Source organism: Semicossyphus pulcher, unplaced genomic scaffold (assembly GCF_022749685.1).
Source record: "Semicossyphus pulcher isolate SPU_LCO1_2020_fin unplaced genomic scaffold, fSemPul1.0.p SCAF_8, whole genome shotgun sequence".
NCBI lineage: Eukaryota > Metazoa > Chordata > Actinopteri > Labriformes > Labridae > Semicossyphus > Semicossyphus pulcher.
Window position 1 is genome coordinate 17,658,915 of NW_027211759.1, and position 69,811 is coordinate 17,728,725.

Genomic DNA, 69,811 nt, shown 5'->3' on the forward strand with positions numbered 1-69,811 from the left:
TTTTCTACACTGAATGAATGGCTACAGAGGCTCCCTCACAGTGACAGCCTGGGTCCACTGTGGCCAATGGCCGGGCCTGTTTGATGACCGTTAACTAGGTTTAGGGTCCTGCCTCCCCCCCTCCCTCCCCCCTTCCACACCCTGCCGCTGGCTGGGCTGGATGATGACCGCTCTTTGGCTATTTTTATCCCCGTGGTGCTGTTTCTGTTTCTCCGCCAGCCAGCAGAGAGGAGAGCAGAGGTGCGGGCGTCTCTCATCACACCCACCTCTCTCTCTCTTTCTCTCTCTCTCTCCCTCTCGCTCTCTCCCTCTCTCTCTCTCTCTTTCCAAAAATAGCCGTGAGTCGTGATCAGCTCGTCCTTGAGAGAGAGAGAGAGAGAAAGAGAGAGAGAGGACTGTATTATTGCTTAGAATCAGAGGAGGGGTTATGGATTGATACAAATAGTCACCCCCGCCAAGCCAACCCCAGCGCAGGCTGAATTAATGTGTTGCTATTTTTGGGAGCCCCGTGTTTCCAGGGGAGACCTAATGACGCAATGACGTCAATGCGGGTCAATCGCAGACTGGAGGAATTGAGTGGCTTCCATTTGGGGCTTTTGCAGTATTTCCTACAGAAAGGATGGAAACGAGTACAAAATGGAAGTGTATTTCCTCCAAAAATGCATCGAAACTAGAGGTGAATGAAAATGCAGAAGTGAAAATGATCACAGTGGCACCACGTCGCCCCAACCCTTCGAGCATCAGCGATAGTAAAGGGAGGTGTGTATATAAGGATGCTTTTTTTCTCTCCTCATCCACAGCGCATCTGTGGGATATTACCTGCCAGTGACTAAACCTTGTGGAATAACATTTTCGAGATTATTTTGGTGTGTTGATTTGATTTGATGTACAAAGCTCCGGCTGTTTGTTCCTCCTGTGATCTCTGTGTGTACGTATTGTGTTGTTTTTCCTGCGTAACGCTGTGTGCTGTCTCTCTCTCTCTCTCTGCCATTAGCTACATGTGATTATTCTCTGTTTTTATTTGCATTATCTCTTTCTTTTTTTCCCCCCAAAGGGCTTTACACAATCCTGACCTATTCCAAGCGCTCGCATCGAGACGCACAGAGGTAACGAGCACCTTCTCCCTCCTCATCTCACATCTCATTAAATATACAACCATTGGCCATTTAATCTTGAATTTTACATGCTGTTGTTCACGTGCCAGGTTTTGCTTTTAAATGTACTGCAGGGTGTGTGTGGTTGTAAGAGGGCTATGAGGTATTGTAGCTGAAGATTGTGCGCGTCATGGTTGCTCGCAGCTCGGCGACCTGCCGACGCGCACAGCCAAACGCTGGTGATGCGTGGAGATATCGTCTCTCCCAAAAACTTTGAATTCGCCTGTGGATCATCTCTTACCAGTTGAAGTTCAAACTGTTCAAGATGTCTTTTTATGTGTGTGTTTATTCAACTGATTTGGAGCACATCCATCATAAGAGGAGGGTTATTTTCCAGTGGGTCGTATAAGTAGGCTGCTGGCCAGGTGACGTGGTAATTGACAGTGCAACCCCTTGCTACAAGAAAAACCCCAAGAGACTATATATGTTGCATGCAGAAAGACGATTCCTGCTTAAACACACACACGTACACACATTGTAGGACACATTGAGACAGGCAGACGCACAAACACACACTTGCACACATGCACAGTGTCGTGAGAGGAGGTGGGGTGGGGGGGGGGATTTTAGGGCGTTTACCGGCTGGTGTGAGGCTTTCAGCACCATGGACAGCTCACATGAAGCTCATCCGGTGTGGTCTATATTCTCCTCTGTCCGCACTGGCTGCTGCATCATTGTTTGGTAACGAAACAGGCCACATACCTCTCCACGTCATGGCTGAAAGAGAATATATTACAGAATTATACCTCAGAATCAATTACAGGGACCATCAATGACACGTTTTCCTGCCAGATTCAAGTTTCTGCATTTGTGTGAAATTTTGTCCACAATTTGGTCAATAGGTCCACTAGGGAAAAACAATGTCAGAGCTGCTTTGTGTGATATTCAGATGGATAACTACACTCGATGACCATTTGTGTTCATGCACCATATGAACTTTACACTGGCTCTAGAGGAAGAGTGGAGCCACATATAGCCAAGATTCCCTCTCTCTGGCTTTGTGCAAAACTTTGAATTTGATGCTTCACATAAAATTTACTCTATTCTCCGTCCTTTGACTTTTTCTCCCCTTCCTAATTCACAAATGTTACCTTTCGTCTTCTATTAGCAACTTAAGAAAATCTGAAGAAATCTGGGAAATGTCAGCGTTTGTCAGAGGTGCTCAAGTTTTGTTCATAGAATCTCTCAACATCAGTGCTTCTTTTACTTATATTGTTCATATTGACGTGACACCCTATTTGCAGTTGGATGTCTGAGGTGTAAGGAGGTAAATCACAAATAGGAATGCAGAAAGCTGATTTCACTTTGTTACTATATGTCGTAATGTAGGGAATTTGTCTTACAGTTAGGCTTTATGATAAATCAGTGCATGTGTATGCCCAGTCCAATCTTTTGATTGAGTAAGTGATCACGGATACATTGTTCAGGGACTGATTTTACACATTTACGTTGGTCTAAGATCAAACACACATCAACTCAGAATCCTCAAATAACTCAAAACTAAAAGCCTTCAAAAACCAACAATTTGCTTTCATTTTGAGCATATTACAATGCATTTTACATTTTAGCAATAAGCGACACGTCAAACTTTAAGTGTGCGAGCTTTTAAATGCGTCAGACTGTAAGAGCTGGTGCCATCCTGTTCATCGCCATATAAAAGTAGAAGGTTAATAGTTTTAGTGAGCTTACAAAAACCTCTGCATGCTTTCATTTGACCTTTCTTAACCTCTTCTTTGTGCCCCTATATGTATAGCAAAGACAGAATTTAGGCCTATGGAAAAATGTAATTCAGTCATTGCTTTCCCCCCATTTGAACAATAATGTCAGTATTAGTAAAACTTCTGCTCCCCCTCAAAACGACACCACTATTTATGTTAAAAGCTTGACGTTAAGGTGTCAAATCCATCCTCTATAATACTCCTAATTCTACGTTCAGTCTCATGGATCTGTAACTGTGTGTTTCAGATGCTGGTCCAACATTGTGCGATCATGGCCGTGGTTTCAGCCCAGCTCTCTTGTTCTTTTCAGGTCTTTTTGCGGTCTGGGCTTGCTGTCACATGACTATCCAGGAAGCCCTTACCCCAAAAAGCATCTGCAGGGGACCTTTTACGTCACGGAAATTCACTACTGAGCTCATTTCACACCAAACAAGTGCAAGTGTGTACAAATAGTGACTTTCCTTCTCAACACACTTTAACCAGACGCACGAGTGTGTATGTGTTGTGTAAGCAGACCTATGTTTTAAAAATGCAAAACAACCTGTATATAAAATTGGCCTTAGAAAGTGATACCTGACATTAAGTTGTCATTCTGTTCATTATCACCACGATAAGCGTAATGCTGCTGTTCCTTCCAACTGCTTTAAACTCTTTGAAGATGCAAATCAATCAATCAAATAATATGTTAGTCTGACCTCAAACCAGCAGGTCTCTGTGCTCTATGTGCCGACATTGAAGCCTGTTACTCGTATTGTAAATGTGCCTAAAGCACCACTTCATTTCTCCAGAAGGTGGCAGCATTGCTCCTTTTTTTTTTTGACTGTGTGGACATTTGATTTAAATCCAAACACATCAAATCTCTGAATAGAAGTACCGGTAGTTACAGTTGTGTTTAGCCCTTGGGTATCTACTTACATAAGTTAGTTATTCACTGTGCTTATAATGATTACAGTGCTAAGATGTAACACAGCTGTAGCACTGGTTCCCTTTAATACATTTGTTCTGCTGTATATTTACATGATTAAAGAAATCTGGAGATCTGTCCTTGATTTGAAAGACAAGCCGTTGCCTCTGCTAGTAATTTAGTAACCTAGACAATCATTGTGATAATAACAGGAAGAGAATTATGAGCTCCGAGCATGTCTCGACTCAATAAAACACCTCTGCAGGAAATTGGTCATTTCCTATTTATTACTCATTTTCTGCAGCAAACATTTCTGCTGCCAACAGTGCTGAGGTATCGCGCAAAACAGGGAAGGAGCCCAACTAAAAAACAGGTGTTAACCTTTTGTTTTGTTTCTGCACAGCAGTGATGAAGTTTTGCTTCCAGTAAAACGCACAAACACATGATTAGACTGTGCTTCATCGGTTGACCAAAAGACAGCTGTCTGGTTTGTTTGAGCCACTTACAGTCTCTCTCCAGCAACAAAGGCAGAACCACTTTCCAGTTTTCTCATGTTGATTAAATCATGCCTCTCAATCTTAATAATGGTGATGGTGTTTTATTTTTTTTTAAATGTCTCAGATGTCAGATTAGTACCCCTGCACTCAAAAATATGTTTTGATGTTTTAGCCTCAGAGTGCAGAATGATGGACGTGTATAGATGCTGAAAGGCAAGAGGGAAAGTTTCTTATGGCATGTACAGTACTTGAATTGTGACAATTAACAAAATTAATCTGAAAGCAAGTCGTGGTCAAATGTGCAGCTTTAACAACTGTGCACAAACATGGACTTTACAGTGAAGTATAAGACAACTTTGCGACTGATCTTTATGGAAAAGTAATATCAGACACGCATTATGTTTCAAGCAGAGCATTTTTATATGCCTGTAAACATGTAAGCAGGGGATAATTAAAGGGAATGGAGACTCCTTAAGGAGACTCTTCAGTATCAAAAGCATCAAAAGAGAGAAAAACGTCTGTTGGCCACTTGCTCAGTCTCCTAATATGAATGGGCTGCTCTCTTAAACCTGTTGTGTTGTAACTACCGCAATGGCAGGAACCTGTGGAACACACAACACTCTGTAGAGGGGAGAGGTGCTCTGGGGATGAATATACATGTGTACAACTGGCAGACATAAAATCCCTTGTATCAAGTGAGGCTATCCCACGTCCCTGTTACCCTGGAACTGAAACAAAATTAAGGTTGGTTCTTTTGTGTGAGTTTCACAAGGCCAAAGACAATTGTTGTTGCCTTTGAGACATACAATTTACTGTGAGCTTTAATACCAACCATTTGCTGCCAACTTGACCGAAACCTATATTCACTTACCAGTAAGAACTGGAACAGTATTTGGGTGGAGTAAACCTTAAAAAACATAATTGGACAGAAAGTAGTATTTTGGTGGGATACAGCCTCATTGCTTTTTTGTGGTCATCCAATCACTAGGTGGCACTGTTGCAAAAAACAATGGGTCCCAGAAATCTAGTCATGAGACTGCAGCCTCCTCTACTGCAGGAGGAAAGACGAGAGATCTCGGCCTGCCTTTTCTAAAATGTCAAATGTGTTGTTTTTTTTGCTGAGTGTTTTATTTTGGAAATTGTAATGTTTCTGAAAGGTTGTTTTTTTTAATGGCATTGTGTTGTGTGACATAATTTTAGTAAAACGTCATCACTCTTTGTCAAATATGCTTTATCAAAGGTTGTTGTGTTGTTAAAAATGTTGTATTTTGACCATCAGGGCCACCGTACATTGCAGGATGGTGTACAAAAACGTGTACCTATTTAAGTTATACTCAAACAGATATAAGGGGAAAAAAATATTTAGCTTTGCCGCAACTCTGCTCTACTGATGTGACTTAACATGCTGGATCTCTCCCAGTTCATAGTGAGGATTTGACTCGTTTCTGTAAGAAGATATTCTTCTTATTTATCAAACTGCCATAAAGAAAAGACTGAGATGAGTCTGATGAAAGTTCAGGCAACAAGTGAGAGTCAAGGAAGCACTCTGGAGACTATGGTCCTTCATTGTGAATACAAGTGTGATGTTGATTCCTCTTTTGATATGAGTAAAAGACACACGGACATTTTGCCTTAGAATGTAGATGACGTTCTAAATAAATCTGGCCGTAAGTTGAAGGCAAAGTTGTTGCTTCCTTCATCTATTTCATGCTGTCATTGGAAGTTTCCAGGAAAACATGACATCAGCCAGTGAAATTTTCTCTGTAAACTAAATGAAAAAAAACCAAACACTTTCCTGTAGGCAAGAAAAAAAACAGTTAAAAAAAACATTAAGTTACAATCAGTGGTGTTTTTGAGACTTGCAACATTCATATATTAAAAACAGATCAGAGAGGGAATATCTTAACTGCAATGAGTCAATTCCCATCTGTTTCAGGAACAATGACGCAAAAAGGGAGTTTTTTTCCCTAGTATATCCCAATCAAACAAACAATTGCTGGCTTTTTCCAGTGTTGGTTTAAGAAGGAGCAAATTAACCCGAATGAACCGAATAAAGGAAATGAGTGAAGACAAACACGCCATGTTTGATTCAAACTCCTTGTCCTTGGGTACAGGAACAGGACTGTTTTAAAGTAGTCAATCCACCTGGTCGGGGATAGAAAAACAAAAAGTGCTGGCAGCCTTCTCACCACCAAAATTTCCATACTTGGGTCAACACTTGGAACAACTTCTCAAAGATCTTGACGACCTTGAGGTCCTTGGCATGCAGTAACCAGGTGGTCCTGTTTGCAAAGGGACTGTGTGTCCCATTGCAGGAGATAATCTAGACTCTCATACCATTGGGTTTTTTTTTAAATTGAGAAACCCACAATTGCAGCTGACCAACTTACAAGAAACCCCAAAAGGGCTGACTAGTCATCCAAAGGTAATGTCACAGAAGATGAACTACACCAGAGCAAAGGGGTCAGATATAACTTACTGTTCAATGAGATGCCCCACTACCAAGTCTGCAAAACTGGCTTGCCTCAATGCACTGGGTATGATCTCTTTGAGGGTATTGTGTCCTTCATATTTGCCTTAAATATCACATTTCTCTTTATAGTTGAGAAAAAATTCACATATGTTGAGCTGAGTAGAAGTTTAAATCAATTCAAGTACCTTGTAGATGATGATTACATGAGGTAAATTCTTGGAGTGATGAACTTGGAGGCCAGGTTGCACATAACTAGTGTTTCCTCAGATCGCTGCCAGTACCATTTCATCTAGACAGACAAAGGAAATGACAAGTATATCATCTAAGGCTAAATAGCCATTACAGCATTCATGGCAGAGAACTACCGGACTGGGTTGGGCAAGTCATTTGTCTGTGGACACTGTGTGTGGATCTGTGTTTGAGAGCAAACACAGGTGGCTTTAACTGCGTCCAAGAAAGTTGCAAAAGTTGACCTTGCGTTCTACTATTCGTAAAAGGTGTCAGTCTTGTCAGTCTGTTCCCAACACATGTTGTTGTTGATGAAAAGGGACCTGATTTTTAGCAGCAGATCTCAATGAAGATGTCCCAGAAGGTGCTTACCACCTTAGCTGTCAGTCAAACATTGATGAGGGAATCATATTTGGCAAAATCATGTTCATTTAAGGAGATTGTCACCACTTCATCAGTGACAGTAATCACTCAGTGTCCTTGATCCAGACCAGCGTTATTCTGCTCCAGGGTTATAAATGCCATATTCCTCTAATTCCACTGTCGACTCGAATTCCATGAGCCAGCAAATTCTTTCTTAATCTTCCGCCAGAGACATTTCAGGTCCCCCAGGGACCAATGCAAAGGGAATTACCCAGTGCGGTTAACACGTGACCAAAGAACACCTCCCTCAGATAGCCACAAAATGATTTGTATTCTTCTTGATGGAATGAGGGAATTGCTTTCAGATAACCACAACCCCCCAAAAAATGGGCACCAGTCCCTCTTGAAACAATTATAAAACTTGTTGAGCAAATATTACATTCTATCACGCAGGAAAGGGACCAGTGGAGCAACAGACAGACATGAGCTGAGGGGATCCACAGCAATATACAGATGTACACAATGTCCTGCAACGCCACTTGGGGTAGCATGTTTAGTAAGGTATTCCAGACATCACTCTGTACTTCCAAAGAGAGGCACCCAGGAGGCATCCCAGTGCGACTCAATGCGCAGGATCAGTGGTTCTATGTCTGAACTACCTCTAAGGCTGAGACCAGCCGATATACGGAGGAAAATTGACTTTGGCTGCTTGTTTCCACATGCGATTGATCACTACGAAAGCTCCTGACCATAGATAAGGTTTAAAAATGTAGATGACTGGTATCCAGAGCTTTGCCTTCAGTCTCAGTGCTCTCTTCACCACAACAGACATGTACAACTCTTTCATTGCTGTTGATGCCGCACCAATCTACGGGTCCATCTCCGGCTCCATCTTTACCCCTTGCTTGTGAACCAGAACCTCAGATACTTGAAGTACTTCGCTTGGGGAAGCAACTCACTCCCAACCTGGAGGGATTAATGCAACGTTTTCCGACAGAGAGCCACGGCCTTGGACTTTGAGGTGCTGTCCCTCATCCTTCCAAATAGACTTGTACAATTTCTTAGGCCTGCATGAACTTAAATGATCTCCAGTGATGGTCTTTTCTTCAGTTGGAGGTTTGCTTTAAAAGTTCATCTTACTGAACACCAACTCTAGAGCACCTCTGTTGTGGGAAAGTGGCCGGCTTGGTTTCACCTACCAAACTTTGTTGCTACCTCTCTCTCTTTGAACATCTCTGCAGAGGACTTATTTTCAGTAAGTCATCAACTTGGCTACAACTTTGTACTGCAGAGATCTGGCTGGCCGAAACAGGAATTACTGTAAGTGTCTCTCGAATGTATTATTCAACGTCAGCTAAAATAAAAAACCTCTTGATAATATGATGATGGGAAAAGGCATCAACTGAATGAACCCGAAAACATTTGGGAACTTGCATAACATGCCAGCAGTTACAGTCTTCTTCTACTTACTCAGATGTTCTAACGGTTTAACTTCTTTTTAATAGGTCACTTCTGGTTGTATTTGCTGTCTTTAATATATTAATGGCCCATGGGACCGGTGTTGCTTAACATTTTATGTTGTTAAAAATATTGCTTGCTGTGACTGGACCTTTACGGAGCTCCGACTCATTCTGAGGCACCCCTCACCCTACCACCAAAGGAAAGCTGATTCAGGTCTTTTCAGACGGATTTAATGGCGTTAACGTCACTCAAGTGTCTGGGGGTGAAAACAACACATGGGGCTGAAAGGCAGCACATGCAGGATCACTAAATCTGAATTCCCATCATTCCTGTGACTCATGCAGTGCAGATCCTGCTGAGTGGAATTCCTGGTTTCCATGCTGCATCTGGACAAGTAATCTGAAACTGCTATGACCCATTAACAAGGCTCAGCCAATGCCCTTATGAAAACAGGTCAGTTACGCTTAACCTCAGCCATTCAGACATCATTACCTGGTTAAGTAATTACATCTTTTCGCTTAACCTTAGATTGGTAATGGATACTGTGCATGCAGTATTGCTGAGTGCAAGTGATAAAATAGGGACACACACTTTTCTGAAGATGTGACTCATATGCTCCCATAAGTCATGTGACACAAAGTCGTCATGAATTATTAATGAGGCCTTGCAGCGTCCTTCAGTCACACTCCAGGAAGAGACTTCTTGTCCTGTATGGATGCTGTCTGATTGATCCTCAAATGACTCAAGCGACATCCAGACAAAAAAAAATCTGGTCCCACAAAGCTTCTGTGCAGGAGTTTTGGTTTGTTATGCAGCCACGAAAGTAAAACTGTGTACCTTTTCTGTTTGGATTTAATTCGTGCATGCTGGAAACAGTGGGCTGAATAAACAGCTTTATAAACTAAAAACTGTCTGGCCAAGAGGAAATACCTTTGACTTCATGAGAAGGTTTTTGGCTGACAGAACTTAAGAAAGGCACTAACATTTTGATAATAAAAAGTGAAAACTTATTGTGAACTTTTGGTGGTCAATAGCTAACCGTAACCCTTCAATATCATGATTAAGCATGACTGCCCTCCTTGTTTACAGATTAGCATTAAGATATAAAGCATGCGTTGTCCACTGTGGGGAAAACTGATGAATAACAGAGTCCAAACTGACCAGTTACAGTATCTTAAAATGTTTCCTGTACACTGAGCCGTCACACACTTGCAGGAAAAAAATCTGATTAAAAATAGTTTTAAACACATGCAGCTATAATTCATCCCAGATGTTATGAAACCTGCTCTGCTGCTGGAAAGCTCCCGAAACCACCAGAGAACAAAGCTGAAGAGAAACTAAACTCAAATAATAGTTGGAAACTTTCCATCCAACGACGTGTTTCATTCCCTTCATTCCTGCATGTTTGTCTTTCATGAATAAAACACTATTCCTGTGGAAAATACAAGTGGGACACCGTCACTCATTTGATTCCCTTCCCAGAAATATGTCCCTGTGTGTCTTTTTCCCAACAATTATCAGCTCATATCGCAATTCTGTTTTATTAAGCATCGCAATGATGTGTTAATAGCTTTAAAACACGTCTGCGTGTGTCGGAGCATGTGCATGTGGGAGCTAGCAGTTTATAGGATTTACAGTAAATCACCTTGAGAGAAAATTTAAATGACCATTACAGTCCTGCTTTGTTCTCGCTGGGTGCAGACCTCCCTCTAATGCATGCAGTTTTCTGGCATCTCTGACCTCTTTTGGCTTCAGGGAACTTTTGCAGCAAAACAACTCCCCTCCTTCTCTGTGGAGAAAAAACAGACATTGCTTTGTAAAAAAATTGCAGCTGGAAAATTTGTCCTTGAAAAATGGAGACGTCAATAAAAAAAAAAAAAGAAACAGGAGGCTGGCCTTAGGAAACATCTGGCATCACAAATGCTATTATTGTTTATTGGTAAGACTGTACATCAGCTTCAAATCGGCAGAAAGTCATGTAGCGCATGTGTTGTATATTTTGGAGTGTGAACAGTGGTGTTGGATCAAAATCAAAGACAAACATTCAGTTTAGGACATTCTTTTCAAATTAACACTAAAGCTGCAAAGAGGAGTTTGTGCTTCAGAAACTTAAACTGGGTGGATAGCAGAGAAATAAACATCAAGTTGTTTACCGCTTTGCTTTGTTTGATATGCGTCGAAAAAGATGCAACATGCGATATTTTTAATGTATATTTTGTTTCCGTTTATATATTTATTTTGGTACTGCTTTGTTGTTTAGTATTGTTTTATGATATTGTCAGTGTAATATGTTGTGTCTGACTTGGGGGGTTGGGAGTGGGAGTGGGGTGGCGGGAGGGGGAATGTTGTTTGTCCTTGTCATTTGTACTGATAAAAGAAAACTAATAAACCGTATTTACAAAGATGTAACATGCTGTCTGGACTTGTTCAGAACATCTCACTCCTGATCTATAAAACTGGACACATGATAGGGTTATGATTTCCCCGGGTTAGAAACGGACACTAAGCCAAACATTGTCTGTTTAATATCTATAATGCAGCAATAAACTGCATGGAACTGTGACATTTGTGTATTAAATTAGGTGTAGTAAAATATATAAAACACACAATACTTGTGTTGCTTTTTATTGCCCAACATATATAGACTGTTTTCCTGCATGTTTTTTTCCCTCTGATATTTGACACCTAGTGATACATGCATAATAAACTCATGACATGTACACATGACAGCAAATCAAATATACTTAAAAATTGATACACACATATACATATATTGACACACATTCTAACACATTCACAAGATCATTCAACAATTTTGGACAATCTCTTATAACATTGCTGTTATGTGGTTTTTTGTTGTTGCCTTTTCTGCTACTGTACAGGCGTGCTCGGAAACTGTTTGATTGTACTGCCTGAATAAATACTGACCCGGCAGAGGTTGGCTTGAGGCAATGTTTATAAAGAGCAGTAAAGATAAGTGAGTACAGGATGTGACATATAAGGCAAGCTGCTGTTATGTTGGCAGACACAAAAATGAGAAACGTTGCCGTCATCGTTACGTGTAAATTCTGGGATATCACGTAAAGTTTACACAGGAAAATTAAGTTATTGCACAACTGTAGATTTCAAAAAACGGAAATTTACCACCTTTTTAAAATGAGTAATACCTCTGAGCATCTACAGTAAGAATTTCTCTCCACACTTCATAACTTTGACATATTTTCTGTACATGTCGGCCCTGTGACTCAAACATGTCACAGGGCAGTTACCATAAATGTACTTCATATTCAACTTGTGTCCCGTCCCCTGCAGCACCGCCAGGGGATAGAGGGGTGTGAGATGGAGAGAGGTAAGTGAGGGGGTGGACGACGGGGAACGGGGGGTCGGAGAGAGGTGAGTAAGAGATGAGTCAACAGCCTTCCACTATAAGATACCCTGATGGAGCCCAACAGTGGCATACACAGAGACACCAGCGAAGGTAAGGTCAACTCTCCTCCTAATCTCCTTTAATCAACTCTTCCATCTTTGTTAGACTGTTTGTGGTCAGAGTCAAAGTTTGTCTTTCTTCTTTTATTCGGGCATCTCTTCGTTAACAGCTTTTTTTGGGATGATTGAATGTTTTGGTTTTTTTTTAAAAGACGTCAGACAGATATTCTTTATATAAGTTTATTCTTCAGGCTATTCTTTACAGAGCAGACATTTGGATTGTGAGCCAAAATCAGTGATCTTTGTACCTGTAGCACTCATAATTTCACAGGTGTCTCTATCACAAATATTTGCTGCAACAAACAAACACATTGAGTAAATTACTGGAAGGATGGAAGGATGACATGCAGCTATGAACTCATGTCTGCCGTCTGAGTGAGATGACACAAGGATGAAACAGCGAGTGAGAGATGGATTACTGCAACATAATCATGTCCCATTTTATTCCTCTCCTAGGTATACCAGCTAGAAATCATTACATCTGCAGAGACACTACCAATATGCACTACACTCTGGCTCTTCTGTTTCCTCTACTGCAACTTCTAAGTGTGGGCACGGCTGCTCCGCTGTCAGTGGAAGTTGTGAAGATGAAATCAAAAGTGAAATGGATGGCTGAGCAGCTGGTGGTTCGGCTGAACAAAGACTTCCAGGTATAAAATATGTTGTTTTTACGACAGATTCCGAAGCGTTGATTAAAGTTGGTGTATTTATGACTAAACTCTTGTCTCTTGACGTCTGCAGGTCCCGGCTGGCCTCACACTCAGTCCACCTGCCGATGATCTGGATGGAACTTCCTCCATCGTGGCCGTCTTGGAGGGTTATAACAGCCTGATCTCCGACACCTTTAACGGGGTCGCCCAGGTCAAGTTTGACATCGCCTCTCTGACGGGTTTCCTAAGTCAGTGGAGGCAGGGGCACTGCAGCGAGCAGCGGCCAAAGCCCTCAGTACCGGGACCGCTGCAGGAGCTGCAGAGCCGGAAAGAGTTCATTCACACCGTGAGCATGGAGGCTCTAATGAGGGTGAAGGAGTTCCTCAAGCTGCTGCTGACGAATATGGATCATCTTGAGACTTGCTGAAGGACTGGCATAAGGAGCAATGTTTGTGAGTGACCTGATATTTGCAAGTTTGCATCAGTGATGCCTGACTTAGCATCAAGGGACTTCCAACGTATTTTAAAGGAAATGTATTCTTGAATATGCATTTATTTATATACATAGGTATTTATTTATATATTATTAGAACGTGTATTTTTACCTGACATGTTTTTATCAGTAGGTGTACGTTTATCTAAAAACTGATGTACGCTTTGCACAGAAACAAATATACAAATATAGGTTTGTATTAAGTTTTTATACCTTGATTCAGTAATCAGAGGAATGAGCTGTAACATCCTTCCTGAAATTCCTGAAAACAGGTTGAAACTTGCCAAAAATAACAGCTGTGTTTGTATGAGAATTCGAGGACAGGAAGGGTGAAGGGCAACTTTTATTGCAGGTCAATATCATCAGCTCTTCCAAAACTGCTATTTATACCTGCCGATTATATATTTTGTATATTTTTGTACAGTTGCTGGTATTATTTTTAAACTGAATAAATATTTCATAAAAATAATTTTGTGTCATAAACAAGTGTGTGTACGAGTCTAAGAGCACGTGCACCAGGTTCAGACATAATGTCATCTGTGGGTGTTCATCTCTTGGTATACTTGATCGTTCAGGGTTCATGAGTGGGTGTTGTTTATCCAGAGCTATCGGCTTATCATTAACTCCTGTTAAAAACTAGCATCACAAAAAGTGAAAATAGAGGTCATGATTAAACAACACGCCTGTGAATCCAACACATATGGATTTAATACAAAACTGTGAACAATAAAACACAAATTCAAGGGTTTTAGTTTTCATAAAAAGTCATGTACACAAAAAACAATTATACTTAGATTACTCGGTTTCTTGTGGTAGTAAAAACAGAAACATTCAGCATAAAGGGCCGAGAGGATACAGGATGACGGAAGGAAAGTTTAACACATGGGCATCACATCCTGTTCAATTTATTAAATCCACTGTACGTCTTCTAAAACTTCAGGATGTCAAATATAGAGGACCTCTCGTGCGGTAGCCTTACATACACTTTCTCTTTTCTCTTGCACACACACACACACACACACACATACGAACACACACACACACACACACACCCTTAACTATCAAACCACTTGTTTCTTTTCATGTTGGTGTTCTTGTCACTGTTACCCATCAGTTTCTTCTTGTACTGCTCCACAAGGCTGTCAAAGCGGTCCCCGTCCCGCCTCTTGAACTGCTTCTTTGCCGGTTTAACCTTCTGGAAAACGACAATAATGACAGTCATGAGGTGGAACAGGAAACTCTGACAGACTGCTACTGACAGAGACAAAGAGCTTTAGATTACAGTCTCAACGTACAGCGTGTTCTTTACACTGCGATCAGTTTGTGTTATATTATGAAACTCTTTTAATGTTCCTCTCAGAGGTCAGATTGTCCTTCTATGGGTCATAATGATCCCTGTCATGTTTAATAGTAAAAGTATCTGAAGTTTAAGTTCCTTTTAAATCCCAAGATTGTTCCCCACCTTATTCCCTGATTTAGGGGATGAGGTACACGATTAGTACAAAAATGACCCTGTAAATTGGGATTAATTGTCCTTTACATTGCGCACCATAAATTATTAAGCACGTCATGACACCAAATCAAAGCAAGTTGCATCCCATCAGGTTCGGTTTAACTCAATACCCAAAGGTTGCATTCATCTGCATTTTATATCATGTGCTGCTGTGGAAATACTTGCACTTTGTAACGGGCAGATTAAGGTAAAATAACTTCTGCAAAGTATTTAGATTCTTTAATGGTGCTTTTTCGTTTTCACCTTCTGTTAGCTTTTTGTGAGTTAGTTGAATGTACTTCCACCTTAAAAAAAGACCAAGAGCAAACTTTACAAAGTCCTGATCAAGTTTGACAGAATCATCAGCCTGCAGAACAGCTTGATAAAATGCAACTTCTGTGGTCATTAAACAGACAAACAAATACTGGCGTCCTTATAGTCTTGCAGTGTATCAAGATTAAATGCAAAGTAAAGCATGTCTGCAAGAGGCGGATGTGCATATCTGAAAGGTTAAAGAATGCAAACAGGGAATTTGTCGGCGCTGTGCAGAAGGAAAGCCAGTTCAGTCACACGTTTGCTTTCATTATTTTCACACCATTGGAAAGCTTTAAATATTACGACTTCTAAATAGTTGAATGTTACAACATGTTCACTTGGTGGTGCCAAAGCACTGAATTAGATTTTCACTAAAAAAAAATTGTCTTCATCGAATCTGCTGCCACGTTTCATGCTTTCATCCAGTCTATTTATTTGATAAAGTGATTCATGTTTTTACAATGTCTCTATTGTGAAATCTTGAAAAAACTTTAACCCGCCACAGGCCAACTGGACATACTGTGGGCGCCAGCCAGATTTAGAACATGTTCAGTGTGGGTTTGGAAAGTTTCTTTTCGAGGAAGAGTCCTTTCAACAACCATAGAATTTTACAGAGGAACGAGCATTTCAGTGTTGAGGATACTTAAATATCCATGCCTTTGCAGTTTGAATATTAGGACTTTTTTATTCTCAATCAGTCACTTTGCCACAAAATGATGTGTGAATATGACACAAGGTTCAAAATAAGCATTCAAATAATATGCATTAACCTGGTTTCTGGGCTGTGTGTGCTTCTCCATTTGTTGTTTCTGACGCTCTTTCCTGTTGGATCCAGGCCTTGCTTTGTTGGGTGGTGGGGCCCGTTGTTTTCCTTTGTCACGCAATCTGCAACAGACGACAGTTCACAGACACAACACTGACAACAGTTGGCAAACAATACTGCAAATGTAAGCGCTTTCATCAGTGGGCAAAAGGATCAATCACCATTTACCGAAGCATACACAGACATTTATTGACTGAGCATCTTTGAAATTAAAACCTGATTGCCACTGTCAAGAATCATTTGCTTCAGCACAGGGTGATGCAGAGGGTAAAAAGGGGACAAAGGAAAGTAATAAAAACGGTACCTGATCTTGGGTCCACGGTGGGAAGGAAAAGTCAGAACCTTCTTTCGCTTCTTTCCGTTCTGAAGATCTACGTGCTCGACCTCCGGGTTGGTCTGGAAGCCCAAATAGCGTCCGTCTCGCCTCTGGTGCTGAGGAGGACCTGATAAACACACGGAGGTGTACCGAGAGAGAAGGGAAGGATAACAGGTTTTTTCATCATGTTTTACATCATAATGTAATTAGTACAGTACGAGCATGGGGAACAGTATGACATATCAGAACCTGTTGTCGAATGCTCAAATGTCTTATATGTCCGTTCAGCTCGGGAAAGACGAAAAGAAAGTAAACACATATATGATTATATATATTTTCATACCTGTCTGCCTCTCTGTCTGCTCTAATGAGGAGTTTGCTTTATTTCCAGGCCCTTTTCCACCCCCAGCTGTCTGGGACTGAGGTTTGGCTCCTCCTTTAAAAGGCTGCTTTCTAAAGAACTCCTGCAAAAATGTGCACACAGGGTTACTCGGAATTTAGAAAATAAAATGTCTCCATCTGAGCAGGGATACAAACGTGTTATACTCAGACAGATTGATAAGAACATACCTTGCTTTTTTGTTGTCGTATTTCCTTTATTTTGAGTTTCCTTGAATCCTCCAGGGAGAACTCAACGATAGGTCTCTGCAGGGAAAGCAAATACACGCCAAAATGTTAGTAGTTAATGAGAGTTAATTAATACAACGACAACAAAGCAAAGATTGACTAATAATGATTTCAGCACTTAAATACTGTGGTGTAAAATCGCACCTTGTGTGAGCCGAAGATGTCCGGGTTGTTGTTGAGGTACCGAAGTGTGCTGAGAGCGTGCTCATGCTCCTGGAACTGGACGAAGCCATAACCTAATGATTGTCCCATCACCTGACCCTTCTCCGGCTTCTTGTCATACATCACCCGACACTTAAAGAGGAAACAGGAGGTTTGCACATAAACTGCATGAATGAGAATGACAACCACGCCCCCTACTGGGCAATCAGACACAATGTTTTTAATTAACAGCTGAACATAAATGAATAGTACTGATAGAAAACTGCTTCACGGTACTTTTAAGATGACTACCATAATGATGGTGCCATATTTTTGTCTACCAGTCTACCAGTATGCCACGTTGTTTCTCACCTCTGTGATGCGGACTCCCTTGCTTCGCTTTACTGCTTGGAGGCAGAGCGCTCGGAGTTTCTTATTGTCCACAGACTTAGGCAGGTTATGGACACAAAGACGATTCTTTGACACAAACACGTTGATCTTCTGAAGCTTTGTCCTCTTTATTTCTTCAAACTAAAGGAAACAGACAACATCAGGTAAAAAAAAAACATTAGATAGTATGTGTCAAATAAACTATTCTTTATTAAAAATCCTTCTTCAAGTACAAATGTCTAAAATGGTCGTTAAAAATTGTACTCACTCGGTTTCTTTTAATCATGTCTGCTTCTGGCACACCCTCTGCAGCCTTGGTTCCAGCACGGATCACTGCAGTCAGAGGCGAATAGGACAGAACAGATCAGAAGCAGTTCAGCAAATCAGTGTGAAACCGAGTTAAGACATGTCTGTCTTTTGAGGTCTATGTGAAAGTACTGAAATAGGTCGTTAAATAGTATTGTATCTAGTTTTGTGTATCTCTATAGAAGTTAATCATGACAGAAGTCTCACATTAAGATATCTTGGTTTTCATGTAGGACGTTATGAATGTGAAGGTAAATAAGCCTGATAACTGTACGTAAGAGGAAGGATCAGTTCTAGAGCTGAGTGAGAGAACAGACCGACGTTAAGGAAGAAGAAGAGCATGTAGCAGGTTTACTCACATCCCTCTCTGGCCAGGTACAGGTTCCTGGTGCCCGTTTCCACTTTCACTTTGTCCACTTTAAGCTTGGCAGCGTCTTCTCTGCTCACTGCTGCCACAATAAACAGCTTTCTGCCATCCACACGGATGCCACCACTCTGCAACAAATTAAAGATGTTACAACAAGGCAGCCAAATCGACTCAATGCGCAACACAGGACCTCAGATGATGTCATGCTGGATAAAAATGACGCATATGAGATTGTAAATTACCTCGGCCTCATCCTGTGCAGCTGCTATGCATTTGTCTGCAGCCTCTTTAGTCTTAAACTGAGCAAATGCACAACCTGGAAAAACAACAAACCCAAAATCTGTCAATCAAGCTGTTTTCTCAAACAACAGAGGAGACGTTGTTTAACTTAAGCACCGCTTACTGACCTTTTGAATGCTCTGTGTCTGGGTGGACAACAATCTTTATATAGTTTAGCTCTCCGTAGCGTAGGAGAACTTCCTCAAGTCCCTCCTCCTCTGTGTCAAAGGAAAGGTTCCTACATCACAAAGGAACAAATATGGGAAGATCATGAGGGAAAATATGAGGGTGAAAAAAAGGAGCAATAGCGCAGGGATAAATGAAACAGGACTGAAATGAGAATGAAGAAGAACTGCAAACCTGATGAAAATAGTTCGGCCCTCATTCACATCTGAGGGGAGCAGTTTCTTTCTGGTTTTCTTTTTAGCTAGAGATAAAAAAAATAGAATCAAAGACTTGTTTATGACAGAAGGTATTTACATTATATGCAAATAAAAACATGAGAAAATTAATACCTAGTTTATCTTCATCCTCGTCATCATCCTCTTCATCCTGACTGTCATCTTGGTCATCACTTGAACCAAGGCTACTCTTATCATCGTCCTCATCATCCTCATCATCTTCTTCCACCTCTTCTTCTTCTTCTTCTTCTTCCTCTTCTGACATAGCATCATCATCACCCTCCTCCTCCTCCTCCTCCTCACTGTCATCCTCATCTTCTGATTGGGATTCCTCCACCTGCTGCACAGCTTGTTTTGATGTGATTCTGTGAACAGATTTTTTACAAAAACAACCAGGAAAGTCAGCTGGTTGTTTTTTTTAACACCAGTGGAATATTAACATGTTAAGAGGTAAAAAAACAAATCAGGGGTTCACACTTTTTCTTTGCAGGCGCAGCTTGTGTCTTTTCTTCCTCCTCGTCTTCAGAGTCACTCTCTGTGTCTGCCTGCTTTGTAGCCGTCTCCTCGGTATTCTTATTGCCTATTAGGTAATAAAAAAAACAAGGTTAATGATTACAATCTTCATTTCTATCGACTGCTAATGTAGCTTCTGTTGTTAAGATAAAATACCAAGGCAACTTACTTGCAGTTGAGGATTGCTGTGTGGCAATAAACTTATCCTTAGGCACAGCCCAGTCAACTGCTACCTGTCGGCCTGTAAACCAAATAACACCATTAAAAACACAGTCACATAATACAGCTTAAATAACACTTCCCAAATTAAGATGTCAACAATAAACATAGTTTCTCACACAATAGCAAACTCACTAACCTTTTATCTCCTTCAGGTTCATAGCATTAAGCGCTCTCGCAGCCTCAGACACATTTTTAAAAAGGACAAACGCAAATCCTCGCATCTTTCCATCTGTAAAAAGGGCAAAAAAATTACAAAATATACAAACTTAATCAACTAACTCAAGGGTCAGGCAAAAATAAATAAATGTGTTGTAGGATATTTGAGTATCAACTAAGAATTCAATCAATTTTTACCAGGTTTAAGAGGAATTTTAGACTCCAGTACTGATCCAAACTTGGCAAAAACTTGCCTCAGATCATCTTCTGAGCACTGTAAAACAAGACATGTCATGTGCTAACGGTAGAGCAATCAGTTTCAGGGACAGGCAGGTTTGCTTGTCAGCTGTTGCATATCACAACAATTTGACGTATTCTACCTTAAAACTAAGGTTCCTGATGATGAGTCTGGACTTGAGATTGGTTTTCTTGAAGCCTTTGCCTTTCTGCTCATGATCCTTTGGTGGTGCAGCTGGCTCTTGGGGTGCTAAAGAAAATACATGAGGAAAGTTATCAAGTAGACGAAGCGTAAAAGCTGTCCGAGTAGCTGTTTTTTTGTCTAGGTTACGCACCTGTTTTCCTTTTGTCTTTCATTTTCTTCTTGGCCACCGACAGAGAAAGCCGCTGCCCATCGTAATCTTTGATTTCTTTCAAAGCTCGCTGGGCATCTTCCTCCATCGAGTATGTGACATAGCCAAATCCCCGACATTTTTCTGCGCCTTTAATTCAATGACATGATGTATTAATGCGTGTATTTGTGTTGTATTTGTAATGCGAGCTTTGAGTGGTGGGTCTTAAACATTTAAAGGCAAAACGTTAGTTCTAAACAGTTATAAACTAGCCTATCTTCTGAGCACAGTTAAAGTCCCTAAATAAATGACACTGAATACGTCACCTTTTTCTCTGACCACGAAGCACTGCTTAAGCGGACCAATTTCTGAGAATATTTCCTCCAAGCGTTCATTTGAAGCTGAAGCTGGTAAAGAACCAACGAATATGGTCTGCGCAGGCATGGCTGCCTGGTTAGCTAGTTAGCTCTGAAATGTGAGCTTTTCGGGCTCGAAAATAACAACCAAACTGATTTCTAAGTTTTCTAACAATAACGCTTTAGAAGTTGATGTCAAACTTCTTAATACCTAGTAAATATTTGCGATGAAAACATGTCACAAAATTGTTCACTGTTTAAACCACGACCGTGCGAATTTAGTCGCATGTTTACAAATGTAGGCCGCCATCTTCAAATCTGAACGGAAACTGCGTCACACCGCATGTCCTGTTTGCTTGTTACGGTGCATTACCGCCACCAGCTGGTATGGAGTGTGGATCAGGATTCTAAAATGAAAGAACCTTAACAAGATAAATTGTAATTTTTTCAATTGTATTTGTTTATTTGACAGCGACAATGCACAGCTTCTTAGCTGTACCAGAGTTAACTATACGTTAATTTGCATTTGTAGTCCCTGGGCAGGACACCAAGAACAATTGTCTCATTGTCCCTAAAAAAAAAGAAATATATATAAATATACATATACACACACACACATACATATATATATACCCCCTGTTTACTTAGCTGGGTACGTATGTTTAAAGAGAAAGTATGCAAATGCCATAGAATTCAAACAAACAAGTTTGTAAAATAAGGAAATCACACCAGAAACAGGATGCCTTCACATTTATTTCCCAACAACACACATAGCAGAGAAACAGTACAATGTCTGTCATTTAATTGCATACATCAGAAATACCGGAGTTGTTAAAAGGTTAAAGTTTAAAAAGCCCAACAGGTATGTACATAGGACTTAATCTGTTGCATTGTTTGAAGAGGCATTAAGGGATTATCAACACCTGCCAGAACAGGTCTAACTGGTGTTCGGTTTGCTTAGTTTATTTCCCAAGGAGGGCAGAGATAAGGAGGGAGGGATGTACACTCTGCTTGGGAAATTTCAGGTAGCAAGTAGCACATCAAATCTCTATAAGCATATAAATGTAGATTAGACACCATAACAAAAACCAGGCTCAATGGCTTCTGACAACTTATCTTCTTCATATGACAAATGATCCCAAAAAGTGACGTATAGACAGGAAACTAGAAAGTGTAGAGATTATTTAAAGAACTGTAAACTTACTGACGTTACCTTCACAACTTTAACTTCACTTTTACTCCTCACTTTCACTTCCCATCATGAGAGCTGGATAAAGGCACTGTACCTACACCATTCATTAAACAGTAGTGTCCCTTTGCAGAGGAATAAAGGAGGACGTGTACCTCTTCCCTGACACGCAGTCAGTGAATGATTGTACTGACAGAGAGTTGTTGAGACAAGACTCTGTGTCCTAGCCCATGCAGCCTTAACAGGAACTCCAGTTGTATCCATGTCTGTACATAAATGGAGTCATTGAACTCGAGATTACATTCATAACAAAACATTTTAACTCAAACAGATGTGTGTTTGATATGGATTGAAGCTGAATATCTTTGGCTTTTGTATTGGTGGTCAGACAAGAAAAAAAGATATTCTAGAATAGATAGATATAGATCTAGAATAGAATTTAAAATCCTTCTTCTTACTTACAAAGCTCTTAATGGTTAGGCACCATCATATCTTAAAGAGCTTATAGTACCATTACCCCTCTAGAACATTGCGCTCCCAGGATGCAGGCCTGCTTGTGGTACCTAAAGTCTCTAAGAGTAGTGTGGGAGGTAGAGCCTTAAATTACCAGGCCCCCCTCCTCTGGAACAATCTACCAGTCAAGGTCCGGGAGGCAGACACCCTCTCTTCTTTTAAGAGTAGACTTAAAACTTTCCTCTTTGATAAAGCTTATAGTTAGGGCTGGCTCAGGTCTGGACTAGCCCATAGTTACGCTGCTATAGGTTTAGACTGCCGGGGGGATCTGACACACCAAGCTCCTCTCTCTCTCTATCTCTCTCTGTGTGTTTGTTTCTCTGTCTCTGTCTTGGGCCTCTCTTTAAATAACATAACAAAGAGTCGGTCTAGACCTGCTCTTCTTGTAAAGTGTCTCGAGATAACTCTGGTTATGATTTGGCGCTATACAAATAAAATTTGATTGATTGATTGATTGATTGATGTGGAGACTGAAGCTGACTGCATTGTAACTCCAAATACTTCACTGTACTGTAATTTGTGAAACACTGAAGTACTGCATTTTCCCAGAGTTAAACGTCACTGCCTTAGTAACAGAACATAAGTAAACAAACCTTTTAGGTTTAACACAAAACAAAAAACAGAGCTAATGTGGCATTTCCTGTAATAAAACCTTCTTACAATTTGGCCTTCGGTGGGGCGATGTGGAGTGAGTCAAGGAACATGTTGAGGGTGCTCAGATACTCTTGTGTGTGCCTCTTTAAGTGACCTGCATGTGTTGAATCCTCCCACTTCTTTGCTGTAATGTCCAAACCACGCTTCCGCAGGTGATCGATCAATTCCTCCATAACCTGTGCGTCACTTAAGGGATCGTTCTCGCAAAAGAAGAACAGTGCAGGGGCGGTGACGGGCGTGTTCCAAAATGCTTCGATGCCGGCGTGAAAGTAGTCCAAGGTTTGGCTTTTAAACATCCCAAAGTATAACATGCTTACTCGTTTTACCACTGACTCCAATGGTGGAAACAAAGTTTTACCGAGACCTGGGCAGAGAGGGAAAAACACACTTTATTAATTTGCACTGGAAAAAGCATTCACTCTTATTCATACCTGTATCAATTTAAATACATAATCCTGGAACTAGCCAGTTTGATTGTGCAGAATCGATTCTAATATAATGAAATTACTGAATGTTATTCATGTTAATACTGAAATTACCTGTAGCCATCCTCTCCACAGAGCCCACCACCAGGCTGTCATAAACTTGGCCTTTGATCCTCTGTGTAAGCGCCTGATATTTCTGTGTGTCCTGGGACACAAGAACAAGCAGCTGAGCAAATGTGTAGCCACCGATAGAGAAGGCATGGACAAGCAGCGGGCGGGAAACAAAGCGCTCACTGTGAAGCAAATCCAGTATCCTTTTGCCATGGTCCAGACCCCAGCGGGGCCACAAGAACTCTTGCGCCTAGAGTAAAACAAACAGAAACCTCTTATTTGATCATCAGCCGTCGACAAAGTCATAAGAGCACAGTGCATGCATTTCTCAAGGAAGAAAAAAAGAAAGAAAGTTCACAACCAAAGTAAAGACTGTGAAAAGAATATTAATAATAGGAGACTCAAAATAAATAATATGTATGTAATTAAAATGCCCAAATTGTTACTTGAAAATTTGCCACAACCCCTTCCTGCAAGCACCTTAAGTAAAAAGGTCACCAGCTGGTTAAAGGAGGCTTTAATTAAGAGTCCAATATCAAACTAATTCTGAATCTAACCCTAAACTCAGAGTTGGCTATCCCCACATATAGTATGTACTGCAGATGTCCTCACAAAGTATGTATTTTGCGTGCAGTATGCATACAATAAGGACAAATAGTGCATGTACTTTGACCCTCTTGCTCCATCAACATAAATCTATTGCATTGTGTAGCTCTATGTTTTGATCATTGTGAAACAATGGCTACATTGGAGGTACAAAAAGAAACTCCATTGCCCAATCAATGTGACATATCTTTATCTGTGCAGAGGATTGTGGGTCAGAAAAGTCACGCTGGCTCATATACCAAAAATGCAAAATAAGAATCACTGAGTTCTGATACTACGATTCACCATAACATTGGGTGAACTGAAAGCACAGCCTCAATTTTAAACCATCTACAATGTACTTTATAGGTGCCTCTGCTAACAATTTATATTCTTTAAAATACACACAGGCATCTGTGCTGATAGAGAGTACAACAGCACTGGAACTTAAAACTATATGTATAATTTAACCTCAGGTTTAGATTGATCAGCTGGTACATCATAATTACATAAGCCACCAAGCAACTGTCAACACTCTCTTTACTGTTCGCAAGATAAAGGAATAACAACGCAAGATAAAGGAATAACATGGAATAACTTGTATTTGTGGCAGTTAAGTTGCGCAACAGGTTGTGCTGACCCAACTGAATGGTTAGATAAACAAGGGAAATGATCTGTTGTTGCTGATAACCATTTACTTAAATGTTGCTTGCAGAACTGTTAAATGAGTATCACACTCTAGGTCGTGCTGTATACTGAACCTGGATGTGGTCTTAAGCAATGTGCCAATATTCAGTACAACAGAACTCCCTCTTGTGTGATATTGCTAACAGTACTAGTTGGTTTTGATACAAACAGTTATACCTAATGTCTAGTTTTATGTGTAATTTTGTAACTTTCTCAGTCACTGATTCATGTTGTCCTTACCTCACTCTCCACTACAAGCACATCAAAGCCTGTACGAAAGTAGATTTCACAATACTTGGCCAAAGCTTGTGGGCGAGATCCCATCCAAGGTAACATCAGCATAAGAGGTTTATGGTCGTCAGAGGCTTGGAGCTGACATCCCGAGACTGGAGGGACTGACTCATTTATGTACAGAGTCGCATTCTTACTCAATCGATGGGCTGTAATGCCTCTGCTCAGGGCAATCCTGCCCAACATGGTGAAGGTTGCCTTTTTCGGACTTTTCAGACGATTAAAGGTGATGATAAGATTGTCTGTATGAAACAGGAGACAAGGGGGCAATAATAAACATTTCCAAAGAACAACAACATAGGTAAAAATATATATATAGATATATATCCTATATATAATTATAAGCCCTAGCAACATTATCAACCCTTTGCTCAGGGAAAAATGAACACAACCATAAACATTGCAAAGTATGACGTGTCTAATGCTGCGTTCAAGACAACTGGGAACTCGAGAACTTGATATGAAATGCCATTCAAATTCGGACTTCCTACTTGTGAACTCGGAGCCGATTCATTCACGCAAATTTCACTGTCAGAAGTCGGAAAAATATTTAATTGGAATTTCTCGAATTCCCAGTTGTTTTAAACGCAGCATAATTTATAGCGTCGCCAAAATACTGGACGTTAACTTAAAGTTAGCGTGTGTGTGTTTACTAATACTATCTTACGGCTTCTCGTAACTGTTATAACGCCCAATCTTTCGTTAAATATACAACTACGTTTTTCAGTTAAGTTATTTAAATAGCATATATGCATTTATTCTACTTTTAAGAAGGGTCAAGTACCACAAAAAACGTCACAGCTTTCTAACTTAACATAACTGTTACATTAGCGTCAAATCCCTTTACTTTCTTTTTCTTCTTCTCCTTCCTCTCGTTTTACGGCGGTTGGCATCCACCTAATAAATGCATTATAGCCATAAACTTCAAATGACAGAGGTACATACCTGTTGTGAGCCAGTGATGCTCTAATGGGTCTCTAGTGGAGCTCTTCCGAAGCACACGTAGCACAGTAGAGTAAAGATTAGCTCACTAGCTAAGGACAAATCTGATGACAACAAAGTCCGAGTTTTTCCACTGTTGACACACATCGACAGTCGTTTCGTGCCTTTCCCAGCTTCCTCTTCTTCATCTGAGGAGTACGGTATCCTCAGATGACTGTCAGGGGCATCTCAGGCGAACTGCTGCCCTCCTTCGGAAATTATGGTGAGGTGCTCTGCAAACAAACAAGACCTGAACCTAACACCAAACCTAGGAAGCGATAGCAGGAGAGCACTGCTGCGGGAAGCACAACACAGGTCCAACGAGTTTGTGATCTAATCCTTTAAACACAGATAGACCATTATACAGCTGATGTCAGGCACAGCAGTTAAAAAATCTCCCTCTTCACTGTGTGCAGTTCATAAGCGTAACTCCTATCTATCTATCTATCTAGAAAACAGTAGGAGTGTGGAATTGGGCTGGTATTTTGTGCATGTATGTTTTTGGGCCCATGTTTGTGTAGCATGTTTGTAAAAACAGAGTGAAAAAATTGAATATTCTCTAAAAAAGCATCGCTTCATTTTCTTCTTAGTAGTGGCTTAGGCCAGTAGTAGTAATAGGCTAGTATTGTCATTATGCTCAGGTGGCTGGCTTTTTGCAGAAGCTTATCTCTAACTGTTTCTACCCTATCCAACCGGTACATTTTGTTCTTAGGCATTATCTTTCCCAAAGACTACATCCTAAACATGCAGAAGAGAGTGAAAAAGTGAAAACAATGACTATTTGTCTTCTGTAACAGAAAACTCACAGTAACATATAGGAAGCATTTATGAAATGTGTGTAATGAGTTTATAGTCATTTTATTTTGGTGGCCTTTTTATAGGCCTACGGTTCCTAAAGAATTAAGTCAGAAAATAGTCTAAAACTTTATCTCATCCTAACCCCGGCCATGCCTTGTTTTGGCCCTCCTCTTTGCTTGTGCAGCTTTGTTTCTGTGTCTTGTCCTGACCGTTCACATTCCCAGCTGGACCCTCAGCCCCTGCTGACTTTGTCTTGTTGCGGGATGACTTGTCTAAACACGAACCAGTTGCCCAGTGAATAAGGATAGCAAGCGTGAGGCGGCAATAATTAGGCCATGTCGCTCACTGAGCTCATATGTTTGGCCTGTCATTGTTCCTCTCCAGTCCCTTTAGTTACGGCTGGGTTGGTGGTTTCCTGTGTCCTCATCAGACGGAGGGTTAACCACGCCCCCCCCCCCGGGAAGTTCTTATCTTTACCACTGTCTTTTAATCTTTGTTGAAGTGATAACATTCTTATGAGCAAATAGAGAAGCTTGTGTAAAGGCAAGATGAAATTAAGGATACAGCTGGCCACTTTATACCTGGCTGTGGTGTTTGCTTCTACAGTCAATTTTATTCTTGGCATGCTGGGAAACCTATTTGTCTTTGTGCTAAATTTGTTTCTTTGTTTGTTTGGGATACAGTCTGAAACGTATTTATACAATTTTTAGAAGACAAATCTATATTAATTTGGCTTAAATAGTCCTATGCCTGCCAATTAAGCGACGGTCAGCGGAGATTTTAAAACAGAACATTAAGGTTCCTTACATCAGCCAGACAGAGACAGCATTAAGTGTGACTGTGCTTTTAACTCTCTGATTCTTAAAGCATCCAAAGGTATGTGGATCAGTGTCTATTTTAGAACTATCCTTGGGAATTGAATTAGGCCACGAGGCTACTGGATTTCCCCCATTGGGTTGAAACAGCACACCAGTCTGATAACGTAGGAAGGAGGGAAATTAAGAAAGCGAGTTAAATGGCACCAAAAGAGAGAGATCATTCATGTCAAATGCGCTCGCCAGAAGGAAAAGGGTCACGAGTGGTATTGACAGACTTCAGGATAGTAATTCAGTGCATCCGCTTGGTTCAAAGGAGCTATATTTATGTACATATGCAGACTAGTAACCACCTGCATTATTCATAGGGAATTCTCAACTTCACCTAATGTTCGTGGCACTTATCAGAGTTGTTCATGTAATGGCTGCTTTAAGAGGAAGGGCACAGCATCAGTTGTAAATTAAAGTCAATAGCACGTATTGATCTGCAGGGCTCTGCCTGGCTGTTTGTTGATGAGCAGGCTTTTGATTTATGCCTTTTCCTTATTGCTTTCCCTCGTTTTCTTCCTGTCCCTTTCTTCACATTATATACTGTGCATCACAGGCACCAGAGACATGTGTGCGGGTGAATGTAAGAAGCAGAAACAGCTGTAAGGTCCCTATGCATTATGAAAGAGATGATGCAGAGTGTAGTGTGGACGAAGCCTTAGATTTAGCCGAATGGGATTGTGCAAACAGTCAAACTCACAGTCAGACCAATGCAGCGGCAGAGCGCGCGTGTCGAGGAGGTGGGGTCTGTCCCATGTGTCGGCTGTCTGATGGAGAGAAGAGGGGCACTGCACAGTGAGTATGAGAGGACACAGAGTGCTACGCAGAGAGAGAAAGAGAGAGAGAGACTGCAGGCATGCAGCGACACAGAGCAGCATGTATGTTTAAAGAGGCTGCAGCAGAGTGGGCTACTGATGAGGTAAGAAAGCTGAAATAAGACGAGATAGCAGTTCTGTATTTAACGTCTCTTTTCTGCTGTCATTATGAATGAATGTTTGCTCTCTGATGTGAAGGCTCATCATAAGGATATAGCGTTTGCAAGATAGTGAGTTTAACCACCTCAGTGAAACACCTTTCATGTACAGCTTTTGCATTCACCACACGTGCAGGGATTCAAGCTTTTCACTGGAGATATTCTCGCAACACGCAGTAATTGGTGACTGATTGTATCTTTATTGTGATTTCCTGTCTTTTCCCCCTAGGTGTGTTGAGCATGATATCCAAAGAGACCTGATGTAAGAGACTTGTCAAACATGTGATTGGACAATACCCCTCAAAACCAACAGCATGTGACTTTGTGCTGGAGTTCGTAGACCCTCGCCATGCTCTCCCTGTGGAATCTTTATCTTCTTCTCTCCCTGTCCTCACCTCTCTTACTTCATGTCATAGCCTTTACTGAAGAGATTGTCACAAAGAAAGACCAGCCAGACACTGACACAGCAGGGCATCATCTCAGACAGCCCTCGCAGAGATCTCATGGATATGGTTCAGCACCGGGGAATCCCATTTCTGGAATTGTTGACTTCCTGGGTCAACCTTTGAGTTGGTCCTCATTGTCATCTGAAGATTCAGATAGACAAGGAGTGATTGGTGAATACGCTGATATACAGGAGAGCACAGAGACCTCTATTTTGTATCCTAATGAGAAGGGGCTTATCATATTCAGACCTACAGAGGATGCGACCTCGAAGGAGAGCAGACAACCAATAAGAGGAGTACCACCTCAACCTACCCAGGAACCAACTTTTAAGTATCTGCCAGTCGAGACCAGTACTGGATCTATATTTCATTCCACACAGACTGAGCCATCCTCGCAGAAAGAGACGTCAGACAGCCAGTTACCTTTTCTGCTGTCTGGCTCACTTCCATCAGACCAGGACTCCACTTTACCGCCGTCTGCTGGACCTGGGCCCAGCCCCGAACTTCCTTCTCCGCAAGTAGCCACTGGAATTTGGGGATGGACTACGAGCCCTTCTGTTATCACAGAGGAAAAGAAACAGGAGGGGACTGAACAAGTGAAAGAGGCTGGTGATGGATTGATTGATATTACGGGTGATATTTTACACAGAGGAGCTGTCAGCAAGGAGGCAGATAAAGGTAACGGCCCTTCATTGAAATAAATGGAATCCATTATTCATTAAACATGACACCATTCAGTGGTAACAGTGAATGGCAGGATTAATGGTTTCCCTTATTACAAACCTTAAATACAAATCACAAGACTCCTTGCATTTGTGTGACTGCAGTGTTTGTGATATGTATTCTGCTTGCAGACACACTTGTTTTACATTCACAGACTGGTTTACTCTTGGCTCCACTCCCCAAAGCCTTCACTCTCTGCAAATATTCTTCCCTTACTCTTCCACAGCCCCCTCTCCCCTGTTTTGCTCTCTGAATCCTTCCATTACAGATTCTGCCTCTCAGTCCCTGACTATCTTGTTAATGTAGAAACAGTTCATTCCCACTGCAGCCAGGGGCCATTAGCAACATCCAAAGGGTCCTGGGTCATTTGGTGTACACCTGCATATTTAGTATTTGCTATACAAACACACACATACACAAGATGCCACTTGTCAAAGTAAATCATGTGTTGTGTCTCAAAGGACTGGGGAAGGAGGGCTTTAGAAATTACCCATATCCATCTGCTCTTGAGTCACAAGAGGACAGCCATGTTATGACATCAGAATTTGCAATGGACACAGTAAAAGGTCTCTCACTGTTTGTTTTCTCAATCTGCATTGACACAACCGCTTCAATACTAATGGATGACCTGAAAAAGGTCATTTAGAACCAGTAGGTACCCTGATTCTGTAGGCTACGCACAGCTGACTCTGAATGTATTGGACTTGAATATGCGATGCCTTCATTATTTATAGGTTACACAATCTAAGTCAGACATGAAAGTTTAACAGCTTCACAGATCTATGTATTGGGAGGACACAACATGAATGATATCATAACACCTCTCAACCATGCTTAATAATAGCCACACAAAATGAGAGCAGCAACGAGGTCAATACTGGCTAATCGTCACACATCTCTCACTCTCTTTTGCAGGAACACACACACATATACTCACACTATGTGCTCCCGCTCTCTCTGTGACCCAGTTAGACGTTCCCGGTTACAAGCCTGCTCTGTTTTATTATGGATTACCTTCACACATGGCATATTCTTACATGCTCTCGTTTTAGACAATAAAGTGAAATTATCATGTAAAAAGAAATATAATATTGAGGTTTCAAAGCAACACATGTTGCAAAGTGTACCTGCATTTTGTGCTTTGGAAGTAATGCTAACATTGCATGCTAACAGGCTCATGAACACAAAGCTAACATCCTAATGCACTAACCACTTAATTTTGGTGTGTCTGCATGCTCTCTCCATTTTCCGGCCTAATTCATTAAGTGTCTGTTTACATTTTTTGTGCTTTTGTTCTCTCTTAAAACAACAAATAACTTGGTACTGTATCATATTTATTGTACTTGCTTTACAGATGACTCAAAGGATGATGACTTTCATGTCTCACAGACCATTGGCACACTGTCGCTTGATGGTAACATGGACACAACTGCCACACCCTGCAAAACAACCAACCAGTCCCTGACACCAACCTACCCTGAGGATTTTATTCCCAACGATTCCCTGCGCCCCTCTCTGGCTCTCACCGCTGCCCTTTTCGTCCCTCTGTACTCGGACTGGAACTCTGCCCTCGCCAAATGGGGCTTTGCATGGGAAGCACACATCTATGGCCTTGGGGCTGTGTTCACTGTATTTGGCCTTATTTCTGTGGTCTGCCTGTTAGGCCTACCCTTGCGTTGTCCCCCAGGAAGCCCCTATTTAACCCTGCTGCACTTGTTCCTTCTATCTTTTGCAGGGATCCAAGCTTTCTGTTTACTCTATGACGCTTACAATCACCAAGAACGTCTTCCCCCTCTGGGCTCTTTGCTGCTGTCTGAGCTGCCCTTCCCCTGTTTGATATCAGCCTTCTCCCTCGCCTTCCTCCTCCTTTCCTTTCGCTCACGCAAGCATCTTGCACTCCCTCTTGCTAATTCCAAGTCCTGCTCACTCTTACCTAAACCTTGCCTGTTATTTTGTATGACCCTGTTGCACATTGGAGTCTCTCTAGGGTGTGTTGCCATGCTCCAACTCTTTCAAAGCCTACCCACCGTGATCCTGCTATTCCCTCAAGGTGTGTTTGTATGTCTCACCATCTTTCTCTCATTCCACTACCTCATTTTCTTCTGCTTGATACAAGTTGACAGTAAGCACATCTATAGGCTGAATGACAACGGAGAGAGTGGTGGATCTCCTGAAGTGATGCGACCTGCAAGTTGCCCCTTTGCTAAAGAGGAAGACTGGGGGAGGGCAGCTGGAGCTGGAGTCGGGGCTTCGTTGTGTTTGTTAGGGTGTGGAGGCCTCCAGCTTTACGGGATCCTGCATGGACTTGGTCTGGGTGGGGTTGATGGGTATGGGTTTCAGCCCTGGCCTTGGTGGGGCTACCAGGTAGCCTGCAGGATCTGTGAAGTTGGGGTGTGTCTAGGTTTGTCTCTCATTGGTACACACCCTCTATTCTGTCAAAATACCTCCATAACTCATCCTCGGCCAGGATCTTGGTCACGCCTATCCTGCAGCTCCCCCTCACGACGACTCACCCTGCCCTCTGAGGGAGGTACAACTTCTCCTGTCCTCTCCGCTCACGATTCTTGGTCCCAAGGAAAGCAGGAAAACCTGGTGGTCTGCGATGTCATCACTAAGGGACAATCTGAGGCTCTTCCCCTTTTCTCAATGGTGGACCCTCCTGGAAATGGGATAGACAGAGTCCCCAAGTCCAGCCAAATCCGAAAAACTGCACTATCTCTACCTACACCCCCAAGCCCACCACACAAACCTAAACCTGCAGCTGAGTCTCAGATATCGTCAATGGATAGCTTAAGACTAGAAACAGACTCTACTGTGGATCTGCGGCCCCCATCTCCCATAAACTTGTCCCGCAGCATTGACCAGGCTCTGTTCAGTGATTCCTTATTTTCAAACAGTATCTTTGGTATGCAAAGACTATTCCAGGCTTCTTCCAGCCTCTCTTTGAGCTCCCCTAGTCAAGGAATGTCAAAGCAAGGGCCTAGCTCTGGAGAAAATGTCCTGTTCAGAACATCTTCCTGTGGAGATGTCGATCAAGAGAACCTGCCCCTTTCAAGACCTTCCCAGCCACCAGGTTCTCTGGCTTCTCACAGCAAGCAACCAATGTCACCAGAGCAATGGGACTGGAAAGGGAGTGTCTCTGGCTCTACCCAGGGTCTGTGCAACAAGCCCAAGGAGACAGGAAAGTTGCGCTCACACTCCTGGGCAAACAGAGGTCAAAACTTTGCTCAGAGCAGCCTCCCCAGAGCAATCCCCCACCTGACTTACCACAGGCGTTACCGAACCCTGAGCCTAGCCTCCCAGGACAGTCAGGGATCTGGCCGGCTGGCAGGGACTAAACAACTGAGTGAAAGCAAACAGCTGGAATGGGATATGGCTGTACAGGCAGAGTTTGTCACTGTGTGCAAACAGATTGATGCTCTGAGTGTTTGCAGTGACACAATTGAGTTGTAGAAAGTTACAAAAGTACGGTCGTGATTTAAATGTACACCATACAGAAATACATGTAGCATACTCTGAATACCTTAGATAGAGAAATAAAACAGCACATCATCAAGTTGTACAGATGCAACAATAACCTGGACTAATGAAAGGGGAATAAACGTTATTGATACAATTTGTAGACCAAACTTACTTTCTAGAGGAACCGTACTGTTGATATTTCATTCAAAACTTGATCTTAAGGCTTACTCTTAATATTGCTACAAACTGCAGATGCTCTCAAGATAAATTAAGAAAGAGTTTTAATATTTGTATAACTGACATGTTCAGTTTTTTATACTTAAAGTTATCCTAAAGGAAATGTTTAATTACAACACTGTTGTTGTATTGGTGTTATATCGATTATGGGTAAAGTAAAACAAGATCAACAGGACTGAAAATACAATGAGTTTAAGCCCCTTTAAATAGTTGCAATAATATGAAACAATATTAAAACCTTATGAATCAGAGAGAGATTTTAAAAAAGAAACTACTCCAGACTTAAATGATCAAGCCTATAATTTGATATGAGAACAGACATATAGGCATGTTGTACTTACCTCATGAGATCGTGTCTGTTAGGTGTAAAACACCTTAAATCATGTATACACAAACTGTTTTCCATGCATAGCCACACATACTGTATGAGCAGCAAAGTTGCAATAAGCTGAGTTTTAGGCACTCTTTTGACTGGATAAACAATGAATATTGTAGGTGTTTTAATTTGGGATATATTGCCCTCTAGTGGTAGGAGTCAAAATGATCAATGTCAGTTTCACCAGATATAAAAAATGTCATAAACAAAAAATACAAAAATACCCTTGTTAAAATTATCTTTATTCATGCAACACTATTTACATTAAATATAATTGTGAAGCATTGGGATGGGTGATAGAAGAAGACAGTTATATGTTATGTATTTTCTGTAACCCTCATGTAAGACGAACTGTTAAATAATAGATTTAGCTCATTTATTGGTGTCAACGTATTGCTAAATGACAGAGAATTAATGAGTACGATCGTGACATACATAGTGTATGTAATACCAAAGACGCTGAGTACCTCCAAGAGAATAAGCAATCAGGTGCAATCTGACAGTTTCCGTCTTCAACTCTATAAAAGAAATATTTTAAACTTGTGCAATAGGTTTGTTACTATCCTATTTGGCTGACTCCATATAGCCCTATTTCATTGACTCACCATTTAATTCATTTTTTTTTTTAATATTGAGCCCAAGAAAGAAACGAAAAACTATATTTACAGTCAATAGTCCCGTAATTCATTGTTTGTTTTTGCTAAATTAAATTATGGAGGTCACACCATGTCAAGCCAAAGTGACTTATGTGTTTTGTTTGTATAAACATGGGGATGATATGTGAAATTAAAATCAGATTACTGAGATATAAAGTGTTGACTGTTTCCTGTCTTGTCATTAAAACTTTTGTTTTCCAGTATTTTTATATAGCAAATAAGATGAACAGAGGAAAATTAATATTATTGCTCCTTTAAGGCTCTCCTTGTTACAAATCTGTATTTGTGAGTTAAGGCTGGTGCTAAGCTTTGGTCCCTTCTGCAGCAGTGCAGCACATGCAAAGAGCTCATCAGCTCAGGGTGAGATTAGTTACTTGGGTAACAGCCACATTTTCACCTGTCAGATAAATTAAATTGCATGTGCTTTAACAAAAAATAACTGTTGCAGTAAGATGATGACAAAAACATAATTGAACTACCATACTGTATGTTTCCTCTGTTAGTTTTATACACAAGGTCGCAGGCAGGAAAATGGGATATTTATAATTTGGGATGTTTAAAATAATTTATAAAGACTTACAGCTACATTACATTTGTCCTTTTATCTATTAAAGAATTAAAATGTTTTAAAATGCTTGAATGCCTTATTTCCAGGACTGCACCTCTGAAAGATTTGTTGTGGCTGGGGTGTGCAAATCAGGCTAGTAAGAGCAACAAGGACCTCTCTGCAAATTAAGCTAGCCCTTAAAGTAATATAATATAAGAAATATAATGCGTTCGCTTGTTTTAAGGGATCAACAGAATAGTTAACAACATTACCTTAGCTACACCTTGGACACACAGTGGGGGTGCAGACAGATACAGGAGTTCATGAGCAGTTAAGTCCGTTAATCCATGTGGCTTTCCTTTCAAAAAAAGACTTAGGGTAAAGTGTTGTTTCAGCTCTCTCTGAAGGGGTCAGCAATAGGACAGATAATAAAAAGAGGGGAGGACAAAGAAAAGCAGATTATAGAGTGTGGATGTTGTACACCAACGACAGCTTTGTGTTCGCAGTTTGATCACACACGCCCGCTGCATCTGCTCAGAGCTGTCGGAGTCGGGACATTAGGTCCTGATCGATTGTTTCCTTTTCCTCCAGCCTCAGTAAAGCCGCTTCTCGTAACTTCGCATGGAGAAGACAAGGGAAAGTATAAGCATTTCCTGAGTTTTAATTATATTATTAACTACAGAAGCAAGCTTGGATGGAGATGAATGCATGAAAGAAGGAGATGGAGATGTGTTAACCACATGGATGTACTTACATGGCACAAAAGAATATCTAATGTGATAGCATGGGTTAGAAAAGAGGAAGAGAGAAGATAATTTTGATGCTACTAACCACAAGTAAATTACAATCCATTTGATAACAAAGAGAGTGAATAAAGCTGAAGCTTAGACACACACTGTAAGTGTCTTTGCTGTTATAAAGTAGCTGAGGGTCAAAGGTCAGAGGTCAGACTTACGAGTGGAGGCCGTGGACTCCTCCCTCCATCTGAGCAGACATGGTTCTCTTCTCAAACTTCAGCTCTCCGGAGTACATCATTGACCTGGAAGAAAAAGCAACTGTTCATGCTGACCAAAAGCCGCTACACCATTTAAAACTTACAGGAAACACACAAACATGCACATGCACTACCAGTCAAAAGTTTGGACACACTTTCCCATTCACTTGAATGAGAAAATGTGTCCAAACTTTTGACTGGTAGTGTATATGGTTCCACATTTACCTTAAAATGGACAAACTCTTGGCTCCTATATCCTGACAGCCGTGTTGGATACCAGCTATAAGGTACGGAACAAACTTATGGATGGAGCCTTTATCTTGTACTGATCCTGAGACTCCTTGAGCCACCTTCACCTTATCTCCCTCACTGAAAACACAAAGAAAAATCAAACATAGGAAATAAATTAGTCCCAATGATGTCCCATAAGTATACATTTTCAGCAACAAGTGTCCTGTACAGCAAAGGACCTCTGTAACCCCACCTGAAGTAGCGTTTCTGGCTGTTATTTTTCTCCATGGCATCCAACGAACCCATTCCTCTGTATTTTTTCAAACGCACGCCATCTGAAAAGAAATATTCTCCTGGAGCTTCAGTGGTTGCCGCAAGCAGTGACCCCATCATCACTAAGGGTAGACATAAGAGAGGAGAAAATATAAGATGAGGTGATGCTGATAGCAACGGTAAACAGCAATGATACAATACAATACAACAAATCAGCAAGATCAAGCAAATCATGCAAAGAAATCATGCAAATAAATCATGCAAATTTAACACTTAAGGAAATGTGCAATTTTCTACCTGTAGATGCTCCCAGAGCCAGAGCTTTCACCACGTGTCCAACAGTCTGAATGCCTCCATCAGCGATCACCGGCACTCCAAAACGCCGGGCATACTCTGCAACCTTGTACACTGAAGTACCTTGGGGCCTTCCACACGCCATCACTGAAAAACAAATGAGGAAATTCAGTGTGTTGGAAGCTAAATATCCCAAGTTTCCTTCTCTTTCCTTATGTCAACTAACACGCTGGCATTCACAGCACTGCACTCCTCAGTCGTACCTTCCTGGGTGATACAGATGGAGCCACAGCCCATGCCCACCCTCAGTGCATCCACACCAGCATCTATGAGGTTTTTTGCTTGAGCGGCTGTCACCACTAGAGAGAGACAGACACACAGAAAAGAGCTCAATGTGAGAAACGAGTAGTGGGTGAGAGCAAAAGAGCAGTAGAAAGCTCAGAGACAGGAGGAGAGCTTACCATTTCCTCCAACGACCTGTAGTTCAGGATGTTTCTGTTTGATGTAGTTTATCATGTTGATTTGATACACCGAGTTTCCTTGGGAGGAATCCTGTAAAGTAAACAAAACAACCATTTCTCAGGACTTTAGTGCGCTTGGACGATCACATTTTGATTGACATCTACCTGGCTCCGCCCACAACAACGGCACGTGACAAACGGCACAGTGCAGCATTAAACATCACGTTTGAGTCGTCTGATACAGAAACACAAGAAGAAGCAGAGGACCTGCCGTGTTAAAGTCATTCATATCAATTGGTGACTGAAAGGTGAGTTACAAAATGCTTTGCTATCCATGTCAAAGTTAGCAGTTAGCGCACACATGCAAGGTTAGCTTAGATGTTTTGCTAAATAAAGGCAGTGTAGCATTAGTTAGCATACTCTTACGGAGCTAAACTTCCTCTGGGCACGCTCAACACCTGCTGCCAAACAAAAAATCCTCAACAGCCTGTACTAAACTGCGACAGGGAAATATAGACAAACATGGTCGACACTTAGCATGTGCAGGCGCCAATAATCACTCTCGGCTAAACTACGGACAGGTAACGCTACATTATCAAACATAGCTTTACATGCTAACTGTTTGAACTTTCCAGTTTTCTTTAAATTAGTCATTTAATGGAATTGGCAAAAATCTTTAAGGCCACTGCAATCATCCTTAATGTATCAAGAGGCTGATCATTTTGTCCCTGACATTAGCATCACACCAGGGTCAAACCAAAAACCACAGTCATACCTACCAGGACTACCACATCCACCCCGGCCTGCATGAGGAGGTCCAGTCTGTATTTGTCGTCATCCCTCGTACCGATAGCAGCTCCGCACAGCAGCTGTTTGCGGGAGTCCTTGGAAGCCAGAGGATAATCTCTGTTCTTCTTCAAGTCGGTCCTAGCAATGATGGCAACCAGCTCGTCGCTGTCATTCACTATGGGGAGCTTACCTAAGAGAGGCACAGCGTGAAATGAGTGAGAGAAGAAGGAACAAAATCTCAAGTGTGTTCATGAGTCTATCATAGTTCACAGATTTACCTTTTTTGCTACGTTGCAGGATATCGTTAGCCTCTTTTAGTGTGACTCCAGCAGGTGCAACCACTAAATCTTCCCTCTTTGTCATAGCCTGAATTAAAAAGTAAAGATATATAAATGTACCAATCATTTATTTGATATCATACACATGCGTACATAAACACATCAGTTATACACCCACCTCCTCCAGGGGTCTGTCATGGTCCTTCTCAGATAGGAAGTCTATGTCTCTGGAGGTGACTATGCCGACCAGCTTGCTACCCATCTTTCCGGTCTCTGTAACAGGGATCCCGGAGAAGCCATGGCGTATTTTTGCCTCAAACACGTCCCCAACTGTGTGTCGGGGACTCATCACCACTGGGTCTGTGATGAAGCCCTGCTCAAATTTCTGCCAAGAACAAAATAAAACACAGATTTTTAGTGATTATTTTTTAACAATGGCATTTTGTTTTATTCTGAAAATCTGCCGTAGGTTCATGTCTTTATTGATTTGGCCCATCTTACCTTGACTTTGCGCACCTCATTGGCCTGGAACTCAGCAGTGCAGTTATGATGAATTATTCCGATCCCGCCCATCAGCTGAAACCAGCCAATCAGAGGGGAAAGAATCAATAACATGCAAAGTAAACAAAGCCTTCAAAGTCCTTGGACACTTGGCTGTGTCTCAGGAGGATAATGCTTAGCTAAGCTGAACAATTAGGTGTAGTGTGTGTGTGTGTGTGTGTGTGTGTGTGTGTGTGTGTGTTTGCTTGTGCAGTGCTTGTACTCACTGCCATAGCGATGGCCATGGAGGACTCTGTGACGGTATCCATGGGAGATGAAATAAGAGGTGTCTTCAGGGTTATCTTTCTCGTCAATGCAGAGGTTAGATCCTAGAAAAAAAGTAATATCACCTTTTCAAATAGAGTTAAACACTTACAGCGATGTAAATCTAAAGTATGTCCTGTTTGGCCGATTTGTGCATTGCAACTGTAAGATTTATAACCTTGATACTGTTTCCTACAAACATCCTCTGTGTAGCACATGGGCTAAACATTTGTTAAGTGTTGTTAGAGTTTGTTTTTATTCTGATGAGCCTTAAAGCCAGTTTGGGCACATTAGAGGCCGACTTGTTGAGTGTTAGATGACGCAGGTGTGTGTTTGTGTGTGTGTGTGTGTGTGTGTGTGTGTGTGGAACACCCGCTATCCAGGGATAACCCATGTGATCTAGGCATGAAATTAATTTAATGTCCCAGCAGAGCTTGCAAAGACAAAAACAAAGCACGCCAAACAAACAACCCTGGCTGTGATATGAGGAACATAAGTGTTAGTACACTTTTAGTTTTGATACTCACCACCTCATCAGACATAAAATCTATGAAACCGGGCAGGATCAAGAAGTCACTGAGAAGAGAGACAAACATCTGGCTTTAAACATATATAAAATCAATAAACAGTATTAGAAGCAACAATTACAGAGCTTAAGTTGTGTATGTGCATTGTAGGGCGCACATCCATTCCTTCAAAGCAGTGAACTTTGCTGACACTCAGCAGACTTAATCTGTCAGCCTCTCAACCCACTGAAATGTTCTGCATTTATCCTCTGCGCGCTGATAAACCCCGCATATAGCCTCCATTAAGGAAACCACCCCGACACCCACTAATATGCACATGCGCACACACACACACACCAACACACACTGCTTTTAACGTCTGTGACACCACTCAGAGTCATCCTTGAAAGTAGTATTATTCATTATAATCCTCCACATAAAACCCAAGCACATGTCATCAGTGATATTACTAAACATTTAATGGGATACATTGCGTAACTCTAATGTGCATTTATGTATGTGCACATGCGTACATACCGTGAGCACGTGCGTGTCAGTGTCTTTAATGTGCGTATATATTCAGTTGTAGTGTACATGTGTGTTTTTTCATTGGCCCGTCTTACTTGTATGTAAGTCCATCTCCAATAGCAAAGAGCTGTTGTGCTGTTAAACCATCTTCAGGAACATAACCTGTGCCTCCACTGATCAAGTAGTCTGCCATGCTGAAAAATAAAAACACACACATGTAAACAGGATAAAGCCAAACATTGTCATGAGTGTGACCAAAGATATAATTAAGCAATATTAAATGAGAGGTAGTGATATTGCTTTAATACAACAGTTTTACAAGCTGCAAATACTGTAGTAGTAAACAGGAATATTAAACAACAGATTGTTTTTAACTAGTTCCACAACTAGTTCCGCACTCTGTATCCACAGGTTACCACAGATCAGCTGTTTTTTATGTGTAGGTTTTAATTTATCATCAACCAGTGAAGTAAAGAGTCTGTTGTGTGATTCAGTGGTACCAGCTTGATCAATGTAGACATACACTACAGTCTGCTGTAACGCTAATATATGACAGTATTCAGAACACCTGGCTGAGGTGGAGTGATACACAGAGTGAAAAGTCACAGTGATGTTGTTCTCTATATCGCCACTCATGGAATGCCTCTTATCCAATAAGATTACTTGGTCGGAACTAACTGTTATGTAACAATAAATATATCGCCCGTGTATATCTACCATGTTCCCTAACTTCACAGCTCCAAATAGTGGATGATAATTGACGATCATTATTATATCGGATTGGATTGGATATCTGATTACGAATATTTCAATGCAATTCTAATTTTTTTGACACAATTTTCAATTAAAATAAATCCATTGTAACTCTTAAAATGACACGTTTGTTTAGTCGGCCCTTTATTGCTAGTTTAGCAAGTTTTATCCTCTGTTGCAACACCTGTGTGTTGTTTTGGTTGTCTTTGTTCTTTGCTTGACCTCCATTTCTTCCAGTCATGCTGTAGTCAGATCCAATTACAAACAGGAAATGCTAACGAGAGGATCTGTCCGTATATTTGGAAACTACAACTATGACGGCAGTACAGTAGGTAAGAGGATTTGGTTGGCTGCCTCGGTAGCTGATAAATGAGCTTGAAAAGGAGTGCTAGGAGAAAGTAAACACACCTTAGTAGCTGCTGAGGATGCAATGTTTCTGGGTTAAACGGCTTCACGCAATCACTTCTGCAAAAGAACAGAAGGGCACGACCTTAATGTTCAGAGCCTGACTGACCTCTCTGGTTCATATCCAGCTTGGATTCGTGTGGCGCTGTATCGCTGGGCTGCGGTCTCATGACCGTGTCCATGTGGCGACGGGTGGACGAAGGCCCCGTAGGGAAGAGGTTGTTCCCCCTCTCTGGTTGGGATGCGGGGTCGTGCTGGCTCCATGTCCCCTACAATCCTCCTGTAGTCGATTTGGTAAGTGTCCCTCTCCCCATCTCCAAACCGGTCATAACCATGACCCTCCATCTCCAGGAAATCCAGGGCTACGAACTCCAGTGGGACCAACCGCCACACACACACTCACACACTGAAACTTCAATTATAAGCACTCATAAACACCCAATGCTCTGAGTGCATGCTCACACAAACACCTCTCAGACACACCTGACAAGGGAGGAAGCTGTCTTGCCATCTGTTTTGTGGCCGGTGCAGCAGTTAAAGGAAAATTGACGTGAATATAAACAAGATTTCACAAATTAGTTCCAGGAATATGAAAAAATGCAGAAACAGGAGCAGCAGTCCCTCAAAACAAAAATGAGAGTTTGTATTCCACGTTGTCAGCGCTCATCCTTGGAGTTCAAGGCCCTCTAGGCCGTTAGACAGTGGCACAGACTTTTTACGGCAACCTGTTGATAAGGCTGACTACACCTGTGTGCTCCCAAGCCGGAGGCACGCGCGGCCGCTGGGGAGAAGAGTCAGGTCTTGTTTAGGTGGCAGAGATTTCTCCTCCCTGGAGGCCCAGAACACAGAGCTGCTGCTGCTGCTTGGTTTATCTGTGGAGCTCCTCTCCCCTCCGTTCCCCCGATGCCTGCTCAGCTTAACTCTGTTTCTGACAGTAGCAGACGTCACTCTGCCACAAAGAGGATTGGAAGCATTAATACAGGATGGGGTGGGGTGAGATGGGTGTGTAGGGTGGAGTGAGGCAGGAGGACTGAGGAAGAGACGGATGGGTCAAGATGACACTTGAACACACTTTCCCCTCAGAGGATTACGTGGTGTAGAGGTGTGTGTTGTTTTTTTTTTTCAGAGCTGTGAATGAGATGAAGGTCAAATCCCAGAATACTGTTAGGCCCCTTTGAGACACAAGGAGGCGGACAGACAGATGGAGCTGGTGGATTGTGAACTTTTAACATGTTGTAACTGATTCTTCAGATTGAAAGTTATGAGCGGCACGCACCCTGAGGCGTTATTATTTCTATCATAGCTGTGTAAAGAAACTCACAATGAGAATGCTGTTAGTTATATCTTAGTTTTTACAACCAGCGGTCAGGAGGAAAAGGTGAATGAATGCAAGGAAAAGTGGTTTTTAAGGTCTTTCTAGACGTTAAAATTCAGTGCGAGAGGGAGGAACAACAAAGCCGAACATTAAACGAAGACAGGAGAGTAATTTGTTGCCTGGGATGCCCTCGACACTATCATCTGCAGGTGACTGACTGACTGCTTGTGACAGTTACCGAGGGATTGAACCAGAAAAGCCTCTTACCCAGTCTCTCTCTCTCTCTCCCTCGCTCTCTCTCCCAGTGGAGGAAACAAGCAACGTCCCCCTTCATAATATTAACAATGACAACATGTAACAATGAAAAACAACCCCTACACAGCACAACATTTTACTTATTGAACTTAAAAAGGCGAGAAAACAGAATGTTCATTCTGAAAAAATATGTTTATTACAAAAATATCCTGAAAAAGGTTATTATATTTATGACAGTGTCCACAGTATGTACATTGTTGAGTCTTCGACACGTGCTGTAGAATCAGCCACCTGCAGGTAGAGAGATTGAAATATAAACACCTTATTATTTAACAGACGATCATATTTGATTATTTCAACATGAGGAAAATCCCACCGAGCCGCTCCACTGTTTTGGGGTGATGTTTTTTGAGGGCGTCGTAGAAGGCCGCTTTGACCGTTTCCCCTCCCGACCTAAGAGTCCTCAGGTAAAGCGCTCTCATCTTTTCCTGGCTCGTCTGTTTAGCTTCAATCTCCGAGTACGCTTCACCGTGGACCATGTCTCCGAGCTCCTCGGTTATCGACATTACCTCGGAAACAGCTTGAATCAACTCCGCTCTTTTGTCATCGACAAACTTTGCTGTTGGGAGACACAGTAGAAAAAAACATGTTGAGAAAAAGCATGAAAGTTATGTCTTCCCGACACAGTACAAAATACTGACCTTTGTCTGCAACGCTCAGTTGTCTGGTGGAAACACCGTCAGAAACCTGTGTGCAAAAACAATCTGTCTCAGTCGATCTGTCATTTATAATAGTATATTATTATTGTATTAAACGCTTGTTTCAGAATCCCAATCTAAATAAAAAATGCTGTTGTGATCGTCTGGTATAATATGAAAATAATCCACTACAATGCCCCTTCCCAAGATTAGATTCCAGATACTGTATGTAAAAAAAAAAAAATGACACAAAAATATAATTAAAAATGTAACAGTATCTCCTCGACACATTTCGTTTCACACTGTTTTTGTGGGCTGTAAATTAAATCTGATTGAGGATAAACGTTTGCTCTTAAGTCTCTTCATCTGAATTAGTTTAACTGATTAAATAAATTAATTTACTCTCAGCTTACTGACAGGAAAAGGTCAAAGGTCAACCAGAGTGCATTTGGCATACCTTTATGGATGTAATTTTGGCTTCTTTAAATCTGCCATCCACAGAATCATGTGGCTGTTCTGAAAAGAAGAAACATCCTGTTTTACGTTGGAAAATTACAAATAATTTGAGATTTGAGAACTTTTTAAACATACCTGGTGTCTGTGGAGGTGTATTAATAATGTTTGAATGGTGATCACTGTTTGGTGAATCCTTCAGTTACACAGGGAGACAGTGTCAGTCAGAGAGACAATCATAATTACATTTTTAATGTACTAAAATGAGGTTAATGAGTTGTACCAGTCTTGTTAAGACTTGATGGACTGCATCATGAACTCCCTTCTTGTGCTTTGAGAACAGATTCTCAGTGACTCTGAGGCACTCTGAAACAGAAGCAGAAGTTTCTGGTCTCGAGTATAAACATCAGAGTATAACACACTGAGGTCAGTATTACGTAACAAATACCTGCCTTTAAAAGTCGGCCTCTTGGAAGGATCAGCATCCCAGCAGCTTCTCATGAGGTCAGTCAGCTCTTTAAGCCCCTCTGCCTTGCCTTGGTCAATCCACTGCAAGAGCGGTCTGTCCCCTAACGGGATCTTCAGCGCCACGAGAGAGTAGTTAGCCGCTACGGAAAGACAAAACATGAACTTGACCTATACTGTATAAATAGTTGCTGTATGTTTCATTATGAGGGACAAATACAGAGGAGAGTGCCTGACTATTAAGATAAATAAATGTACCTGGATAGGGTTCTTTACCAGTGACAATGGACCAAAGCAGGACACCATAGCTGGTCAAATGAGAAAATAACATGTCAATGCTGTAAATACACTAGTTGCAGTACAAGTCCTAGTATTAATAAGTACCTGTAACTGTCAAAAGCTCGTACAGGCTCATAGGACACTTCAAAAGCCTCCGGGGGCATGAACTTGTACGAGCCTCCGATCCCTCCTGTTGTTTCACCATTTCTATTGGGAGCACTGGTGGAAACCCTGCACAGACCAAAGTCTGCTAGCTACAGGGTAAGAAGAGAAACATTTAAACACTAAGAAAATAGTTTAATCAGCTTTGTGTTTAACATAAATGTTAGAGTTTAAGTCTGCGGCTCTCCACCTTGGCGTTCAGATCGTCATTCAGCAGGACATTACTTGGCTTTAGGTCGTGGTGCATGAGGTTCCTTGAGTGGAGGAAGTTCATCCCCAAAGCCACCTGATGGGCCAAGCGGAAGACCAGGGGCCACGGTGGAGGGCCACCCAGGCCCTCTAGCAAGGACTGAACAGATCCTCTTCCCATAAACTCCATTACTATCCCCTGCTTCGGACATCCCTGATAAATTCCATAAACCCTCAGCACGAACTCACAGGAGGCCTTTTCCATGTGGTTAGCCTCTTCAAACAGCGCTCTCTCCTCAGGCAGGAGGGGGCTGGAGGGGGGTAAGGGATGAAGAGAGACAGCAAAAGAGATGTATGGGTGTAAATGAATAAATAATATAAAATAAGCAGCAAGTAATTGTAGATACACTTACCAAACACCATCATGGAGAATCTTAACAGCCACATCGAACCCCCAGTCCTTGTGCCTGGCTTTGTACACACGACCAAATCCCCCGGAGCCAACTGACTCCCATCTCTCCAAGCTCTCTTCAAGCACTGGCTCGCTCTTGTGGCCCAGCAGTGCCATCTTAAGCTGAACTCAGGTAGAACAACTGCAACCTCAGTGATAGGAATAGGTACAGAAAAAAGGTGACAAACGTAAACAAAGGAGTCTGTTCATTAAACTACACAGCTCTTACTGCTTACTGTGTTCTTCTGTCACACTGACATTAAATTAAAAGCTATGGTTCCAACCACTTCACAGTAATATCTTCCTCTTGTTTTCTTCTTATTATATGTTTAAAGCTGGCTTGTACTCACCATGTATCTCTTCACGCCTTGTCCACTGCACCTAAACAAGACGTAACAAGTTGCTGTTTCCGCCTTGCTCTCTGGCAGCTCGAAGCTCCAGCTGAGGGGAGGAGATAAAACCTGGGTTGGGCAAAGCAGACTGTATGACTGCAGGTGGTGGAAGCAGTGTGGGTCACGTTTCCTGTGACAGAAATTATGTAAAATGCTTTTACTGTCATTTAAATGACACAAAATAGCAGGTTTTTGTTGCTCATATCACATTCAGAGAAAATAATTAGACTTCAGATAACAGACAACAAGTACAGACTGACACTCTGTTCCACTTCCTCACTATATTTATAGTGGCAATGAAAAATGCTGTGACTCATTTTTCAACTTCCTTATGAGACACGAGTGGTGACAGGAAGTCAGGGAGGGCACGTAGTTCATTTAATACAGTGCTGGCAGGGCGAGAAAAAAACCCATGCAGAAGAAGAAATACATAGATTTATAATCTGGCTACTTCTTCTTTGACAAGATGTGTGTTAATCATTTGGAGTGATTTGTAGGGAGGAAGATTTGCCGAGGCAGCATTGTTTATTTAATTCACTATTTAATGAGCCTCATGAAGAATAAACAGTAAATCTATTTTTAACCTGAAAATCAATGTATTTTAATCCCTCTGGGATTTTGGCTTGAAATTGCAAAAATGTATATACCATATAAAAGTTAAGAGAAAGCATTAACAAATATCAGAGTGAAAGTGAAAGTTCCTAACTATCAGAAAACTTAGTTCAAAAAGAGCTCTTCTTGCTTTTCAGAACATTTCTCAATACTGTGTGGGCGTAGCCGAACACATTTTGATTGACATCTGCCCACAGATAGACTCCCTAAAAGTGAAGCCAAAACATTTCGAGCGCCCCCTGCTGACTGGCTGGGGTATTGGTCCTAAAGTCCGCCTCCTCCATGTTAACAGAATCAAACTATAAAATCAAAGTACACGACAAATCATTTTCCTCAAACATGGTTTCTGTCATTATAGTTAGTTCTTATCGTGCTGATTTGCATCCAAGTGTTTATTTTTCTGACAAGTTTATTTTGAATTAGTTATTTGATGCTGTAAAAAGGATGATTGACAGCTCTGTTGACAAACCCGGCTCCTGCAGCCGATCTTGAAATGTTAGAATCAGAGGGGATAGCAGGAACTCTTCCGTCTTAAAATGAGAAAATATAAAATGTTTTGATATCCTCATCATAGTTAGCAGTTTGCATACAATTTCAGTGTTAGCTGAACTGGACCCATAATTTCAAATGGAAATTGTTAATAATGGCTCTGTCGCGTTAGCTAGTTTCGTAATATTAACCAGCGTTAGCTAGTGTATTATTAGCTTGCTTTTTAAACCGCTTTTTAGACTCAACACATTCGGCTATCAGTAGCTAATCACCCGCAGCTCTGCTAACGCTGTGTGTAACTAGCCGAATAGCTGTTGTGTACTTATTAGCTGTGTCCCAACTCAGGGGCTTTATCCTTTGAATGATGTGTATGAAGACCGATTGCGTCACATCGGCACTTCGAAGGATGTTGCAGGTTTCAGGCTTCAGGCTTCTTCAGATGCAGCCGACAAATGCGTCCTCCTTTTCCCAGGGCCATGAAGGATCCATCTGTTCCTTCGCGGCCCAACGTATCCCGAGATTCATTGCGCGCCAATTCAAACAAGATGGCATACACTTGAGGGTAGTCGGAAATAGCTTACACATCCAATAAGGATTAAAAGATTTATTATTTTTTATTATCTTTTATTTCCAGTTTGTAAATTAACAAACTTGTAATAAGTTCATTTAAATATATCAATTCATACATTTTAAGTAAATTTGAGTATATCTCTGATGATGAACCTGACTGTATGCCCATGGCAGATTCATTTGCACACAACAAATGATTATGATCACCTGATTTCTGACCTTCCATCTTGCACATAATTCTTATACTTCTCTCCACTGCTCTGTCTTGCATGCTCTCTCGTGCACATACAAGACAAAAGCCACGCTGAGTCTGTTTTGTGACTGAATTATTAATGCCAAACACTGCTGTAAAAAAAAAATCCCAGTCTGGAGCACATGTGTCTGAGAACATGACGTCTCTAATGCATCTAAATCATATGTGCATAATCGCAGACGCACACCCGGTTCGTTACACTGAGCTGAGGTGCCTTTACGCGCATCCCATGCTGCCTTGCTGCTTCAGCCAGCATCGATAGGCGCGGTCTGCTCTTGCTCTCTGCATTTCCATCGCTCTCTCCCCTCCCTCGTCTCCACCCACCTTCATTTACGCTCAGCACAGTGTGGACCTCTTTCACCGGTGGCTGCTGTCTACACTACATCTCTACTACATCTCTGTCCTCCTGGCCGCGTTTAACCTCATCCTCCTCTGTCCTTTTGAAACTACACTCTCCTGTATTTGCTTCCCTCTCTGCTCTTGTCTCATGCTGATGATATATGAGGCAGGGGGGTTAGTTTAAAGGGGATTTCTCTGCACTGGAGTGGAGAGGCAAGGTGAGCGGCTGTCTTTGGAGGAGTTCTTGAGACTGGAGAGCATCACTGATGCAGGTTGCATCCTCTGGAGCAGCGACAGGACCGAAAACCCACGTGCACGCCTGGATGTGCTTTGTGTTGTGAGCAGTGCAGACGGGGAAAAAAAAAAAGGAAGGCAGAAGGCAGCAACAGAGGGAGGGGAGCATTTAGCAAGAGGCGCCCCAGTCACAGGGGTTTGGGGGAGGTGGGCGTGGGGTCTGTGGGGAGTGTTTTAAAAGTGAAAGGAGGAGTGGGGGGGTCTGTTCTGCTTTCAGATCAAAGAACTGGAAGGACGAGGATTGCGTTTGGCTCAGTCTGAAGAGTGGCAGAGGGACCGGGGAGTCACAGGCTCTCCAGAGACTGTGGCTTTACGATCAGAGACCAGAGGCTGTCTGCAGCATTGACTGAGGGAGGGGGTTAGGGACAGAGAGTGGAGGGGGCTGCATCTGGACAGAGGTGAGCTTGCCTCCTGAATAAGAAGATCAATAACGAAGAGAGTGCCTCCAGGAGATTGGCGACGTTCCCTTTTCTACAAGAATCTATAGGAGGATCCCATCATGGCTGTCCAACTCATGCCCGAATCAGCCGTGTGTCTGCTCATGGTGAGTCTCAGAGGGGTAAAGTATTGCCGGCGCTTTTAACTGTCCGTCTTTGTTTCTTTCTTTCTCTCTCTGCTGTGGCTGTCTCTCTCATCACTCCATCCTCGTGGCAGGAGGTGAGCTGTCATCTCATTAAAAGGGATGCTGCTTGTTTGCTCCTCCCCTTTACTACCACCTATAAGCCTGAAATCCTTCACTAACTTCTCAGGAGCTGCTTTCTGTGCTAAAGAAATGTGCGCCTTTTGCGACAAACTCGGAAAACTCAAAGCTTTTGTCTAACTCCTCCACGTGTTCGACTGCTGCAGTGGTCAGGTGTGGGAGGAATCCCTCATGGAGTATTGCGGGCTTGCTGAACATGGTGTCATTTAACATATCTTATTGTACGGGTGTGAGCTAAATGGTACATGTGTGTGTGTCTGCAGAGCCTGGGAATAAGTTGCTAAAAGGATCTGCTCTGTGTGTGTGTGTGTGTGTGTACGAGAAAGAGCGATCAGCGTGTGATTATTTCCCATCTTAAGACAATTCAATTACACATTATAGAAAAAGCAGTTCATCTGCAGCCTGTGGCAGAGGATTTGTAGGATCTTGTTAGTGCAGGAAACAGTCCCTCACTGACATGAAACAGATTGGCTCGGCTTGGCCTGGTTCAGATCTGGCCATAGAGAGCGATGACATAGAAACACACTACATCTCTCCTCTCCGTCCAGCCGCACAGTGAAACAACGCCAGCACGTGTCGCATACAGATAAGCCGTTTAACGATCAGCTCCGATGGATTGCACGTCGACCCTGCATGCAGGTCTGACTTTCTATAAGAGAGTTCGTTCTGCTCATTCCAGTTCTATAGTGTTGGCATTCTGCAGTCCCAGGGGGAGTCATGCATCGCCGCACTACCTGCTATCTCCACCTGTCATGGCTGTCTGTTACTATGGCGATAGGCCATGCACCCCACTCAAGGGGAGAGGATGCAGTTAAAGAAGCCAGGGTGGGAGGAGAGCGGGGTGAGATGATGGACAGGCCCGAGTGAGGAAGGTGGAAAAGAAAGTGTGAGTGATGAGCAGAAGAAAAGGAAAGTGAAAGTGTGTTTTATTATTGACACACTCATACGATCACTTTTATGTTTGTACCTTTCAAAATAAAGTTATCCTTAAGGAATTGTTCGGCCTTGCGCGACGTGAAGGTAAGAACAGGTTCCTCTGCTGAGCATTGTCTCGTAATGTTGGCAGACAGTCAGTGTCCCTTGACTCCATTTTACACCGCCTCTGCCTCAGCAAATGGCATTAGCATAGAGGGCGTTCCCTTACAAGTGCTCTTACTGTCACAGCTGACAGGCGAGGCTTTTCTTCTGTCAACCCAGGTCGCACAGGGAAAATAGCTTACTGTCACAACTTTTTACCGCCACTGTTCCAATTACGATTTACAGCCCAACTTGTGCAATTTTCTCCACAATTTAGAGCGGCTCGTTGCTGGTTGGCACACTTCAACATGGACAACACTGTCTCCTTTGGTGTTTGCTTTGGCAGAGATTTATTTCTGGCTTTCCAAGGCTGAGGAATAACATCACTTAAATCTGCTCCAAATAAACACTGGAAAAGATTGACGTCGGATAACTAATTTCAGAGCTCAGTGATTCGTTCACAAAATCCATGGCATTTGTATTCACGCAGACATGTTCAGGGCTTGAACCTATCTTAATTATTAATGAGAGTTTGTGCCGCATGTGTGTGTGTGTGTGTGTATTGATCATGCTTTCTGCCTCTGTGTGTATTAATATTTCAGGTGAATAAGTCATTATCTTCCGCTGTAATTGCTGGAGCTGCTTTCATAAACATAATTCACCCTGACAGCACAACAAATTACCTACATAGACAGACAGACAGATAGCTCTGTTGAGGCTGATAGAAATGTGTACATGCCGTAAGATTGTGTTTTAGTTCTCCTGCGGGCTTTATTATCTTTGACTAATGTGATTGGCCGAGACTTACATTAAATCGGCTATAAAAACAGAATGGTCTCATGTCTGTCATATAGACTGGGCCAAGACGGGGGAGACTATAGAAGGAGAGTTATGACCAGTATCCTACTGTTATTAAAGGATTAGATCAATAAAATACTATGAAATTGATGAATGAGTCTTCTGAGTATTATTAAAAATGCACTTCATCCACGTAGATTAATTACATATGGGTATTTCTTATGCACCAAACCAATAGAAGGGGGGTTTATGCCTATTGTAAATACATGGACGGACAGAGAGTCTCTCTCTCTGCCTGCCTGGTTTGATGGGTTTCTACTTTAGGGAAGGATGAAGCGATCAATAACATGCCCGTCTGCAGTGAAGACACACAGAGAAATGCTGTCATCCGATATTGGAACAGATCACAAACTAAATGGTTTCATTTGGCCTCATTGGGACCTGCTATGGCTTCACTGCTCAGATCTCTATCACGGGGCTTTAAAAAGTCTCCCAGCTTTAAACTGCACAAGACTGTACGGCCTATTTTCATCCTGGACTTGTCTTTCCTTTTGTGGTTCAAAACCAATGTGTGTGTGTGTGTGTGCTCTTGATTGCAGGCTTCCCTTTGTACTTTAAATCAGAACTGGAGCAGCTCTAGTGTTTGCCACCATGTTCATCACTGAGCTGATTAGCTCCGCTCTTGAGGGCTCGGAGTAGAGCAGCTCTTAGCAATCTCTGAAATGGAGTTACACCCTAAAGGGTGAAATTAAAGGCTGAAAAAGAAAGCTTGTTTAAATCTGTACCTTTGATGACGACAGGAGGTAAATAACAGAAATGATCACAGACCAAGCCCAACAAAAATGTTAATCCAGGATTTATTATAGACTCACACATGCTTATAAAGTGTTATGTGGAATTATAATTGGAGAAGGCTTTGAGACAGTCAGAAGTGGGAACATCCATCGTGTTTCATCATTGGAGATCTCTTGTTCTGCAGGAGTGGTTGTCTGTTTCCATATACTTGATCAATATGCATTTTACTATCTGTTACATTGGGCCCATCTGACGGAAAGCAGGGCAAGTTGGTATCTTGACACACACACACACACACAAGCTAAGTGGATTATCTTCATAATGCTGCAGGGTTCTGCTCTGCATGCAGGGAGGGAAACAGCAGCTCACAGCTCCACTGTTCCTCAGTGAAACAGCAGCATACATGTAAGAGAGGCGCCTTCTTTCTTTTCAGAGCCGCTCCTGTGTGATGGATGACATCACGGCACACCTGCAAAACAATTACCAAGTCCACGGCAAGTGTGTCACTTGCACTTTGCCTGGTGAGAAGTCATTCTGATAACCTGATAATGGAGGTGTTATTTATGCTCAGGCAGGCATCCAGCTATACGACAACACAAAATGAAAATCAACAAAACAACAAAGACCTTACACTGCCCTTCATGTTGGCGTCCATGTCTCTTCATTACTCTCCTTCATTCAATTATTCTGCCACTGAGGATGGAGACCAGATGAGTCAGTGTGATCAAGAGCAGAGGATTCATTCAGCCGTAATCGAATCACGGCTTTATGATGTGCTGTACCGTGTGTGTGTGTGTGTGTGTGTGTGTGTGTGTACATGTGACCTCATTGCAATTTGCATTAGCTGTGTGCTTATGCTGAAGAACTGGATAGTCTGAATACTGGATATATGAGTTTTTATCAGTGTATAGAGAATAGTTTTAGTTCTTGTGTTTCTGTTCCTGTTGTGATGCACACTACGATACAGCAGCTAGTGTACAAATGCAGGAGGGCTGAACAGTATGGGGGAGGGTTAGCAGAATGACATCATACTGAGATAATTGATTACTGCCCAGTAACAATGGCAGAGGGGGGGAAGCAGATAACATTTTGTGTACGTGTGTGTATCTGTATGTATCTGTGAGTATTTGTTACTTTTGGTGCATGGGGTTGGAGCATGCATGCAGTAATTCACTTTGTATCTAACTCTGTCAAATTCTGAGTGAACATGTCACTTATAATCAACCGTGAGTCCACACCTTTTTTTGCATATCTGTACATTGCTGGTTTCTTTATATTAATAATAATAAACAATATTTTTGCCCAGGTTATTATTCCCCCAGAGCTGCAGTCTGACTGCAGAACAGTCATGCCTGAGTGATGTTAGGGGCCGGTTGTGCCGATGTCAGCAAACTAATGCTCTGTAGTTGCTGCAGGGGGAAAGAAACATTTAACTTCACGACAGTAACAGAATGCCTCATCATGCTGGTTGTATTCAAACTGCTGTTTCTCTCATGAATATGAAATTAAATGTGCTATTTAATACATTTGACTGTTTTTCTTGTCCTGTGTGAAAATGACCTAGGACTAATACTGTAACTTTTATGTAAATCAGTCTGTAAATATCTTTGGCCTATGTACTGTACTTAATTATAATCAAATCAAGTTTATTTACACAGCACATTTCATACGGCAAGCGCAATTTCAATGTGCTTACATTAAATTAAATTCATTATGTACTAAATGATATGCTGTGTCTGTCAGTCTATAGATAAGTAGGCCTAATTAACAGCAGAAGGCCTTAAATAGGCAATATTTTTTATAAACCTTTATCTACTTTTGGCCACAAGGGGGCAGAGGAGCAGCCTGTCCAGGTTGTTAACAGTAGTTATTAAAGTTGTTAATTAAGTTGTTGTTAATAAAGTTGTTAAAGCTAACGTGTAAGCTAACATCCAGCAGAGATGGAGCAACCTTATCATCCCGCGCGAGAGGCGTTTCTGGCCAACTGTAAAATGTAAGTGTGATTTTCATTCTTCTTTAAGCTCTGGTTTTGCCTCCTCCAACCTCTGAGAGAAAAATGTGCCTTTAGCTTGCTAGCTGCTGGACTTCCTTAACCAGGTAACATACGCTAACAGCTAATATTATCTGCAAATTGCGGCCGGGCAGGTTAGCATAATGGATTGATGTGAGCTTGTCTGCCGTAAACAGCTGACTGCTGCTGAAAAATAGCATTAATATTGACAGGTAAAGTTAATGTACAGACGTTAAAACGAATGGTGTTGATTGGTCTTTGTGGGTATAAATGACCACTTACATTGCATGTAGTCTTTTGGCTTCATGCAAGGCTGCAATAAAACATGGCTGAGGCAGGTTTATGCGGTTATCTGGATGTAATCACAAACAGTAATTAGTTGCTTCAAGGTTGAATGTTAAACCATTTGCTGAGTCTACAAAGTCATGGACACAGCTCAGGTTTGATATTGATCGGAGCTTTGATTCACAGCTGTCCAGCTTTGAAAGTTGCCCATGATCACAGTATTGATTGGCCTGTCTGAGATCAAAGGAGGTATCTTCTAGACATGTTACTTTAGGTTGTGAAATTGTCCATTACAGATATTAAACGTTGTTTGTTTTGAGTTCATTAGATGCTAAGCAGTTAGAAACTAAGCAAAAACATGTAAATAAAAGAAATAGCGTGTGGCTAAGAGGAAGCTCAAATGATAATGGTTCTTCTCACCACATGCATAAATGTATAAGGGTGTGTGTGAACCCACAGCATACCATTAAATCTCCTGAGCTGTTTACACTGCAGCCTGTTTAAGGACTATTGATGAGCTGCAGAGGTGAAGGCGCTTCATTTCTAATTGACTTCACTGGAGTATCTGCTCGCTCAGCTGTGGTCATCTGTGTGTTTGTGTGTGTGTAGCCAGGGAAGGGTCTCAGGTGTGAATAAGTAAAGTGTTTGCAGTGTGTGTGTGTGTGTACACAGTGAGTTCTGTCCTGCATGTTAATGTATGCGGCAGGCTCTCAGTGGAGTGTGACAGCGGCCCTGCTTTGAGCCAGGCTATCAACTGGGCTTAGCTTGTGTAGGTGTCATGAAGATTTTAATGATATTAACGAGCAGGATGTGACCCTGTATGCGTTTCCTAACAGATGCTCATCAAAGTGTGCCAGTGCCTCCCTGTGCTCCGTCTCTATGCCTTCATCCTGTTTATCAGGGCTCTCCATCTCTCCTCCGGCTACCTCTGCAGGTGCATTGACATGTGCTGAAGTTGCTCAGATGAAACCAGGCTGCATAATTACGTGATTCTTGGGCTGATGCGAGGTGTGTGAGTTTGTGTAAATGTGGGCCGATTTGCATTTGCATTCACTGTAAGACACCGGCCATTTCATTGATCGCACAACAGGATGAGAAAGAACCGCATCTGTGTTTCCTCCTAGCCCACACACACTCCTACGTTTTCACACCGCCCGTATACTCACACATGACCTACTATATGGTGCAGTCGATCAATGCTCCCAGAGCAAACAAAACGTGGAGATGAGATTCCTGCAGCAGCTTTAAGACATTCCAGTGTTATTTCAGTCTGCTTGCAGGATATTGCCTGCAGCAAAGCTCCACATGACATTTATCTGTCTGCTGTCCCCTTTAGAAGGTCAAGCTGCCGTGGAAGTGAACCTTTCAGGGTAGATAAATGAGAGTTTTCTGCTCTATGTGGCAGCATCAAAACACAATAGGCCCCAAGTATTCCAGTTTAATCAATCATATCCGTATCTGAGCCTCTGGGTGTAGGTGCACTGCATTTACCAGCAGTGGAAGAGGTCAGTTTGTGTTGCTCAGGGCTCTGTCTGCTCCTCCTTCTCACTGGTTTTGGATCTAATTTTCTGCCTCTAATCTATGTGAATATATGTTAATTTATTTTGAATTAAGCTAGTGAGAAAAATATTTATGTTTGTCTGCTGTATTTAATGAATACATAAATTATTTTCAGGGGCAACGCCGATGACACATTCGCAAGGTGCCACCTGTCTTGTGTGCCAGGGTGCAGGTTTAGGGGCGGGGCAGCAGGGTGGCAAGGGGAGGCGGGGAGTCGCAGAGGCACCAGGCGGCCTGATTGGCTCACCATCTGTCTCTGGGACCGAGCAGATGTCTGAGCAGAAAGACCAATCTCTATTAGCTTCCAGGTTCACTCTCTCCCCCTTCGTGTGTATGCATGCATGTGTATACGAGCGTGTGTGATTTTGTGTGTGCATGCTTCTGACGTTTCACGCTGCGGTTGACACAGGTCCCAGAGGGCCCGATCGTCTTCCATATGGAGTGAGTTAACAGGTCCTCGTCAGAATGAAGAGATGTCTTGTTAGCATGCACTTACTCAACCATGTGACAATGTCACATGTGCCGCATTCAAGATTTACTTAAAAACACAGCAAATCAGGAATTAGGGAGAAGGGCTTAATCTTAATCCATCACTCACCCTTTCACCGGGGTTCCACTGTCCGTCAGGATTAGCTGAGAGTCTTACAATTGCTTGTTACATTTTAATTGGCAAAGGGACACATAAGCTAAACGCACTTACAATGATAAGTACACATGGGAGGCGAACATGTGCTCATTTATAACCACTGTGCCAAAATGTATGCGAATTACAGATAATAAACTAAAGCTGGCTGCAGTAATGAATATACATCAATTAAATGCAAAAATAATAGATTGACGCATAAATTACAGTTACTTCACCTCTTCACAATGAGAGGGGAAGTGAAATGGAGTTCATGTAATGTTTCTCTTGTGGACAGCAGTCGCGGAGTTGTTGGTCTGTGTGTGTGTTGCACAGATTTCCTGTTGGCTCGTAGAAACTGGCTGTGGGGGTGAGTGACCTGCTTTTTTGGTGAAGTAAAGCGTGTTCAACAGTGAAACCAGGAGGAGGGAGGGCCTGCACTTACATCTTGTTTGCAGCAGGAAGTAATGTGGTTTCTGAAATTGGACTGGCTAGTTCTTGAGAAACACTTGCACTACCAGTAACAGAAAGAGAGTATTGACTCATCTGTTTTTACATAAAGGACGGTCTCAATGATATCATAGTAATATATATTTTTTAAATTGATGAAAAATATAATTAATATCATTTTTTGATTCATTTTTTACAGTGTCGCCTGCATTGGGACTCTTTCTCTCTTTCTCACTTCCACAGAAAGGCTGTGACCTTGGTTGTCCTAGCGACAGCTGCTGCTACTGCAAAGCCCTTTGAAGAGGTCTTTAATGCTCCCTTTAATGTTCAGCACAAAAGTGAGGGATCAATCAATATGTAAATAAAATAGTGTTACAGAAATCAAGTTGGGCATGAAAGGAAGAAATTATGTTCATTATGACTATTAATGCTTTATTTTGCGATAAGGTAGCCACCATTTATCAGGTTCATTTACTATTAAAGCTTTAAAAAACAACATTATTTCTTCAGGACCATTATCAGGAAAAACACTGAGGCAAATAGAAAGTAGCACCTTATATCAGGTTTGCTTATAAAGTTGTAATCTCGAAGAGCTCACTCTCGTTCTCTTTGATGCCACCTATGGTGATAAACGGTACTTGCGGGAGCACACTTCCCAGATATCCAGACAGTGTTGCGTGTGTGACGTCCCCGGTTGGCTCCGGTTGTCATGCTTGATTTTGAAAAGCAATAAGGGCGGGGCACACAATCATGCAGTTGGGAAAACACACAAAGACAGGAAGTAAGTAACAATGGAAAAGAAGTGACAAAGTAAAGCAGGAGCTGATAACTTAACACTGAAATAAATTAAATATATAACTTAACAGAGATAATACATGATACCTTAGCTGTATGGATGCAACTAACAATTATGCACTTTTTCAAATAAGCATGCTTATAGACTTAGGACTTAAAAAAAGAGGGATATAGTTATTACCACAACATATTTATACAGATGAATCACCCTGAAGTATTGATGGAAGAAGGATGATGAAAGATCAGGACCAAACAGGAAAGAGAGGATGAGGGATATTTCCAGGGAACTGTTTATAGCAGCTCCTCTTGTCGGCCTCTAGAGGGAGCTAAAGACTGAATCACATCCTGAGCAAGTGTTACAGTTTCCACAAGGACACTGTAAATTATTTTTGCTTTTAACGATGCTTCATGAATTTTGCATGGCTCATTGGTTCCTTGGAGGTTGCAGAGAGTGTAGTGTGTCTGTTTGTGTTGTGTTTTGTCCTTTGGATGGCATTTCTGCTGGTGATCTGCTTAACTAAAGCGTGCGACCTCCTGCAGGTACGAGCAGGTCAGGGGGCAGGAAGGTCAACAGCTTCTCCACAGCATGTATCTGTAAATGGCATCTCCCCATGAGTCTGTTCACATTTAAACACACACACACACACACACACACACACACACACACACACACACACACACACAGAGAGAAAAATAACAACATGATGTTATTATCAAACAAATGTGTTTTGAATGCAGCTGGGTGTTTCTAACAGACTAACAAGCTGGTATGAGTGACTGATGACTGATTTCAAGGCTGCTGATTTGAAGCATTACAAGACGTTAGCCAAGCTAATCCCCCTCTGCTGCATAATATATTACCCAGCAGACACTGCAGCCAGCAGCCCATTTACTGTAGGTTTATAGCCACATCTTATCCAAGCATATGCACCACTTTTACCAAAAGATTATTCACATGGAAGTGATTCTGTTTTAAGCGTATCATCTCCTCTACCCTATCTCTGCAGAAGCCGAAGCTAACAAAGCTTTATGAACTACATCGCCCACTGTCTGCTGAGCACTGAGCAGCTTCACATAAACCATCAGGTCAGTCGGGAGAAAGAAACTGTTAAATTCTTTGAACCAAGACTCTGCTTCTCCAGCCTTTAGGCGACCGCTGCTGATGAAACTTACTCTCACTCTGTGTTTCCTTTCCTGTAGGGATCCATGAAATATTAAACGGACTGAAGACACGTATGTGTGTCCCAGTCCTTTTTATCCTGTGGGTTTCATCCCTTCTTCTCATGTGTGACTTTGCTCTCCAGATGTGTCTCAAATCCTTACTTCCAGATTGTATTGTCATATGCAGTATTTCATCGCAATCTCCTCTGCTGCTCTTCAGTTGAACTACTTCATTCAAATAGAAATATGTAGCCTAATCTGGGGCTGCGCAATAAATTGCTAATTCATTGTTATTGCAATATGAGCATTCGCAATAACCACATCGCAAAAGTCTGAATTTATCACAATGAAACAATTTTGTGTAAACAAACCACGCCTTCTTACCCCGCCTGTGTTACAGTTGATCTTTTGGCTGGAGCCCTGGGTGTAATGGCGGTGCTTTCACACTGTTTTGATGTGATCACATAAAGCCTAAGCAGCTATCAGCTACACCTAAGAAAAATTGATATCAATTTAATGGTGAAAAAAATCAGCTTTTTGGATTTATTGTGGATTCAGGAGGGAGATTTTGCAAACACATGTATTGTGTGAAACACGCAGAACACAGGGCACTGGTTTAGCTCAGTTGGTAGAGCAGGCGCCCCATATCCAGAGGCTCTAGTCCTCGGCGCAGCGGCCTCAGGTTTGACTCCCGCTCTCGGCCCTTCCTGTCTCTCTTCAGCTGTCCTAAAAATAAAGACAACAATGCCCAAAAAGAACATGCAGAAGAGCAGACAGAGTTAAAGCTAATATGCACTCTTTAATATCTGTTTATTTATTGCTCTTCAAATTATTTTTAAAATATTAAACAATGAAATTGCACATCTCAGAGCTTTCTCATATCGTGCGGGCCTAATGTAATCCCACTTTGATCTGAAACAAACCAGCAAATCCACCCGATGCCGTATCAGCGATATCCTATTTTGATGTTGGTAAATCAGACAACAAAGGTAAAGCCTCCTTTCTCACGTTGGATTACTGGGCATCTTCACAGGCATTCTTATGGATATAACATGCGTTCAACAATAGCCAGATTTGTTACCTGCAGCAAAGATAATTCCCTATTCTTCCCATACCCTACTGTTTGTTTATCAGTGGGACACAGTTAATACCATTTACCAGCTTATCAGCAGTGATTTTTTTCTGCTTCTTTATCTCATCCTGAAACAGAAGAGTAATTTCCCTCCCAGGAGAATCAGTTTCTGAGTGACGTGTTAATGCATGCATGCGGTGCTACGGACTCTTGGACATGAATTCAATTACAGTCAGAAGATAGAAAACAACACAGAGATGAATGCGATAAATAAAACAAAAGTTTTTCTGTTTTAATATTCCAGTTAGTGATTGGAAAGAAGATCTCATCAACATGGAGCAGTATGAACTTCATTATGTTTCAGATGATTGCATCTTTCTTGCACGTTTACATCATTCAAGACAAGTGGAAGCAAGTAACATTACGCGTTACATGTTTAGGAGGTCATACTTATTGGGATGGAGGAAATACCTGCATGCTATGTTGGAGGTTGAGCAGTAGGGGGCAGTGTGTGAATGGTGTAGGCGATAAATCAGCTTCAGTCCATGCAATAGTGAGTGTCTTGCCATGCTGTGGGCATGTGTGCGAGTATGCAGCGTGCGTCAGAAACATAGAAATAGGTCAGATTTCTGTGGGTGTCTATGCCTGCAAACAAAATCAGGATGCCAAACACGGGGAGTCCGCACTCTGTGATCCGAACACGAAGCGTTCTATGAGTAACGGCACATGATGGTGGATGATTAATCAGGATTAGGGGTGCAGGGATTGTGATGCTGTTTATACCAGAAAGGCTGTCAAGTTGCGACCACGCTGTCACCCTTAATGTCTCTCTCTCTATGACTCTCTCTCTCTTTCTGTCTCTCTCTCTATGTCTGTCCCCCTCTCTCTATGTCTCTCTTTCTCTCTCTGTCTTTCTCTCTCTCGCCTGCAGAGAATGCTAGTTGCCCCTGACAACAGTTGCTAGGAGACCGCTCTGGAGTGACTTCATAGCATCGGGCATGCTCACACCGAGGCTCACGATGAATAAAAACCAATTCACTTTTTTCCCGTCCAACGCAAATGTGCATTTAAATGGTCTAAAATATTTAATAGAGCTGTTATCACTCTCTCCGTGCACACACATAGCAGAAGCTGTGAGCTGTGTTCTTGTGGAGGACATGCGAACATTTTCGGGCTGATGGTTATGTTGTGGTTGAATCTGGCTAAATGAACACATTTCTAATCAGTGGGACCACAAACGCAGCTTCTTTGGCTGCTGAAAGTTATGGAAATGAGATTGATTATGTATTTCTCTCCCCCTGTCGCTGCTAGTCTCCCTCACCCGCTCTCTCTCCCTCGATCCCTTATGTCCTTCCCCTGCAAAACCCTGCTCACATTACCCTCCACCATCCATCTTTCTCCCTCTCTAATTCTGCGTCTCTCTGCAGTAGCGAGATAAGATGTTCCTCCCTCTGAGCCGTGGCGAGGTGCGAGAAGAGAAGAGGGGCTTTCCCTCTCTTCACCTAACTACCTCCAGGACTGCCGGCCAGCGAGGGCAGCCGCACGTGGCAAATGTATATGCCTGTGCATATTGGTGGAGGACATTTTCACTGTGTGCATTGGTCTATCAATGTGCATGTGCAGCATGTTTCCTGGGATTGCTGTTTAATGAACTTTAGATTGGATGTCAGACAAATTCCCTCTGGCAACAATCAGCCCCACTCTCTCAAACATGGCCAGGACCCTTGGCTCTGGGAATTGGCTGAAGTAGTTTCACACTCCAATATATCATAGTAAATCTCAGCCTTGGCCGTGAGTCCGACACCAAACAGCAGTGACCATTTGCGCTAAAATCTTACTGAAAGCTCGTGGAGCAAGGACGAACCTCTCTCAGTCTTCAGATGTGCAGTATGTGTCTGTTTTGGGGAGTCATTCCTGGATTAACCCTTCTACTGTGACCCATCTCCACCAGGAAGGAGGGTTTAAATATTTAATGAGGTTAATTGATTTAAACAGTAATTAACACTCACTGGCTTATGCTTTAATCCTATAGATAAATACCCCATAGATGTGTCAATATTAATTTAGCAGATTGCGATTTGCCTCTTTAAATGCTGTAATCTAAATGCTAAAATGGAAGTTAAAGAATCTGGGATACTTCTGAGTAAAAAAAACCTTCACACTGCATACGAACAAGCAGTAACCTCCTGGTTAAAGACATGAAGCCAAAAACTGCAGTTCCTCAATTGGCCACTCGAGGCTGGCTCCAAGAGCGAGTCAATCCCCATTAGAACCCATATTAATATGTATAACTTTCCACAGAAACAATCATGTTTACAGCTCGGTACAAAGACGGATGTGGTCTCTGTAGCTCATTCAGCGATTCTTATACATTGATATATTAGTGGCGGCCATTGCCGAGGAATCAGGATTGTTGCTGGCTTTTCCCTGCAATGATGAAAGCGATTCATACGGATGAGGAGACCGGTATTAAAGTTACACAGTAAGTGTCATACACCCGCCGCTCACTCGCCTGAATCTCTGGTATGAGTCCCAATCGTTCCACAAGCTCTCTTAGCTTCTTTAGTCATAATTAAATGAAGCTCTAGCTTCAGGAAGACTATATTTTGCATGCTGGTTCTATCGTTCATATCTCATACCATTCTGCTCACACTCCCCTCACGCATGCTCACTCTTACTTTCCTGCACTCATCTGGTCTAATCTGTTCAATAGCACTGCAACACACCCTCATTGTTAGCCATCATATTGTTGCTGTGCTTTTAAAATATGGCTTTACTCTGCCTCCAGTTCATTCATGCCGTCCTTATGCGCGACCCTCCACCTCCCCGTCACCGCCCAGTCTTCATCATCAGCTCTATCATCGCATCAGCCAACACCTCCACCGCCACTTTCTGGACTCCATGGGGGGATCTATCTCGCTGCTGCTCAGGGCCAACACCTTTCGATCACTATTTTCTCCCGGTAGAGTCCAAGCAGCAAAGACTTATGACCATGATTCATTACCACATCATCATTGAAAAATACATGTTCTTCCTTACTGCGTTCAGTGGTATCTCCTGATTGAAATAACTCTAGTAAGCAATCAGCAAAAATGGAACCTCAGTCTGTGTGAAACACTTTGGTTACCTAGTTCAAAGGCCAGCTAATGAATTAGCACGTGCATAGATGGTTCAGCTTTTATCACTCTTATCCAAACATGATGCCATGATGCGAAACTGGAGGCTTCAAAAAGGCAGTTTGCAAAAGGCAGTTGCGTAATTTTTCCACTTCATGACAAGAAAACATTTATAATGGTGGCTAAAATCTGTGCCCAAACGTTTAAAACCTGCACCAGCAGATTCCAGTGTAATTTCCCATCAGACCACCTGCAGTATCGACAGTGATTGTTAACAGGCCCACATCTTGTCTCTCTAACTCCCTCATGAGTCGATGCTATTGGTCTGCGTGGAGAAAGAAAGGAGAGCGTTGAATGAGAGTCAGCAGCAGTTCCCTCTCTGGTGGCATTGATTTAGCGGTAATACTGTGACAGGGCCGCACATTGACTTATGGGTCCCTGTGTTCACAGCCAGACACCTGGGCACACAGAGCGAATAACGATGAATATGACTTCTCGCTTTTGTCTCTTTCTCCTCCTTTTCCTCTATGTAATGCTCCGCCAACCTGCTCTCGATAACCAGGTCAGATTTATACAGTCTTCTTTTAAAACACAAACTATTTCTTAGTAGAATTACACTGACAATTATCAAAAAGTAAACTCAATAAACTTACTAAACAAATCATGTCTGGCTAATTTAACAGCGGAGTGCTGGAAAGGGCCACAATGGCAGATGGGACAACAGATTAAAAGACAAAAAGACATCGGGTGGAAGCACAGCGTTGGAGCGTCTCTAATAGAAAGCAGAGAACCTCTAATGCTCCTCTTCGTTCTGTGATGTAATTTAATTGATAATCATTGCAATTAATTCCTTTGTTTCCCCGTGAAGTTACAGTCTGTTTAGCAGCGGCTAATTACCTCAGCCCATTGGATGACCGTTTCTGCATCGTAATTGCAGCTCTCAGTAAAAACACAAACAGCCAGAGAAAATTACACACCATTTTCGCACTGATGTAGCTCTGTGCAAACTTCTACACTGTAAATGAACCAGAAAGAGTTAGATACTGCAGAATATGGAAATCAGCAAGATAAAGCAAACAAGAACCACGAGGCATTAGAGCGATAAATCAACACAATCTGACCGAGGTGTTGTCGACTCACATTTGCGTTACAGAAACGCTCACTGGGGATTCATTTTGGGCTCCAGCTGGGGCGACGGGGACAGGAGTTAGGAGGAGGAGGAGGAGAGGGTAACAGGAAGAGGGGGATGGGGAGACAGGGGAGGGTTTAAGGGCAATGTGCAGTATATTGCAGTGTGCAGTGCACTGTGCAGTATTGTCCTGTGATTGTAGTAGTTATCACCCCCTATATCCCATCCACCCATTCTCGCCTTTATATATAGCTATGTGCAGGCTTTATAGCCACTGGGACGAGTTGGGGGCAGGGATGTGTGTTGGGTTGGTGTGTGCGCACGTGGGATTCGCTGACAGGTTAACATTCACTGTCAGCAATAATGCCTGATGGTGATGTATTGTGCTGTATGTCTCTGTGGCTCACCAGACACATCAAGTCTGCAGAAAAAGAAGGAATTTTTCAACCTTGTTTCAACTTAAAACAATATTTCCATCCTGGAGAAAAATATCCTCCTCTTTCTAATATTCACACTCTGAGTCGAGCTAAAGTCGCAAAATTCAAGCAAGGTCCGGAAAGGAGAGGGTAAACAACTGCAAAATGGTGCAAATGGAGCATTGTTTGGGGACCAATGAGAAAAGCATTCTGGGAATTGTGCGGGGTAAAGGTTTTCCCTGGGTTTATTTATGAGGCTACATTTAGGAGACTATTGTCAGTCCACCACTGCTCCGAGGTCAGAGGTCAACTGAATAACGAGATTTGAGCTTTTTCCCGCTCCCTCCCTCCCTCCTTATAGAGACCTCTGCGGCACTTCCAATTTTTACATCATCAATAAGTGTGTGTGAGAGAATTAGGAATTGATGTAGCGTGTGCCTGTGTGTGTGCTCATTCATCGGTGTCAGTTTGGTGTCCTTGATGCATGTGTGTGTGTGTGTGTGAGTGTTTGCGGTGATACAATCATATGGTCTGATGGCGATGTTGCGTGTGAAGTGGTAAATTGTCTGATGTGAAGTGGACCAAGGAATGTTCTCCGGTGGGAAATCTCCTGTTTAAATATGCTTTAGAAACCAAACACACGACAGTGAGGCCTGTTCATGGAGCTTGATTTAATTAGATGATGATTAACTACAATATAATGATTTTTGTTCATAACATTGCAGTATGTATTCTTAATCATGCAGTCAAATTAAAATGGCAAGCTCCCACGTTTCGACCTCAGGAAGAAGACTTGTTCATAAAGCAGGATTCTGTTGCACTGCGGGTTCATAAACACACACACACACACGTTCATATAGGGCCATAGTAGCCGTGCCACCTGCAGGTTGACTGTTATTGATCTCGTCCACACATTGTTGTGCTGGGATGTCTGTGTTGTCCAGGCCAGCCTGCGATCAATGCTGTTATGTGACAGCCGGTTCACATCGTTCTGCTTTTTCAGCTCTGCAATGTGACGGCGTTACAGTCACCAAACCTTTCAGCTTGGCCCCAGCGATTTCTCGTCAGTCCATCGACCACCAACGTCGGTGAACGTAACTTAATTAGTTTTTTTTTTAGGAATTCATGTTATATATTGCTGTTTTACTGCACAGTGATGACCAAACAACTACTTGATCAACCATATTTTGAGCACACAACTTTGTTTGTTTGTTTTGTTTTTTACTTTTATGTAGGGCCTGACCAATATTGGATTTTCAAAGCCAATATCAATACTTTTTTGGGGGGGTGGGGGAAACCAATTTTGACTATGAAAATGTACTCAGAAGAAAGATATCTTCAAAAAAACAACTTTATTTAAGGAATATTTAACATAATTGAAAGACGACTCTACCACTGAGCCACAGCCACCTCGCTTTATTTGCTACATTTGCTGCAGACTTGCTGAGAGTATTGAAAACAATTTACTACTTGTGATGGCACCATTTCTATGGGCAGCTGTGGCTCAGTGGAAGAGTCGATCGTCTTTCAATCAGATGGTTGGTGGTTCGATCCCCAGCTCCCTCAGTCTACATGTCAAAGTGTCCTATGGCAAGACACTGAACCCAAAATTGCGTGTGAATGTGATGACTGATTGACACTTTGGCACATTGGGTAGCAGCCTCTGCTGTTAAAGGGTGAATGTGACATGTAGTGTAAAGGCAGCTTTGAGTGGTCACAAGACTAGAAAAGCTATATAAGAGCAGTCCATTTAACATTTCCATTTCTAATTAGCATTAGCTTTATTTTCTGCATTTTATGTTCATATTGCCGGGTATGGGAATGAATATAAACCGACAAAGATGCCAAAGTCCTGTGAAGTCCTGTCCTATTTGTGATTTTACATGTGGAGGTGATTACTATTATTGGCAGCATTATACTGTAGTTGTGTGTAGTCCTGTGGTGCATCGTGCTTAAAGGAAATGACATACTGTGCATAAAAGCTTGTGATGAATCCTCGACGGTAATGTCCGTTCTGGTTAATTTGGTTAATTTTAATGCTTTTTTTGTCCTATCTGGGTCACTTCATCGAAGCTAGGCTAAAAATAATGGAGAAAGAAGGAAGAGAGAAAGAGAGAGAGCGAGAGAGAAAGAGAGAGAGAGAAACAACACTTCACTGGCTGTCATGCAGTCCAGGCAGCAAAGCTTGTCATCTGAACCACTGCTGTCTTCTCACCACATAGATTCATCCACAGGAATTCACCACTTTTATTTATTTATTTATTTATTTAGTTTTTTTTCGTGGTTTCACTGCTCCGTGCTCCTGCTCTTATACTGGCATTGTTGCCATGACAACGGCAGGATGCAGCTCAGAGCAGAGGTGATGATGTGTCTGTGTTTTTCGTCCGTTTAAATGCACAAATGCACACTCACGCGTTGATGCATGTCCAGTGGTACTCACACACACACACACACACACACACACAACACACAACAGCAGCTCTATTAGGGCTGTATGCAGTAGGTGTTGGTGCAGCTGTAGCAGCATTAGCGTGGGCTTGTGTGCAAAGGAGAGACCTGTTTTTTCTGTGCGTGTTTGTGTGTTTGAGCGGGTGACTCACGCCTTGTCTATTAAGAGAATAGACGGTGATCAGGTTGCTAGGCGATTAAGAGCCGCTATTGTCAGGAGGGACAATAGCGGCCCCCGGAGAGAGCCCTCTTCTCTCTCTCTTTCGCTTTCTTCACACACACACACACGCACACACACACACACACTATAAATGTACATTTTGTCTGACCCCCCGGCTTCAGGCTTGGGCGGGAACAAGGAGTTGACAGTGAGCAGGAGGACCGAGAAAGAAAAGCATTATGGGAAGCTGAGAGGGTAGAGAGGGGACAGAGGGAGTGAGAGAGAGAGAGAGAGAGAAGGAGAGAGAAGGAGAGGGAGAGCACTAGCAGTAGAAAAAAAAGACCTGCAATCATTTGCCACATTGAAGGGAACAAATGTAGCTGGAGGCAGTGAGGGAGAGAGAGAGAGAGAGAGAGGGCGAGAGAGGGAGGACGAGGAGCCAAGGAGAGAGAGAGAGAGAGACCTCACATGGACATTGCACATTAACACCACAGAGCTGTGTAGGGAAGATCACACAACAACTGACAGGTCGGTGGAAGGAGGGAGAAGCGCTGGGAGTTTGGCACTGCCCTCTCTCCTCCCGCTCCCCACTGTGTGTGTCTATGTGCCTCCACACACACACACACACACACACAGACTCTCTCTGTGTGCCTGTCAGTGCGCGGGGCTCTCTGGGTGGGTAGGGAGCTGCGTTTGTAGAAGGAGATGTTCGCGCTGAGGATGAGACAGCGTTTCTAACAGGATCTATTTGCGAACTGGGATAATACAGCGACGCAGCGGAGGGGACTCGAGCCCACCGGAACCGACCCAATCAGCCATGGAGGGACTGCTGTCGCCAATGAGGACGCGGGTAAGTTACCTGGGGATCAACTACTGTTTCCTCCACGGGGATCAATCACCAGAGTGACATGTAGGGGGCGACAGGCGGGATGCTGAGAGTTTTGGAGAATCAGGAGGTCGCACAAATGTTAATGCATTGCAGAAAAGTGATGCAGTTTCCATGCAATTTGTGTGTGTGATTTTATGTGTGTGTGTCCGTGCATGGATTAACAAGGGGCTGCTTTGAAAGAATGACTCAGTGTTTCAGAGTGGTGCCTATCTCCCCTCTGTACAAACCACTGGCCTTTTGATTTAGGGTCGAAAAAGAAGGAGAGGAGAAGAGATGTGCGAGGGAGGAACTGGCTTCAGTTTGTACAGTGAATATCTAAAAGTGTCAATTCACTATTGTCCCTGTTATACACGAGCTTCTGTGTGAGAAGATAATGTCTCTGTCACCCATGGGAGCCTTTTAGGTCTGTGCATCTGCCTGACAGTGAATGTCTGTGTCCGTGCCGTACTGGAAAGGCTAATAAAAGAAGAAAATTATGTGTGCGTTTCTGTCGGAGCACACTGGGTTATCTGTGTGTGTCCATGTGCCTGCATGTGACACCCAGCAGCAGCGTGTGGACAGTAATGGACCCTGAGAGGTGTGCCCCCTTCCTCCCCCTCTGGGTTGAGATTTGAGATGAAAACCTGTTTGTTCCGGCTGGGTTGTTATGTTGAGATATATTACGGTGAGAGTCGTGTGTAATGTTTGAGAGAGGGAGGATAAGGTTAGCTCTGTAGTGTAGATGGGGTGATTGTGTTATTAATATTTATAAAGGCATGATTGCATTTTGGGAAGGAGAGTGATCTTCAGTCTCTAAAACATCCACTGTGAAATATAGACCTCATTTTTTCATGAGCTTTGCACCCTGAAATATTATTGTGGTATTCTCCTAATTATCCTACCCTCCCCCTCTTTATTATAACACCACATAGTAAAGACAGCCAAAAATAAATTCTTGGAGCATCCTCCACCAACTAAACATGGACAGATTTGCATGTATATGTATATATTTATGGTTTAATCATGTTCCAACATGTAGGATTGGCTTGAAGCTCCCACACATACCTTGACTCTGGAGGATGCTGAAAGGGTTAAGCCACCGGGGTGACCTGATGGTGCTGTCACACACGAGTACCCTCGTCTTCTCACCTCTCCTCGCTCACCTTTACAACTCGTCCTTATTCGTCTTCTTTATTTTGGACCCTCTACACCACACACTCCTTTTAACATTTAAAGGAGCAGTTCGTCCCTGGAAAAAGCCACTGTCAGCTGGTGTTCGCTGTAGTCGATAGAAGCAATAATATTTGAAATTGGCTGTGGAGAAAGTTGTACAAACAGCTCGTGGTGTCGCCCATTCTATATTCCTACAACACCCAGCGTGCATTGCGCCCCTCCCTCTGAAAGGAACGACCCAGCGAGAGACGCTGGAGTGAAATACTACTGTTTTCGCTGCAAGTGATGGCTCAGAGTGGGACAGGATCAGAAAAACGGCGAGAATATACCGGTGGATCGTCTAAAAAAACTTCTGGACTTCAGTCTACATTTGAAACCTGACGATTTTGAACGCGGTTTACGGTATGTCGTTTTTTCAACTAAACACTGCAGACATCGGAGACGGGCGTCCTAGAGGAAGTGTAGTTTAGCAAGCGCCCTGCGTTA

The 69,811-nt window shown here is 42.3% G+C and overlaps 6 protein-coding genes across 8 annotated transcripts; 2 read left to right on the forward strand and 4 right to left on the reverse strand.

The window, feature by feature from the left end:
• The first annotated feature begins 12,784 nt into the window (after positions 1–12,784).
• On the forward strand, positions 12,785–13,361 carry LOC138613275 (leptin-like). The gene is made up of 2 exons (XM_069686905.1): positions 12,785–12,934; positions 13,026–13,361. The coding sequence occupies exons 1-2, from the start codon at positions 12,785–12,787 to the stop codon at positions 13,359–13,361; spliced, it is 486 nt and encodes a 161-aa protein (XP_069543006.1).
• An 800-nt stretch (positions 13,362–14,161) lies between these two features.
• On the reverse strand, positions 14,162–20,996 carry rbm28 (RNA binding motif protein 28). The gene is made up of 20 exons (XM_069686413.1): positions 20,671–20,996; positions 20,348–20,494; positions 20,156–20,262; positions 19,974–20,049; positions 19,756–19,848; positions 19,567–19,638; positions 19,362–19,464; positions 18,999–19,249; positions 18,844–18,910; positions 18,612–18,721; positions 18,447–18,520; positions 18,197–18,332; positions 17,800–17,864; positions 17,514–17,672; positions 17,145–17,294; positions 16,944–17,018; positions 16,717–16,837; positions 16,362–16,500; positions 16,005–16,119; positions 14,162–14,622 (listed from the first exon to the last, which is right to left on the reverse strand). Exons 1-20 carry the CDS (start codon positions 20,786–20,788, stop codon positions 14,482–14,484), a joined length of 2,319 nt encoding a protein of 772 aa, XP_069542514.1. The 5' UTR covers positions 20,789–20,996; the 3' UTR covers positions 14,162–14,481.
• Positions 20,997–21,450: 454 nt separating this feature from the next.
• Positions 21,451–26,255, reverse strand: LOC138613231 (transmembrane protein 53-A). The gene is made up of 4 exons (XM_069686851.1): positions 26,101–26,255; positions 25,105–25,397; positions 23,596–23,842; positions 21,451–23,420 (listed from the first exon to the last, which is right to left on the reverse strand). Exons 2-4 carry the CDS (start codon positions 25,339–25,341, stop codon positions 23,059–23,061), a joined length of 846 nt encoding a protein of 281 aa, XP_069542952.1. The 5' UTR covers positions 25,342–25,397; positions 26,101–26,255; the 3' UTR covers positions 21,451–23,058.
• Positions 26,256–29,779: 3,524 nt separating this feature from the next.
• Positions 29,780–33,525, forward strand: prrt4a (proline rich transmembrane protein 4a). Its single transcript, XM_069687196.1, has 2 exons — positions 29,780–29,894; positions 31,294–33,525. Exon 2 carries the CDS (start codon positions 31,359–31,361, stop codon positions 33,390–33,392), a length of 2,034 nt encoding a protein of 677 aa, XP_069543297.1. The 5' UTR covers positions 29,780–29,894; positions 31,294–31,358; the 3' UTR covers positions 33,393–33,525.
• Positions 33,526–35,728: 2,203 nt separating this feature from the next.
• impdh1a (IMP (inosine 5'-monophosphate) dehydrogenase 1a) lies at positions 35,729–41,902 on the reverse strand. 2 transcript variants are annotated; one of them, XM_069686238.1, is made up of 16 exons: positions 41,643–41,902; positions 40,471–40,569; positions 39,869–39,917; positions 39,305–39,406; positions 39,039–39,113; positions 38,716–38,922; positions 38,538–38,625; positions 38,250–38,449; positions 37,471–37,561; positions 37,273–37,368; positions 37,013–37,156; positions 36,696–36,837; positions 36,437–36,580; positions 36,173–36,256; positions 35,972–35,988; positions 35,729–35,832 (listed from the first exon to the last, which is right to left on the reverse strand). In XM_069686238.1, the coding sequence occupies exons 1-16, from the start codon at positions 41,876–41,878 to the stop codon at positions 35,729–35,731; spliced, it is 1,878 nt and encodes a 625-aa protein (XP_069542339.1). In that variant the 5' UTR covers positions 41,879–41,902. The 2 variants fall into 2 exon arrangements, with proteins under 2 accessions (XP_069542339.1, XP_069542338.1); XM_069686237.1 differs by lacking the exon at positions 35,972–35,988 and having other exon boundaries at positions 35,811–35,832; positions 41,643–41,878.
• A 1,387-nt stretch (positions 41,903–43,289) lies between these two features.
• LOC138613135 (receptor-interacting serine/threonine-protein kinase 3-like) lies at positions 43,290–46,203 on the reverse strand. Of its 2 annotated transcripts, none has more exons than XM_069686736.1 (12): positions 46,151–46,203; positions 45,763–45,942; positions 45,351–45,660; positions 45,104–45,252; positions 44,978–45,027; positions 44,707–44,862; positions 44,538–44,620; positions 44,393–44,450; positions 44,259–44,317; positions 43,805–43,850; positions 43,480–43,722; positions 43,290–43,394 (listed from the first exon to the last, which is right to left on the reverse strand). In XM_069686736.1, exons 2-12 carry the CDS (start codon positions 45,915–45,917, stop codon positions 43,387–43,389), a joined length of 1,317 nt encoding a protein of 438 aa, XP_069542837.1. In that variant the 5' UTR covers positions 45,918–45,942; positions 46,151–46,203; the 3' UTR covers positions 43,290–43,386. The 2 variants fall into 2 exon arrangements, with proteins under 2 accessions (XP_069542837.1, XP_069542838.1); XM_069686737.1 differs by having other exon boundaries at positions 45,763–45,949; positions 46,151–46,177.
• Positions 46,204–69,811: the final 23,608 nt, after the last annotated feature.

Bases quoted from the DNA above. Each gene is read 5' to 3' on its own strand.
- impdh1a (XM_069686238.1), bottom strand. From the start codon at position 41,878: ATGGAGGGTCATGGTTATGACCGGTTTGGAGATGGGGAGAGGGACACT. The intron at 39,407-39,868 runs GTGAGTATCAAA...CTTTTTTTCTAG, and splicing joins ATTTTATGTCTGATGAGGTG to GATCTAACCTCTGCATTGAC. The intron at 38,626-38,715 runs GTGGGTGTATAA...TTTTTAATTCAG, and splicing joins ATGACAGACCCCTGGAGGAG to GCTATGACAAAGAGGGAAGA.
- LOC138613231 (XM_069686851.1), bottom strand. From the start codon at position 25,341: ATGTTGGGCAGGATTGCCCTGAGCAGAGGCATTACAGCCCATCGATTG. The intron at 23,843-25,104 runs GTAAGGACAACA...GTTTTACTCTAG, and splicing joins TGCTTGTAGTGGAGAGTGAG to GCGCAAGAGTTCTTGTGGCC. The intron at 23,421-23,595 runs GTAATTTCAGTA...CTCTCTGCCCAG, and splicing joins TGTGGAGAGGATGGCTACAG to GTCTCGGTAAAACTTTGTTT.
- LOC138613275 (XM_069686905.1), top strand. From the start codon at position 12,785: ATGCACTACACTCTGGCTCTTCTGTTTCCTCTACTGCAACTTCTAAGT. The intron at 12,935-13,025 runs GTATAAAATATG...TGACGTCTGCAG, and splicing joins GGCTGAACAAAGACTTCCAG to GTCCCGGCTGGCCTCACACT.
- rbm28 (XM_069686413.1), bottom strand. From the start codon at position 20,788: ATGCCTGCGCAGACCATATTCGTTGGTTCTTTACCAGCTTCAGCTTCA. The intron at 17,865-18,196 runs GTGAGTAAACCT...CTCTGACTGCAG, and splicing joins GTACCTGGCCAGAGAGGGAT to TGATCCGTGCTGGAACCAAG. The intron at 17,019-17,144 runs GTGCGATTTTAC...CTTTCCCTGCAG, and splicing joins ACATCTTCGGCTCACACAAG to AGACCTATCGTTGAGTTCTC.
- LOC138613135 (XM_069686736.1), bottom strand. From the start codon at position 45,917: ATGGCACTGCTGGGCCACAAGAGCGAGCCAGTGCTTGAAGAGAGCTTG. The intron at 45,028-45,103 runs GTACTTATTAAT...TCATTTGACCAG, and splicing joins CGAGCTTTTGACAGTTACAG to CTATGGTGTCCTGCTTTGGT. The intron at 43,851-44,258 runs GTATGCCAAATG...TTTTGCACACAG, and splicing joins CCAAAATTACATCCATAAAG to GTTTCTGACGGTGTTTCCAC.
- prrt4a (XM_069687196.1), top strand. From the start codon at position 31,359: ATGGACACAACTGCCACACCCTGCAAAACAACCAACCAGTCCCTGACA.